The sequence below is a fragment of the Capra hircus genome, chromosome 9 (assembly GCF_001704415.2).
Source record: "Capra hircus breed San Clemente chromosome 9, ASM170441v1, whole genome shotgun sequence".
NCBI lineage: Eukaryota > Metazoa > Chordata > Mammalia > Artiodactyla > Bovidae > Capra > Capra hircus.
In genome coordinates, this window is record NC_030816.1 from 57,793,532 (window position 1) to 57,850,329 (window position 56,798).

The 56,798-nt window shown below is 38.9% G+C and overlaps 3 protein-coding genes and 2 pseudogenes across 3 annotated transcripts; 3 read left to right on the forward strand and 2 right to left on the reverse strand.

Moving 5' to 3' along the window:
• Positions 4,406-5,434, forward strand: LOC102168262 (trace amine-associated receptor 7a-like). Its single transcript, XM_018053517.1, has one exon. It carries the CDS (start codon positions 4,406-4,408, stop codon positions 5,432-5,434), a length of 1,029 nt encoding a protein of 342 aa, XP_017909006.1.
• On the forward strand, positions 20,217-21,213 carry LOC102171245 (annotated as a pseudogene).
• Positions 31,066-32,097, forward strand: LOC102168541 (trace amine-associated receptor 7a-like). The gene has a single exon (XM_005684832.2). The coding sequence runs from the start codon at positions 31,066-31,068 to the stop codon at positions 32,095-32,097; it is 1,032 nt and encodes a 343-aa protein (XP_005684889.2).
• On the reverse strand, positions 46,750-47,778 carry LOC102171517 (trace amine-associated receptor 6). Its single transcript, XM_005684761.2, has one exon. It carries the CDS (start codon positions 47,776-47,778, stop codon positions 46,750-46,752), a length of 1,029 nt encoding a protein of 342 aa, XP_005684818.2.
• LOC102168829 lies at positions 52,992-54,023 on the reverse strand (annotated as a pseudogene).

Genomic DNA, 56,798 nt, shown 5'->3' on the forward strand with positions numbered 1-56,798 from the left:
GAGATAGTTTGTAAAGGTAGGAATACCCATGAGCAATATGTGTGTGTACTGCAATAGTAGTTTCTTTTGTGTAACAATTTTCTCATTTCATGAAGTTTGTTGCTTTTACCTTCCAGCTCATGATAGAGGGCAATTATCTTTTATTTTCCCCCCTATAAGTACTATTTGGAGTTTATAGTTATTCATGATAAAAATAACACTACTATTTATGTTATTGAAAAATGGATAATTTAGAAATGTTAATGTGGTATAAAACTTTTTGAAAAACTCTTAATGATCTGGCTTCATGTATTTTACAAAATCAAAACTGATTTACCTGAGATATTAAAAAACTAGAAGAAAACATAGTTTTTATAATTTATTGGTGGAATCATGACAGAATATAGATTCATGCACTAAATTTAAATTTTTCAACTTCGAAGTGAAAGAAAGGCACATTAAAGAAAAACAAACAAACTTGGAAAAGCTATTGGCAGCAAACAGGATGAAGAATTAGTAGATTTAAAAATATAAAAAGAATTTACAAAACATTAAGATGGAGATGAATATCCCACTAAACATAAACATGAAATTTTACAGAGGTATGGTTAATAAATACTTTAAAATGTCAAGAGTACTCATAATTTTAAAATTAATTAAAATATTATAGTTTGTGTCTCATATTTGACAACACTCGATCATTAATATCAGATTAATCAGAGTATGAGAAGTTGAGTACTCTGCTGAAAGTTGAGCACTTTCATAAACTACTAGGAAAAACATAATTTAGCATTTTCTTTTAGAGGGGAAATAAGATATTTATGTAAAATTTCAAATCACACATGTCACATGACTGTAGTTCTGTTTCTGGCAAAGAAGCATATGAAGAGAGTCAGGCAAGGAAGGAAATGTGACAAGGACATTCATTGTATATCTCCCCATTGCTAAGTACAATAAACTAGGATTCATACGGTGTAAATTAAATAAAGTATGCTCTACCTTTGAAATGAGATGTTATGAAACCATTAAAAAGCACAACTGACCATTAAAAATAGCAATTGACAAGGAAAGAAAATCTCAGTATACTTTTTTGACTAAAATCAAAAGAAAACAAAAGCGAAAAATCCTACCTAAATTATAAAGCAACGTATAATAAGCCCTCATATTACACTTTTACAAAATGTACCTTTGTGTATAATAGACAGTATCTGTGTATGCGGGGATTTACTTTGTAATTTATCTTTAAAATGTTAATGCTTGTGATAAAATAAATATATTAAAATTGATGTTAACAATGCACATCTCTATTTTTCTCTAAGCATTGAAGTTAGTTTTATCTGTGTGCTTGCTTGTTTTATTTTGGTGGACTAACATTTGAGCATATATCTTTGGTATATTTTTGTCTTATCTAATGAAACTAAATTGTAGGTACATTGGTATATTTTAGAAACTACATCTTAAAGAGATTTAAGTATCTCAGGATTTATATCTTAATATTTTAAAAGTATTTTTAATGGTTTCTTTCAGTAGATCGTTAATGCTCCAACTCTTCTTCTCTATATTAATTATGTGCTGTACTCAAGAGCGATGGAAGCTACCAAGAGTTATGTTTCCATGTTCCACTTGTGCTTTATTTCTACTCTTTAGGTCATTTTTGAAAAGTGATAAACATGCACAGTAGATGTGTTGAGTAGATGCACATGCTTTTGAGAGACGACATAACCTCCCAGCGTGGCTGGAATGAGCCCTCAGGGAAAGCAAAGATGCTGCCAAGTCAGCTCCTTAGAGGTAGGAAAACGCATTCTTCAATAGACAGACCTCAAAAAACACCCGCAGATACTGTGAGACTGAGCTTTCTGAACATGGATGCCACTCTGGGGATAAAGGAGCAGAATCCCTGTATTTATTGAGATTTTTTTCTTGTACCAGGTGCAGTGTGAGGCTCTAAGTAGATTTAAGAGTATTGCAGAAAAATATAAATCCTATCTAGCATCCATGAGCAGGTGAAGCGAAGATTTGTATCTGTCAACCACGGGTATTTCATGTCTTCTCCCTTCCTAACCCTTCACCTCTGCAGAAATCCAAACAGCTTGGCAAAATGAGGGGCGTGGGGCCAGGTTGTGCGCAGGTCTCCTTGAGTTCATGCCACTCCCCACACTGCGCCTGCGCTATAGCCGCTCTCAGCCTTGCGAATGCGTCCAGCTCCCATCTCGGAGCCGCAAAACACACTGCCCTCTCAGCCTGGAAAACCCTTGTCTGTTTTTACCTCAAATATCTCCTGGATCCTCTCGACCTATATTTAAAGTTACCTTCTTGGTAAAATTACCTGTGAATACAATTCCCTTGCTTCATTGTGGTGACCTCCACTAAACTCTTTATCAGAGCCATCACCACATCGAGTTGTCCTTACTTGTCCACATGTTAGCCTCTCACATATAGTTAAGAGAAGTAAAATAAAGTATAATGGATAAGCTCTAATTTATTTAAAAATCCTATAAGATGATAGGCAATCCACCAGGAGGAAAGAAAGATTTCAAGCAAACTGAAACACTCATAGCTTGCTGGTGAGTGAATAAAATGGTCCAACTACCTTAGAAAATGTGTGCTTCCTTACAGAGTTAAACATACACTTCCCAATATGACAGTCCCAAGATGAACAGTCTAAATATTTATCAACTGGTATGTGGATAAAATAACTGGAAGGCAATTGAATTCAGACAGTGGAATTCCATTTAGCAATAACTTGGAATGAGCTGCAAATGTTCTCAGACATGGGTGAAACTCGCAGACACTGAGCTGAGTAAAATAAGCCAGACAGAGAAGAACGCAAACTGTGTGACCTTTTTGACACAAGATTTTTGGGCCTCAGAAATTAATCCCTAGCCATAGAAGGGTGATCAGTGGTTCCCCAGGATAGGAGAGGGGATATGTGGGGTGAGATTAAGTATAAAAGGGCCTGAGGAGAAATACAGGGTGTTGTGTCCTTTCTTGGTTGTGAATACAAGAGAGGATACATTTATCACGTCATCAGTCTGTACATACTAAAAATGTAAACTTTTCAAATATATTTTATGCCTCAATATTAAAAAGCTGATTTTTCAACATAAGTAGAAGTCATTGAGTGCTTCCCAGGTGGCACAGTGGTAAAGAATCTGCCTGCCAATGCAGGATAGGCAAGAGAGATGGGTTTGATCCCTGGGTTGGGAAAATCCTCTGGAGTAGGAAATAGTAATCTGCTCCAGTATTATTGCCTGTAAAATTTCATGGACAGAGAAGCCTGGTAGACTACAGTCCATGGGATTGCAAAGAGTTGAACATGACTGAGCAACTGAGCACACCGCATAGAAGTCATTCATCAGAAAACATTTTTTTGAAACACAAGCTGATCTATTCTAGAACATTAAGAGGAAATGGAAATTTGTCAATGGTAAAATATGGAGTATAATATAGGAATGCTCACATTCCAAGAGTTCTTTCAACAATTTATTTTTAAAAATATCTTCCATATAGTTCCCATTACAAGAAAAACATTAGCAGCAACAATGTTTTGTTTGTACTTGGACTTCCTTGGTTGTTTCATGAGGCAAACATTTTGTCCTCTACTCCTCCTCTTTTCTAAATCTGAATTATTAAAGTTAAACCTGAAGCATTCAACTGTTTAATATATGATTCTATTTTTTTTTCTTTAATACAAACTGATACTGGAAGAGAGAAAGGACTTATTTGGAAGAGTTCTAGTGACATTCAACGCAGAAATCATAAATGATTCTAACAAGAATGAAAAGGCAGTAACTAATAACAATAAATATGACTTTCAATTTCTGCTCAAAGGTTTTAAAGACTAGGCATTATTATATTTCATGCAAAGGTCAAATGACATCAGGAAATTATAGGACATAAACTTAGTTTAGCATAAACATAATTGTTATTTAATTCTTTCTTTCTAAACACCTTGCACTTGTGGGGATTCAATCTTAAGAGCTTTGGGGATTGAAATTATGAAACTATGTTCCTGAGGGGAGAGGGTGTTTGGGGCATTATCATTGCTCTGATAAATTAGGAAATAATGCTAATAAAATGTGGCATTCGGGCATGCATCATGTAATAGTTTCTCGAAGACAAACTCTCCTCTGAAGTGAAGAACAAGGTAATGCAGGAAGTTTTTTAAAAATTTAAATAGACAGCATTTTATGTAACAATGAAAATTAACTGCTTATTCATTTAGAAGTGAATCATTTACAAGATGAGGATATGAATCACTTTCTAAACATGTAAGTAAAGATTTGCGCTTACAAGGGAGCAAAGACAGAATACACTGGCAAGTGCTGACATTGTATTTATCTTTTCTTTAAGGATATTTTGAAAACTGGCATGACATCCTGGGCCACAGAGGGTGACAGGTTTCCAGGTATCAAATCAGAGAATCATGAGCAGTGTGTCTTCTGCTGCAGCTGTGCAGCTCTGCTACGAGCACCTGAACGGATCCTGTGTGAAAACCCCCTACTCACCAGCTCCCCGCCTCATCCTGTACACAGTGTTCACCTTTGGAGCTGTGCTGACTGTATTTGGAAACCTCTTGGTAATGATTTCCATTCTCCACTTTAAGCAGCTACGTTCTCCTACCAACTTCCTGATTGCTTCTCTGGCTTGTGCAGACTTCTTGGTGGGAGTGACTGTGATGCCCTTCAGCACAGTGAGGTCTGTGGAGAGCTGCTGGTACTTTGGGCAGCGTTACTGTCAACTCCACTCTTGTTTTGAAGGCTCATTCTGTTACGCTTCCATCTACCACTTGTGCTTTATCTCTCTGGACAGGTACATTGCTGTCACTGACCCCCTGGTCTATCCAACCATGTTCACTGTGTCTGTTTCTGGCATGTGTATTGCCTTCTCCTGGCTCTTTTCAATTATTTATTCTTTTTCCCTTCTTGGCACAGGAGCAAATGCAGCTGGACTGGAGGATCTAGTAAGTGCTCTCACCTGTGTGGGAGGCTGTCAAATTGCAGTGAATCAGAGTTGGGTATTGGTGGATTTTCTATTATTTTTCATCCCCACCCTTGTGATGATAGTTCTGTACTCCAAGATTTTCCTCATTGCTAAACAGCAGGCTAGAAAAATTGAGAATCTGAACAACAGGACTGAGCGATGCTCAGAGAGCTTCCAAGACAGAGTGGCCAAGAGGGAGAGAAAGGCAGCAAGAACCCTGGGCGTCGCAGTGCTGGCGTTTCTCATCTCCTGGCTGCCTTACTTCCTGGATTCCATCATTGATGCCTTCCTAGGTTTCATCACTCCCACATATATTTATGAAATATTGGTTTGGATTGCTTATTATAACTCAGCTATGAACCCCTTAATTTATGCTTTCTTTTATCCTTGGTTTCGAAAAGCCGTCAAACTCATTATCACTGGCAAAGTTTTGAGAGAGAATTCCTCAACAGTAAATTTATTTTCTGGGTAAGTCCACATTTTAGATGGAGGAATTGAATATAGATTTACAGTGAACACAGCATTGGGTAGAAAACTTCATCATATACATGCAAAAACTTGTAAAGTAAAAGAATAAATTATGCTTCCAATATGACCTGAAGACAAATTCAGTTTCATCATTCTTTGGTCAATATAACATAAAAACCTGGTTGTTATGGAAACAACATGACCTTGGAGCCAGAAATGTGGCATTTTACCTTTGATCTTGGGCTACTACTTGTCTCTGAACTTCGCTGTACAATCTCTAGTTATTAAACCCCTCCTTGCAGCATTCTTGAGAAAATGTAAGAGAATATATGGGGAAGGATGTAGTATAATTTTATTCAAAATCTTCTTTTATCATTTTATAATAGTTTAATCCCTGGTTATAGATTCTCTTTATTCCTTTGTAATATTTTCTATTACAAATTTAAATGCATCTGTGGAATACTTAGAGAGGTCCTGGTTGAAGGAGAGCAAAGTAGTAAGTCTGCACTGTCAGGTGGTCAGATTTATGCGTTCAGAAATATGATCTCAGTGTCAGGTAAAATCAATCCTGAAATAGATTTATTGACTGATATATATATATATATATATATATATATATATATATATATATATATGAGAAAGGCATGGCAATCCACTCCAGTATTCTTGCCTGGAGAATTCCATGGACAGAGAAGCCTGGTGGGCTACAATCCCTGGGGTCGCAAAGAGTCAGACATAACTGAGTGACTAATACGCAGACATATATCAGTTGAATTATGTACTATGGGAAAGGTAATTGATGTCATAAATAACATTCATTTGTTGAGTGGGCTTCTTCCTGGTGATCCTCTGCTCATAAAATTTCACTTGAGTTTAGAAATTTTACTAGTTAACATATGTTTAGATCATGCATGAGTTTTTAAGATTGTCACTCATATTGTACTTTATCTGAAATTAACTTACAATTTTGTTCACTTTTGCATTGTTCCAGAAATTATGTATAAGGGTTTTCATTGATACACAAGAAAGCCCCAATTAAAAATGTATTAAAAAATAGAACACTGAAGTGAAGGGGGCATAAAAGTATGACAGACAGAGGCTGATAAATACATTTTATATGACTCACAAATTTTCACATTAGATAAAAGCCAGCCAGCTTTTCAGAAATGAAGCCCTGTTTTTGGTAGAAAGATTGGAGGATGCTATACGTCTGGGTTTTTAAAAATAAATTAAAAATATTTTTACATAAATTGCTTGATTCTATTCTAACTTTCCCTGGTGGTTCAGCGGTAAAGGATCTGCCTGCCAATGCAGGTGACGTGGGTTCGATCCCTGGGTTGGGAAGTTACCCTGAAGAAGGAAATGGCAACCCACTCCAATAGTCTTGCCTGGGAAATCCCATGGACAGAGGAGCCAAGTGAGTTACAGTCCGATGGAGTTAAAAAAAAAAAAAAGAGTCAGATTTGATTTAGCAACTAAAACGACAACAAAACATTTTACCTTTTGTTGTAATCAGACATCAAGATTTAAAAATTAGAGCATCATGTCTCCTGAGCAGGAGTGAATTCACATCAATATATTCTGATTTTTTTCTACTTTCTTGCTTGATAGAAATTAGTCATATATTAGCACATCATTTCTGACTATTATTAGACATATGCTTTAAATCAATAAACCTTTCCTGAGATAGTGAATTATTTCTGATTACCTTATACTATACTTGATTGAAGTTCTCTCATCTTCATTTGGTGATTAAAGATGATTTAAAGGTACTTTTACCTGCTTAGTGTTTAGTTTACTCACAGGTCTTCAGTTCTGACACTGAAAATCATCAGTTTATTTTGATTTAGTGCTTTCAATATAGTAACTTTCTTTAATCCTTAATCCTATGCCACAAGCTATAGGGAGTCATACTTCTTCATTTTAAAAATGAAAAAGCTAAAATCAAAGTGTTTAAAAGTCTGTTGAATACCATAAAGCTTCTGGATTCAAATAAGCAGTTCTAACATCTAGTTTAATACATTTACACTTGTTTTTCCTTTTTCAGTAACCTTTTACACATGCTAGACAAATCTTTCAATTTTACCACTTTGTTTCCTAGAACTACATATTATTCTATTTTAAAAAATATTTCTGAACTTTCTTTATAAAAGAATACACTCTAGGCCTCATTTCTCTCTTCTATGAATTACTCTATTCATGTGGGTCTTGTCCACTCACCTTTGCTTCAGTGAACACTTATTGAGTGCTTCTGGTATGCAAACCTAAGAGTGCTTTGTTATATACTGCTCATTCTTTGCTTGGGACCATCTTACCTGCCCTATTCAGTCTTTACAACAACACTATGTGAGAGGAAATATTATGACTATATTAAATTACTATTACTTCTAGATCACAAATGAGGGACCTGAAGCAAAGAGAGATGAGTCTTATGCCCAAGGTGGCATATTTGTTAAACAATAGGGTCCGTGTTCATGTCCAGGGAGTCAGAAAGTGAAGTAAGTAGTAACTCTTCCTCCCCTGATGTGGCCCAGCCACTGAAATCAAATTACCGAAAGCAAGAAATGGAATATTTTCGGCCACATCAGTTAACAGAGGAGGTTATGATCATCAGCAATTGCAGCCACCACGGAGAGCGAACTGGTAACCCTGAGGGAACTCAAGAAGGAAAGAATACCTGCCATCCACAGCCACATAAATTCCTCATGTATCATAGTGCTTATAGTACTGCAGACTCTTTACATGCTTATTTTGTGGTTCTTGGGATCATCCCTTGGACAGAACATCCCTCTCTGTCAGATTTTGGTAGGTGAATTCAGGGCCAGAAAAATTCCTGGGCCAAGAATATCACATTAGCCAGATTTTCTTGACCATCCAATCATTGGCCCTCTGCAACAAATGTACAAAACACTAAAACTGAAGGTAACTTTGAGATGACCAGTTCTGAACCATTACCTTTTACTTTTTAACAGAGAAACTCAAATTTTAATATTTTCATAATACACATATGCATAATAGACATAAACTCCACGTAAAATGATATACAACTTGATGAGTTTTGACATTTGTAGACACCTGCAAATTCATCACCAAAATCAAGACTAAACTTATTTATTACTCCAAAAGTTTCTTCACGTCTTTAGTAATGTCCTTCTTGTTTATCCCTACAAACTTAGCCCCCTTCTGTCCCCAGGTAGCCACCGATGAACTTCATGTTACTCTACACTAGTTTGTACTTTCTAGCATTTTATATAAATGCAAGCATACATTATATACACTTATTTTTGTCTGAATCATTTCACTGTGCTTAGTGATTTGGAGAATAAGCCATGTCAAAGGATGAGTCAGTATCTGATTCCTTTTTCTTTGTGACTTTGTGACTTTGTGACTTATTGAGTAGTGTTGCACTGTGTGGGTTGGCCACAATTTGTTTATTCTTCTTATTTGTTGATTGAATTTGGGTTTGAACCATCATTTTTAAAATGCAGGCTGAAGTTTAAGTGACCTGAACAAGGCTGGATACCCAGAGTCTCATGAATTCGCAGAGTGGGGTTTGCCACCACCCAGGGAATGTCAGGCTGGATTGGGTCCTGCTGGAACAGCCCAGTGGTCCACTTTCATCTGCTCCTTCCTTAGGTCTTGGCACAACCTCCTCTTGCTAAGAATTGCCCCACCTCTGCTCGCTTATTTGTGGCTTGCCTGCTTCTAATGATCTGTGACCATCTATTTGTAGCTCTGTTTTATACTTATGCAAATTACATATTTGAATTATACAAGCATATAGTATATTAATTATAATTCATTTTAATAAAATATTTGTTATAATATATTGATATATAATACATAGAAATGCCTACTATAAATACATGTAACTAGAATGAATGTTCTTAATTCCAAACTAGCTTTAAAGAACTTAATAGGATTTCAATCATTATTTTAATTTTAACTAGAATGATGGTTTCAAAAATAAATTATCTGATAACTTAAAAAACATGACTCCACTGCCTTCTTGGACCTTTGTTTTAATGAGGAAAGTCTCACACTATCAGTCATTGGGGAGAGAGTTTATTGAATAGATTTTTATTGTGTACTGATGAGGATTTTGACCCCAGTATGATATTCACATCGTCTTCATAGACCTGTTCCCTCTGGTCTCTGTTCCCAGGAACTTTTGAGAATTTCTCTTTAGACTTGTCCATATTTAGTGCCTGTGTTTATTCTGTTTTCCTTCTTTAAACTTGATAGGCACTTGCATTTCAAGTTTAGACCCTTTAGCTCAGAATAAAATGTGTCAAGCATTGTTTTATGATTTTCTTGTCCTCATTCATTTATAAAAAAATTGTGTTTATTTGGCTGCATGCAATCTTAGCTGAGGCAGGCAGGATCTTTGTTCCATCATGTGGGATCTTTTATTGCAGTGCTCAGAATCCAGAGCACACAGGGTCAGTAGTTAGGGTGTGCTGGCTTAATTGCTGTGCAGCACGTGGGATCTTAGTTTCCTGACCAGGGATCAAATTCATGTCCCCTACATTGCAAGGTGGATTCTTAACCATGGGATCACCTGGAAAGTTCCCTTGCCCTCATTTTTTATTTACTTTTTCTGGGATTAAGAATCTCTGCCATACTTTATTAGAAAGAACATTTTTTTTTCATCTTAATGGTAAACTTTTATTGGGTATAGTGTGGATTGTATTTTCTCTACCCTGCTCTTTCCATTAGTTTGCTCCAATGAATTTTTATCTTTCAGAAATATTTCAGGGACATTTCAATGGAATTTTAGGAGGAAGTAAACACTGTGATCAGTTAATAGGGCTTATCTTCAGAGGGCATGTGCCAGTTCAGCCAGTCCATTGTGAAAATGATGAAATGTTTAAGTTCAGACCTGGCTAGCTTGGGCACAGGGAAGACAGGGATATTCCATGATATTTAGGTTGTGTTTCAACCTGGAGTCATCCAAACTGAGTTATTATCACACACAATGACTAGACAGCTCTGAGATCTAATGTGAGCTGAGGAAGGAAGATATGTAGAGGACATTGGGAGTCTGTGGTTGGAGAAAATACAATGACATATCATTTCCCATTTCACTCAATTTATTCCATAAGAGGTTAACATATATTTCTGAGAAATATCCATTAAACACAAATAGATTATGTAAAGAATCAAGTTCATAACGATTCATAAAGAATCAAGTATGATTCAGTTTCACACTCACTTGTAAAAATGCTTTAAATATTATTATTACATATAATTAATGTGTGTGTGCTTATTATGTGTTATCAGTGCCAATTGCTGTTGATTCATAGTTCAATACTTCTACCCTACTTTGTGTTTGGTTACATCTAGCCTCTAATCCAAAGAGACAAGAGTACAAAGCATTTCACTCTCACCCCTCCCATTAATAAGCTTCTGAGTTTGTGTGCTGGAAAAATCACAACTTTAATGCACCTTTCTCTTGTTTTGTTTTAATGAGGAAAGTCTCACACTATCACTCATTGGGGAGAGAGTTTATTGAATGGATTTTTATTTTAAGAATGCCTGAGTTTCAAAATCTGCAAATAGGGACTGGAAACTTTCGATAATGCAAGATAACCAAAATTTGCCTCCAAATTCTGTCCTTGGTATTAGAAGGATAGAATGAGAAATATGATTACTGCCTCTGAGAAATACGATTATTGTCTAACCTTATCTTTATTTGAGGCAGATCACTTTCTCAAGATGTATGAGCATAAAAGGAAGAGTCAGATACTGCAAGAATTTTAGAGGGTTTAGGAAGAGCCTCCAATTTTTACCTCATCTCAGCACAAGGCTGCTGCTGCTACTGCTAAGTCGCTTCAGTCGTGTCCAACGCTGTGAGACCCCATAGATGGCAGCCCATCAGGCTCCCCCGTCCCTGGGATTCTCCAGGCAAGAACACTGGAGTGGGTTGCCATTTCCTTCTCCAATGCATGAAAGTGAAAAGTGAAAGTGAAGTCGCTCAGTCATGTCCGACCCTCAGCGACCCCATGGACTGCAGCCTTCCAGGCTCCTCCGTCAATGGGATTTTCCAGGCAAGAGTACTGGAGTGGGGTGCCATTGCCTTCTCCGCAGCACAAGGCTAGGTGTCCTTCATTGGCCAAACATGAGAGCAGCAAATAACCTAGGTTCCTCTAATAAGTTTTGAAAGTAGCAAAAGAGAAAATGTAAAAAAATGCAAGGCGACTCTTTTCTTTTCACAGCAGACATTAGATATTGCTTTTTCTATGAGGTTGATTTCTCGGACATATACGTCTATTGGAAGAAACTTTACTATTTTAAATATTTGGAATTGATCAGAGGATGCCCTGGTCTATTTTAAGGCTCTAAAAGGCTTACCTGCTAAAATACCACCTTTGTTATTGAGAAAACTAATGGTTCCTGGAAACTTGGGTTTCAGAAACAATAAAATTGGTGAAAAAAATCCAAGGAAACCACAAATGCTTGCCAAATAATAACTTTGCCAGCTAAGGACTTCACAAACAGCAGCAGCAGCTGCAGGGACAATTTTATGTTTTGGCAAAATTTCATTAAAGAGAAGTATGTTTTTTTTTGCTCAGTCATGAATGACTCTTTTTGACTCCATAGACTATAATGTGCTAGGTTACTCTGTCCATGGGATTCTCCAGGCAAGAACCCACTGGAGTGGGTTGCCATTTTCTTCTCCAGGGGATCTTCCCGACCCAGAGATCAAACCTGGGTCTCCTGCATTGTAGGTGAATTCTTCACCATGCTCTGATATTAATACTATAGGAAACACATCGTTTATCTCTTTGCTCTTGTTTTTCTCCTCTTCCTCTGATTGATGAGGAGTTGGTCGTAAATCAGCACTGATTCCCAGACTGGCTTTTCAATATAACTGAATTAAGATTAAAAGACAACATTGAAATGAATAAATACTGAGAAATAACTTCACAAACATGTTTTCTTCTATGTAGGTTCTCTGCACCATTTAGGAACCTGGTTGTCACCTGAGGACTTTGCTTTCCAGTAGCAGAGCAATGAGGGGGCATCCTCGATGTTCCTCGTGGTGGCAGAGCATTCACACTCCATCTTCCCTCAAACTCTCAAGGTCATCAGATTGTACTACTCTTGCCTCTCTCCAATACTGTCAACTGGCACAGGGTCCTTCTTCCTTCTTGCATCTTAATGTTAATACCCAGCTCTCTGTCACTCTCTCCAGAACTACTCTCAATATATATAGATCTTAAATTTTTAAAGTATGAACACATGCTAGTTAAGTACTATATCATGTGCTTTAGAAACAGTAACCCCAATAGTTGTCATAATAACCTTCTGTTGAAGGGAATATTATTATCCCCATTTCACAGCTGAAAAACTGAGTCCTCGGTCGGTTACAAAGTTGGGGAGAGCCTGGATTCAACCCTAGGCAACTGGGTCCAGAGTCCATGCCTTCTTAAAAGCATAATTTTATTTATGTATTTTAGGCTCTGTTGGGTCTTCACGGCTATGTGGGCTTTTCTCTAGCTGTAGCAAGTGGGGGCTACTCTCTTGCGGTTCAAGGGCTTCTCATTGCGGTGTCTTCTGCTGTTAAGGAACATGGGCTTTAGACTCAGGAGCTTCAGTAGTTGCATCGCAGGAGCTCAGCAGGTGTAGTTCCCATGATCTAGGGTACAGGCTCAGTAGTTGCAGCACACGGGCTCACTGACTCCTGGGTTTGTGGGATCTTCCTGGATCAGGGATCGAAACTGCGTCCCCTGCATTGGCAGGCAAATTCCTCACACTGACCAATCACTGGAAGACCCCAGAGTCCATGCTCTTGACCAAGTGCTAATCTGCCTCTAACAGTTTCTAGATATTCTCTTCTTCTAGGATATCACCGCCAATCTGCCTCTGTCCTTACTTAGGACTTGTCATTTACCAGCTACAATCTTTTCTCTAAAACTCCCAGGACTTCTCGTTATCAAATTTTTTTTTCTGTTTCATTTAAAAGGCACATCCATTAAATGTTTGGAATAAACCAATGAAGTGTGTGAAGCATTTGTCATCAACACATTATTATTTCTGTACCAATAATCAGATATTCAACACAATATCTGCATGAATACTCAGATAGACTGATTAAAAAATAAACATTAGAAATAGCCTTATGTCAGTGTTTGTCACCAAATTAATTAGACATAAACTTACAATGTTATCGATTTTAGAGTTTTAGAATGTGGGCTTGTACTAAAACCTGAAATCCCTCCAGTTTAGGTATATCATCACCAACACCAGCCTTTCAGGCTCACTTGCTCTAGAATGCCAAATGCAAGTCACCTTTCAGCTCTTGCTTGCTGGAATTCATTGCTATTCTCCTCACCCATCTTAAATGTCAGCACTATCATTCTACTTAGTCCTTAGAAGTGAAGTTGTAAATTGGAAGTAAAGATCCCACACTTGTTTTATCATTTTTGTTAATGCTTATTATATTTCTAACTCTTATATACTATACTAACCTGTACTATTCTATGTTATTGGTAACATAACATAGTAATTCAGTTTAAGCATAAGTTAAATACTTTTCTGCCTTACCTCTAGTCACACAACTCTTTATGGTGGGTATTATTACTCCCAAGTCAGAGCTGAGCATTCTGATGCCAGAGAGTTCAGGTAAGTGTTCCAAGATCGCATACCCAGGCATTTTCTGATTCAAAGCCCTCTACAATCATTCCCTAGGGACACTGTCTTCGTAGCTTAGATGGTTTCCCCATATAGATTATACCAAACACATGTATTGTAGCTCTTACTTTTTAGAAATGACAAAAAGAATAGAAATCAAACACAATGAGAGAAGAATTACAGAAGTTCTCTTCAAATAATAATGCAATTGATAATAAAGCTCTCCACAGTATAAGGAGCTGTACTCACTGGTCTCATTTCAAACAGTTGTCCACTCTAAGTTGCTCCTCACCTCTCAGGCCTTGACTGACATTGTTGGAGGTGGTTCTGACATTCAGCATAGTAAGGAGAATGAAACAAGCATGGGGTTTGGACTGAACCTGAATTCCTCTTTCCTCTCTGTCAGTGAAATTAACTTGTCTAGTTTCAAAATAGGCTGGATATTGAAGTTGGGGAGGATGTGCTTCCACGGGGGAGGCTGCACATGGGAAATTTCTGTACCTTCCGCACAATTTTGTTTTGAACCTTAAACTGAAGTGAAAGGGAAATTTGCTCAGTTGTGTCAGACTCCTCGCATCCCCACAGACTGTAGCCCGCCAGGCTCCTCTGTCCATGGAATTCTCCAAGCAAGAATACTGGCGTGAGTAGCTGTTCCATTCTCCAGGGGATCTTCCCAACCCAGGGATCAAACCCAGGTCTCCTGCATTGAAGGCAGATTCTTTACCATCTGAGCCACCAGGGAAACCCCAAGAATACTGGAATAAGCCTATCGTTTCTCCAAGAGGTCTTCGTGATCCAGGGAAAGAATCATGGTCTTCCACATTGCAGGCAGGTTCTTTACCAGCTGAGCTACCAGGGAAGCCCCATGTGTTGAACCTAGAACTCCTCTAAAATGTACTTTATTTTTTTAATGAGTTAAATTGTACCTACAATATAAGGTTGACAGCTGCTAAATGGATGATGATAGAAGCTCACATTATTTACAATTTGCTTTCAAAGCTCTGAAATCTGGTTTTTTGAACAAATGTGTTGATTTTCATTCCTTGATTTTCTGCTGAAATTTCTTTTTCACCGAGCATTGTACCACTGAAATGGAAAGTATCCAAGAGAGTGTTTTCTTTTCTAGGACTGCTGTAACAAATGACCACAACCTTGCTGGCTTTATTCTCTCACAGAAATGTATTCTCTCATAGTCCTGTAGACCAGAGGCCTGAAATAAAACCCTCTGATTTTAGAGGTCTTGACAGCAGGGCCATGCTCCCCTCCCATGGCTCTGGGTAGAGTCACTCTCTGTCTGATGGCTCCAAGCACTCTTTTGCTTGTAGCAGCATCATTCCAATCTCTGGCTCCATCTTCACAAGGCCATCTTCTCTCTTCTCTTTCTCAACTTTTGTCTAAGGACACTATTCTTGGATTTAGTGCCCATCCGTGTAGTACAGGATGATCTCATCTTATTAAACCCATGAAGGCATCTTTTCCAAAGAAGATCTGGCTCTGGGGGTTAGAATGTGGGCATATTCTTTGCGGGGGTGGGGTACAGCATTGAGCCCACTACAGATAGGAATGTGAAGTCTTCTGTCTGTGAGAATCTCACAGCAGCAGTATTCAGAGGATTTACACCCATTTCTCATGTGGATGGAGAGACACTGCAATCTTCTCCCAGTGACAACATCCTGAGAGGAGAATGATCTTTTCTCTACCAGCGCTGATACTTGTAGAAGTTCAGAAAGAAGGGTGTGTCTAAATACCATGGCATTTTTAAAGCTTTCCTGTAATGTAATTCATCCTTTTCAAGTTGCTCGCAATGTGTATTTCATTTTCTGTTTGTTGGTATCCAGTTCAGATACAAAAATGATTCTTAACTGGAGAAAAAAAAGCCAAGGATTGATTCTCACTGCTTGTGACCTGTCATATCTTTGTAACAAAAGTCCAGTAATGTGGCCACAGCAGGACTGTGAATAGAGAAAAAGCTCAAGTCTAAGAAGAAAAAAGACTTTGACCAGATAAACATAATGATAATCTAACTTAATGTGAAGACTGTTTTGTAGAAAAACTCTCTTAATAATCACTCTTGAAAATAACCTTCCAAGTTCACACCTTGCACTACAGGGATTCCATCAAGGGATTTTTAACATTAATACTAATCCTCAGAACTTGCGGATGTTGGCTTTTGCAGTTGCCTCCACTTGACTTTACTTCATCAAAGAAGTAAAAGACTTTTACTCTTGTTGCAAAGAGATAGCTTAATCTCTGAAGTGAACTGGACAAGGCCCTTATGTGGCTAAGTGGACTTTGTAGATGTGATTAAGGATTTTGAGATGGAAAGATTATTCTTGACTATCCAGGTGAGCTCAATGTAATCACAAGGGTCATTAAAAATGAAAAAGGGAGATGAGGGGAGAATCAGAGTCAGAGATTTGAAGATGCTATCCTGTTTGGTGGAGAAGGCAATGGCAACCCACTCCAGTACTCTTGCCTGGAAAATCCCATGGACAGAGGAGCCTGGTAGGTTGCAGTCCATGGGGTCGCGAAGAGTCGGACATGACTGAGCGACTTCACTTTCACTTTTCACTTTCATGCATTGGAGAAGGAAATGGCAACCCACTCCAGTGTTCTTGTCTGGAGAATTCCAGGGGCGGGTGAGCCTGGTGGGCTGCCGTCTATGGCGTCGCAGAGTCGGACACGATTGAAGCGACTTAGCAGCAGCAGCAGCAGCAGCAGCATCCTGTTTGGAGAAAGGGACTACAAACTAAGGAATGCAGGTGACCTCTAGAGCCCACGCCAGTTAGTCGTGTCCAACTCTTTTTGACCCCATGGACTGGACTGTAGCTCACCAGGTTCCTCTATCCATGGAATTCTCAAGGCAAGACTACTAGAGTGGGTTGCCATTCCCTTCTCCAGCGGATCTTCTTGACCCAGGGATAGAACCCAGGCTTCCTACATTGCAGGCAGATTCTTTACCATCTGAGCCACCACGGAAGCTCTTCAATTGACCTCTGGAAGTCAATAAAGACAAGAGCCAGATTCTTCTGTAGAACTTCCAGTTGGATGATAGCACCTTCAATGCCTGGTTTCAGTCCAATGAGACCCATTAAATTTCTAGCCTCTGAAACTATAAGATAATAAATTTGTGTTGCTGTAAACCACTAAATTTGTGGTAATTTGTTATAGCAACAATAGGAATCTAGTACAATGCCCAAATCCTGAGTCAGGCACTCCTTGTAGGTTTGCAGGCATTTCCAACCAGGCTGGTGCTTATCTAACAAGTGAACCCAAGTTCCATTACCCTATCAGCAGCACTCAGAAACTTTGCTTTCTGAATTATTGGTAGTTCATGGCCCCTTGGCTTTAAGAAAACTCTATTTCTACTCCCTTGACTCTAGTCTCCCAGGGCCTAGATGTGTGCTTGTTTGCATCCCTGCTTGGCAGTAAAACTTCTTTGATCAAATACAATATTGTAAAGTAATAAACCTCCAATTAAAATAAATAAATTTATATAAAAAAACTCTGATCAGAGCTCAGTCTTTGATCTTGTATTCCTCATTAGCTACTGTACCATCCCCAAACAAAATAAACATGAATCAAATCAAGACAGAATCTAAATAGCAACATGGCATTTTCTGAACCTATGTTTCCCGATAGAAATTCATGTCTCTTTTCCTCTTTATAATTAACATGAAAACATCAGCCATTGCTCATGGTTTCCTTGTCTTCCCTACTCATTCCCATTAATTCTCAATCTGCTGCAATTTGGAGTTTATCTCCAATATTCCACCAGAAGAGGTAGAATCATGTTCATCAGTGATCCAGTTTTTAATGACCACAAACAATTTGCAGTTTTTATTTAACCTGACCCATCACTAACGTTTGACACTCCTGGTCAAAGAGTGTCAAACCACTTGTCCCCTTCACAAACCATTTTCATCCCATGGGAGTCTGTGGGACCACTTTTTCATCTTTTCCCATCTATATTTGTTTGTAAGCATAACTTTGAAGTTGGTGCACATCCAGTTCCTTCTATTTTCACTATATGACCTTCTAAACTGGTCAACAAATATTTATTGAGTATCAGATATATATCCTAGGCTTTATGGCAGGTGTACAGCAGGCAATCACATTTACTTCTCAAAACATGAGTATGCTGAAGAATTTCATGTGATCATATCAGGCAAAGTTTCTTTTCTGAGCTAAACATTTACAGACCAAACCACTCACTAAAGAATCTCAGTGCTACGTCCCTCTGACCAATCCCAACTTAACCCATCATCTTTCCCCCAAGTGTACTCTTTCTCCTACTCTTTCTTGCGGGCAGGCTAAAAGCCTGGAATCACCCTTGATTCCTGCTTCAATAATGCACCCCAAACCTCTCCCCCCTCTCAGGCTTTAAATTCTGTATGTTATATTATCAAAAAAGGGGGAGGCAAGGTTACTAAATAGAGTGGGAAGAAATCACGTTATATTTGAGAACTGAAAGGAAAGAAATGATAGTACTCCCCAGAAGAATTTGGTAGATGATTAATTGAATAATTGTTTTCACGGGAGGGATTCTCATCCACCTGATCCCCAACCCCTGGCTTGTTGGGCCCAGTTCAACTTCTCCTTCCTCACCCAGACTTACTAGCACTGGCACCCCCACCCCCTCCACTCTATCTGAGCACTGGGTATGATGCCGGGAAGGTTGTGGTCAGGTGTGCACTGAGCAGTCTCAGGGCAAGCACGGCAAGTGTCACCCCATCTCAGGCTGGTAGGGCACAGCATGTTACTTGAGAGATTCAGGGACTCCAAGCCCCTCCTTCACCAGTTCAGGTACTGTGTGGTTCCTGATGTGGAGGCTGCCATCTCAGGGGGTTGTCTATCTGCCTTTGGTTGAGGTGGCAGGCCCAGAGAAGGGCAGATACCTGGCTCAGGTTCCTCACTCCAACCTGAGCCTGAACTATTTTTTCAGCAGTTGGTGGGAGGGGGTGCCTGGTAGTGGTTGGATCACTGAGTCACAGGACAGGGTCTCCAGGCACCTTTGAGGACCTGCACTTGCCCTGCTAATATCTCCATGTCAGAGAGAGGCACTCCATAGCAAAAATCAAACATCTTGGCAGGTGAGAGAAACTGCAGAGAAGGGGAAAAGCTTGATACTTTGAGGGCACTATTTTTCATATTTCTGAATAAAGATCTCCACATTTTTATTTTGCCCAACCCTGCAAATTATGCAGCCAGTCTTATAAATAGTGAACAGATAACATTATTGTCATATACAGAATAAGGCTAGTTCAGAACAGTTGAATTAAAAGAAATTTCTCTGTTGGAAAATCATAAGGATTTTGATAAGGTAGCAGGGCTCAGAGAAATATCTTCTGTAGAACTTTTTAATTGTAATGACATAAAGTAAGTTTCCTTTCATGAGTCACCCTACAGAGGTTGCTTGTGAGGAATTTATCATGGACAAAGTTTATTGGCTGGCTACTTAAAGCATCCTGGGTGTTAACTTCTCAGATGTGAAGGTGGAAGTCTATTAAGATGTGACTTTTTAAACATGCAATTTTTGCATGTGTTATCCTTTATAAGGGGGCTTCCCAGGTGGCTCAGTGGTAAAGAATCTGCCTGCCAGTGCTGGAGATGAAGGAGACATGAGTTCATTCCCTGGGTCAGGAAGATCCCCTGGAGTAGGAAATTGCAGCTCACTCCAGTATTTTTGCCTGAAAAATGCCATGGTCAGAGGAGCGGTGGGCTAAAGGACTTGGGGTCATTAAGAGTTGAGACAATTGAGTGACTGAGCAACTAAGCATGCACACATATCCTTTGTAAGGAAGAAATTCACAGGTATAAAGGGCCAAGTAATTAAATTAAATTTCTTCAATTATTAGGCAATGTGTTTTCTGGACTGATGAAAAATCATAGTAGATTTGCTTAGCATTAACTATCTAGGAAATTTAGATTTATTATAGAAATATTAGGTAAACACATAAAGAATGTATTTCTGAGTTTTAAAAATTCTTTTAGTTTCTCTTCATAACAAAATGGGAAAAGGATGAAATATGAGACAGTTTTTAAAAGTAGTACTCAAGTATGCAGTTTTATTTTATTTATTTAATTTTCAGAATTGAAGACCATTTTTCTGAAAAGCAGAAACACAGCAAGCATCCAACTGCAGAACCATGGCCAGCAATCTTTGCCAATCTGAAACCGTGCAGCTCTGCTCTGAGAGTGTGAACAGATCTTGTATTAAATCTCCTTACTTGCCTGCATCTCGGGTGATTCTGTACAGTGTTTGGCCTCGGGTCTTTATTGGCTATCTTTGGAAACTTCTTGGTGATGATTTCAGTTCTTCACTTCAAGCAGCTGCATTCGCCAGCCAATTTCTTGATCGCCTCTCTGGCCTGCGCGGACTTTCTGGTGGGAGTGACCGTGATGCCCTTCAGCATGGTCAGGTCCGTGGAGAGCTGCTGGTACTTTGGAGCCAGATTTTGTGCGCTTCACAGTTCCTGTGATGTGGCATTTTGTTACTCTTCTCTCTTCCACTTGTGCTTCATCTCCATCGACAGGTACATTGCTGTTACTGACCCCCTGGTCTATCCCACCAAGTTCACGGTGTCTGTGTCTGCATCAGCATCTCCTGGATTCTGCCCATTGTGTACAGCGGAGCTGTGTTCTACACAGGTGTCAGTGATGATGGGATGGAGGAATTAGCAAGTGCTCTCAACTGTATATGGGTTTTGGTAAATGTTTTGTTATTTTTTATATACCATATTTTTTATATACAATTGTTATGATAATTCTTTATGGCAAGATTTTTTAAATAGCTAAACAACAAGCTCTAAAAATGGAAAATACTGGTAGCAAAGCAGAATCAGAGTTACAGATCCAGAGTGGCCAAGAGAGAGGGAAAAGCAGCTAAAACCCTGGGGGTCACAGGAGTAGCGTTTATGATTTCATGGTTACCATATACAATTGATATATTAATTGATCCTTTATGGGTTTCATAAACCCTCCCTATATTTATGAGATTTGCTGTTGGTGTTCCTATTATAACTCAGCCATGAAACTTTGATTTATGCTTTATTTTACCCTTGGTTTAGGAAAACTTTGAAAGCTATTTTAAGTGGGGGACTTTTTAAGGATAGTTCATCAACCACTAGCTTATTTTCAGAGTAAATGAAAGCACTAAGTTGAAAAATTTAGGACTATTTTTAAAATTATGAATTTATGATGAAATTAGATACAAAAAATGAATAAAGCCTTTCAAAATTGGGGAAATGTATATATATTTCAAATTAGCCAGGAGCAAAGTCACAGACAGGTGCTTCATCATATAATATTTTTTTCTCTAAGTAATAAAGGCTTGGCCTTGAGGAGGGCCTGGCAGCCTACACCAGTATTCTTGCCTGGAGAATTCCATGGACAGAGGAGCCTGGGGGGCTATAGTTCATAGGCTCAGCAAGAGTTGAACACAACTGAAGCAGTTTAACAAAGTAATAAATGGTAAAGTGGTTTACTTGTATCATCTGTCTTGATGCTTTGTACACATCCTTACTATATGTACTTGTTATACTATATGTATGTATATACTATATGTACTATATATCCAATTCTGTGAATCCTGAATTTCATTTTTCATTCTCAAATCTGTAATCATTTTCTCATTTAGGTTCAACTTTCATTTATCTTTCAATGGTCCTTCTTTCTCAGTCTTTTGCAACATTATTTCATTTTCTAGGGCTGTCATAGCAAAGTATCACAGGTAGGGTGGCTCAATTGAAGGAAATTATTTCTCCCACTTAGAAATGTAGAGGTTAGAATTCCAAGATCAATGTGTCAGCAAGAGCTCATTTGCTCAGAGGACCCCTCTCCTTGGATTGCAAATGCCTGTCTTCTCTCTGTGTCCTCTTATGGTCCTTGCTACATGTGAGTCTGCATCCTAATCTACTCTTCTAAAAATACCAGTCATATAGGACTAAAACTCATTTTAGCTTAATTAACTTTTTAAAGATCTTGTCTCCAAATACAGTTATATTGCAAAATACTGAGAGTTAGGAATTCAACATATGAATTGGGGGTGAGAGGACCTGATTTAGCCCATATCAGACAGTCCGCGCCTGAGGCCAGGGATGGCGCCCGAGGCCAGGGGCAGCAGCCAGAAGGAACAACCCCACGGCTGAGGCCAGGGTGACGACCAGGAGGAGCAACCCCACGCCCAAGGCTAAGGGCGGTGGGCGGGAGGAGCAACCCCACGTCCAAGGAGTGGTGGCTGCCCGGGCGTAGGAGGGCCTAGAGGAGCTATCCCACACTGAAGGTCATGAAGGGTGGTGGGAGGAGATACCCCTCATCCAAGGTAAGGAGCAGTGGCTGTGCTTTGCTGGAGCAGCCATGAAGAGATACCCCACGCCCAAGGTAAGAGAAACCCAAGTAAAATGGTAGGTGTTGCAAGAAGGCATCAGAGGGCAGACACACTGAAACCATACTCACAGAAATCTAGTCAGTCTAATCACATTAGGACCACAGCCTTGTCTAACTCAATGAAACTAAGCCATGCCTGCGGGGCAACCCAAGACGGGCAGGTCATGGTGGAGAGGTCTGACAGAATGTGGTCCACTGGAGAAGGGAATGGCAAACCATTTCAGTATTCTTGCCTTGAGAACCCCATGAACAGTATGAAAAGGCAAAATGATAGGATACCGAAAGAGGAACTCCCCAGGTCAGTAGGTGCCCAATATGCTACTGCAGGTCAGTGGAAAAACAAATCCAGAAAGAATGAAGGGATGGAGCCAAAGCAAAAACAATACCCAGTTGTGGATGTGACTGGTGATAGAAGCAAGGTCTGATGCTGTAAAGAGCAATTTTGCATAGGAACCTGGAATGTCAGGTCCATGAATCAAGGTAAATTGGAAGTGGTCAAACAGGAGATGGCAAGAGTGAACGTCGACATTCTAGGAATCAGCGAACTAAAATGGACTGGAATGGCTGAATTTAACTCAGATGACCATTATATCTACTACTGTGGGCAGAAATCCCTCAGAAGAAATGGAGTAGCCATCATGGTCAACAAAAGAGTCTGAAATGCAGTACTTGGATGCAGTCTCATAAATGACAGAATGATCTCTGTTCGTTTCCAAGGCAAACCATTCAGTATCACAGTAATCCAAGTCTAGGCCCCAACCAGTAACACTGAAGAAGCTGAAGTTGAAGGGTTCTATGAAAACCTACAAGACCTTTTAGAACTAACACCCAAAAAAGATGTCCTTTTCATTATAGGGGACTGGACTGCAAAAGTAGGAAGTCAAGAAACACCCGGAGTAACAGGCAAATTTGGCCTTGGAATGTGGAATGAAGCAGGGCAAAGACTAATAGAGTTTTGCCAAGAAAATGCACTGGTCATAGCAAACACTCTCTTCCAACAACACAAGAGAAGACTCTACACATGGACATCACCAGATGGTCAACACCGAAATCAGATTGATTATATTCTCTGCAGTCAAAGATGGAGAAGCTCTATACAGTCAACAAAAACAAGACCAGGAGCTGACTGTGGCTCAGACCATGAACTCCTTATTACCAAATTCAGACTCAAATTGAAGAAAGCAGGGAAAACCGCTAGACCATTCAGGTATGACCTAAATCAAATCCCTTATGATTATACAGTGGAAGTGAGAAATAGATTTAAGGGCCTAGATCTGATAGACAGAGTGCCTGATGAACTATGGAATGAGGTTCGTGACATTGTACAGGAGACAGGGATCAAGACCATCCCCATGGAAAAGAAATGCAAAAAAGCAAAATGGCTGTTCGGGGAAGCCTTACAAATAGCTGTGAAAAGAAGAGAAGTGAAAAGCCAAGGAGAAAAGGAAAGATATAAGCATCTGAATGCAGAGTTCCAAAGAATAGCAAGAAGAGATAAGAAAGCCTTCTTCAGCAATCAATGCAAAGAAATAGAGGAAAACAACAGAATGGGAAAGACTAGAGATCTTTTCAAGAAAATTAGAGATATCGAGGGAAGATTTCATGCAAAGATGGGCTCGTAAAGGACAGAAATGGTATGGACCTAACAGAAGCAGAAGATATTAAGAAGAGATGGCAAGAATACACGGAAGAACTGTACAAAAAGGATCTTCATGGCCCAGATAATCATGATGGTGTGATCACTCATCTAGAACCAGACATCTTGGAATGTGAAGTCAAGTGGGCCTTAGCAAGCATCACTACAAACAAAGCTAGTGGAGGTGATGAAATTCCAGTAGAGCTATTTCAAATCCTGAAAGATGATGCTGTCAAAGTGCTGCATTCAACATGCCAGCAAATTTGGAAAACTCAGCAATGGCCACAGGACTGGAAAAGGTCAGTTTTCATTCCAATCCTAAAGAAAGGCAATGCCAAAGAATGCTCAAACTACCACACAATTGCACTCATCTCACACGCTAGTAAAGTAATGCTCAAAATTCTCCAAGCCAGGCTTCAGCAATACAGGAACCATGAACTTCCTGATGTTCAAGCTGGTTTTAGAAAAGGCAGAGGAACCAGAGATCAAATTGCCAACATCCGCTGGATCATGGAAAAAGCAAGAGAGTTCCAGAAAAACGTCTATTTCTGCTTTATTGACTATGCCAAAGCCTTTGACTGTGTGGGTCACAATAAACTGTGGAAAATTCTGAAAGAGATGGGAATACCAGACCACCTGACCTGCCTCTTGAGAAATCTGTATGCAGGCCAAGAAGCAACAGTTAGAAGTGGACATGGAACAACAGACTGGCTCCAAATAGGAAAAGGAGTACGTCAAGGCTGAATATTGTCACCCTGCTTATTTAACTTATATGAAGAGTACATCATGAGAAATGCTGGACTGGAAGAAACACAAGCTGGAATCAAGATTGCTGGGAGAAATATCAATAACCTCAGATATGCAGATGACATCACCCTTATGGCAGAAAGTGAAGATGAACTAAAAAGCCTCTTGATGAAAGTAAAAGAGGAGAGTGAAAAAGTTGGCTTAAAGCTCAACATTCAGAAAACAAAGATCATGGCATCTGGTCCCATCACTCCACGGGAAATAGATGGGGAAACTGGAAACAGTGTCAGACTTTATTTTTGGGGGCTCCAAAATCACTGCAGATGGTGACTGCAGCCATGAAATTGAAAGACGCTTACTCCTGGGAAGGAAAGTTATGACCAACCTAGATAGCATATTCAAAAGCAGAGACATTACTTTGCCAACTAAGGGCCGTCTAGTCAAGGCTATGGTTTTTCCTGCTGTCATGTATGGATGTGAGAGTTGGACTGTGAAGAAGACTGAGCGCCGAAGAATTGATGCTTTTGAACTGTGGTGTTGGAGAAGACTCTTGAGCGTCCCTTGGACTGCAAGGAGATCCAACCAGTCCATTCTGAAGGAGATCAACCTTGAGATTTCTTTGGAAGGAATGATGCTAAAGCTGAAACTCCAGTACTTTGGCCACTTCATGCGAAGAGTTGACTCATTGGAAAAGACTTTGATGCTGGGAGGGATTGGGGGCAGGGGAAGAAGGGGACGACCGAGGATGAGATGGCTGGATGGCATCACGGACTCGATGAAAGCGAGTCTGAGTGAACTCTGGGAGTTGGTGATGGACAGGGATGCCTGGTGTGCTGCGATTCATGGGGTCGCAAAGATTCGGAAACGACTGAGCGACTGAACTGAACTGAACTGAACTGAACTGAGGCTTGAGGACATTATCTAAGGGTCTGTTTATTTACTGTTCTTCTGTGACTCTATCTCCTCTGTATCTTCCTGGAGCTTTTGGAGCAGCCGGTAAGCCCCTCCTGCTTAACGGATGGTAAGAATCTTAGAATGTCCACTTGTAGTATTTTGGAAACAGTAATTCTGCTTTGGAATCAGGTATTAGTTATAGACATTATAAAGAAGTAAAAATTGTGAAAAAAATTTACCAAAAAATCTGATATAATGATTGTTAGCTAACATAAAATTGGCATTTGAAAAAATTATCTATTATCACTAGCAGGGACCATTTCTGCATCAATTTCTCTCACTTGAAAACAATGTGTAATTCACATTCTCATTTTTTTCTCAGCAGTTTTCTCACCTAAGTGTAGTCTGTATTTACTTCTCCAGGATGTTGTAGGATCAAAAATTCTTGGCTTTTGCTGCAAAAAAACCCTAATATTAGAAAAAGCATAAACAATGTATGAATCTCTGACCCGTGTCTCCTGTGTCTCCTGATTCTTCATCTGCTGAGCCATTGCGGAAGTCCAGTGTATTTTGTATAATGAAACCATTGTAGTATAAGTAGTGGTATGTAAGTCTTTTTCTTTTGGATTTTTCTGTCTTGTCAGTCAGTTGAAGTAATTTTTTCTCATTGGTTTTCATTGAGTCTTTTCATTGTTTTCAAACAAATACTGAACATTAAGTATATACAAGTAAGTGGCTCAGAAGGTAAAGCGTCTGTCTACTATGCGGGAGACCCGGGTTCAATCCCTGGGTTGGGAAGATCCTCTGGAGAAGGAAATGGCAATCCACTCCAGGACTATTGCCTGGAAAATCCCATGGACAGAGGAGTCTGGTGGGCTACAGTCCAGGGTTTGCAAAGAGTCGGACATGACTGAGCGACTTCACTTCACTAAGTACCTGTGCAAGGATAGCTAAGGATTAAAAAAAATGTATTTTATCTAGTATTTTCCTCAAGGAAAATAATTTTGTAAGTATTATGGGCAATTCATTTTAAATATATTTTTGAGACTCAGAAGAATATCGCAGACCTAGCTCCTGTGAGCAGAGGATGAGTTGCCATCACAATGCTGGCGCATGGTATTTGGTCATTCCTATAATATTGTCATCTCACCCACATATGGTCCCATGGCCTGCAGGTTTAAAAGTTGTTAAAACAACCTTATTTTTCAGTAGAAAGGACTTTTGAGGAATCCCCAAGCATGTTTGGACTTGTGTAAGCAAATAGAAGGTAGATTAGTTTGGGACTGTAGGATTAATTTCCATAAATGGAAGGCTGGGCTTGGAAAAAGAGGAAGACAAGTAGAGCAGTAGCATGATAAAAATAAGTACATTTTCATGTTATCACTTACATGTATCCTCAATACATCAGATTAACTGCAGCAGATTTTAAAAAAGGACATCTTCCTATTTTTAGAGCATAGAGAACATAGAAAAAATTAACTGAAAGAGTCAGATAATAGTTCCATTCAATAAATGTCACACAGAATTACAGTTACTAAGTTAAATTATAGATAGTCAGACCAAAGGAAAAAAAGATTGAAAAATATTCTATTGTTATATATGAATCCAAAATCTCGAGTACAATTCTGAGTATGAAATTTCTTTTGAGCATGTAGTGAGTATGTGGAACTCAACAAAAGAGAAAGAAAACAAAAGAGCAGATTCTTGCATTCACTCCAGGATAGCAGTAGCAGTGTTAGTCACTCAGTCGTGTCTGACTCTTTGCAACCCCATGAACTCTAGCCTGCCAGGCTCCTCTGTCCATGGGATTCTCCAGGCAAGAACACTGGAGTGGATTGCCATTCCCTTCTCCAGAGCATCTTCCTGACCCAGGGATCGAACCCAGTCTCCCGCATTGTAGGCAGATTCTTTACCATCTGAGCTACAGGGAAGATCACTTCAGGATAGTCTTTCCTAAATATGACCACCCAGGTTGGCTGATCAAGGCTTTCTAATTACACAAGCATGTAATGCTTTTGTTGGTACCACATTATAACCTCCTTAGCATTAGATGACTGAATTAGAGTTGGCAAAATGATTCCAGGAAAACTCATTAGTAGGTAGGAGTGAATCTATCATATTATTACTCAAGAGAAAAGTAAAAAGACACCAGATCATGTTAATACTAAGTATGAGAATGAAGTTCTTTGATCTTGCCTGTGTTCAATTTGAAGTTTTGATTGCTCATTGTTTCCTTCTTTAAAATGATAAAAATATATCTGTCACTGAAATTCAGCACACACTGAGAGATGAAAATTTAGAAGCAATCTCTTTGGAGTCCAGTAAAAGACAAAATGGTCCAATATTATCACATTTTATAAACATTATTTTATTGCTATTGTTGTTCAGTTGCTAAGTCATGTCCAACTCTTTGTGACCTCCATGGAGAGCGGTACACCAGGCTTCCCTGTCCCTCACTGTCTCCCTGAGTTTGCTCAAACTTTTGTCCATTGAGTTGGTGGTGTTATCTAACCATCTCATCCTCTTATCACCCCCTTCTTCTCCTGCCCTCAATATTTCCTGGCATCAGGATCTTTTCCAATGAGTCAGCTCTTTGCATCAGGAGGCCAAAGTATTGGAGCTTTAGCATTAGTCCTTTCAATGAATATTCAGGATTGATTTCCTTTAGGATTGACTGGTTTGATCTTCTTGGTGTCAAAGGGATTCTAAAGATTCTTCTCCAGCACCACAATTTGAAAACATAAATTCTTCAGGCCCAGCCTTCTTTATGGTCCAACTCTTACATCCATACATGACTACTGGGAAAACCATAGCTTTGACTATATGGACCTTTGTTGGCAACGTAATATCTCTGCTTTTAATATGCTAAGTTTGTCATAGCTTTTCTTCCCAGGAATAAGCATTTTTTTTCATTATTTATTTACTTATTTATAGAAACATATCACCAGTCTAGGTTCGATACAGGATACAGGATGCTTGGGGCTGGTGCACTGGGATGACCCAGGAATAAGCATTTTTAAATTTCATAGCTGCAGACACCATCCACAGTGATTCTGAAGCCAAAGAAAATCAAGTTTGTCACTGTTTCCATTTTTTCCCCTCTATTTGCAATGAAGTGATGGGACTGGAGGCCATGAACTTAGTCTTTTGAATGTTGAGTTTTAAGCCAGATATTTTACTCTCCTCTTTCACCTTTTACCTCCTCTTCACTTTCTGCCCCTAGGGTGGTGTCATCTGCATATCTGAAGTTATTGATATTTCTCCTCACAATCTTGATTCCAGCTTGTGCTTTATCCAGCCCAGCATTTTGCATGATATAGCCTGCATAAGTAAGCAGGGTGACAATATACAGCCTTAATGTACTGTTTTCCCAGTTTTGAACCAGCCCATTGTTTCATGTCTAATTTTAATTGTTGCTTCTTGAAGGAGGTCTTCTCAAACAGCGCTTCTCAGGAGGCAGGTAAGGTGGTCTGGTATTCCCATCTCTTGAACAATTTCCCACAGTTTCTTGTGATCCACACAATCAAATGCTTTAGCAAAATCAATGAAGCAGGTGTTTTTCTGGAATTCTGTTGTTTTTTCTCTGATCCAGCGGATGATGGCAATTTGATTTCTGGTTCTTCTGCCTTTTCTAAATCCCACTTGTACCTCTGGAAGTTCTCAGTTCACTGTCGAAGCTTAGCTTGGAGAGCTTTGAGCATTACCTTACTAGCATGTGAAATAAACACAACTGTGCAGTAGTTTGAACCTTTTTGGCATTGTCCTTCTTTGGGACTGGAATGAAAACTGACCTTTTCCAGTCCTGTGGTCACTGTTGAGTTTTCCAAATTTCCTGGCCTACTGAGTATAGCACTTTCACAGCATCATCTTTTAAGATATGAAATAGCTCAGCTGGAATTCCATCACCTCCACTAGCTTTGTTCATAGTAATGCTTCCTAAGGCCCATCTGACTTCACACTCCAGGATGTCTGGCTTTAGATGAATGACTGCACCATCATGGTTATCTGAGTCTCTAAGACCTTTTTTGTACAGTTCTTCTGTGTATTCTTGCCATCTCTTCTTAATCGCTTCTGCTTCTATTAGGTCATTACCATTTCTGTCCTTTATTGTGTCCATCTTTGCATGAACTATTCCCTTGATAGCTCTCATTTTCTTGACAAGGTCTATACAATAAATAAGCAAATATAAATGTAATATACATGAATGACTGGAATGCATTTGAATTTACATCTTGCATGCCTTATAGCTCATAAATTTTCTCCTACTAAAGTGTCTCTGACTTTTTATTCATCTTAAAGAGAATTTTCTGAAATATCTCCCTGCGGTATATCCTGTGCAATAGGTCCTTTTTGTGTAGAACTCTTCAGATAAATAAGATCTCATATTTTTAGTTAGCTAAGACTTTTTCCTTTTAGCAATGAATAAATTTTGAAATATATCAGATGGAATTTTGTATTTCATTGGATGATCATACAATTTTAATCTGTTAAAATGGTGAATTATAGTAATAGATTTTCAATTGTTAAAGCAAACTTCCATTGGCATAGACTCTAATCAAGATGTATCATCTCTTTATATGCTGTTAAGTTTATTTTGTTTAGAGTTTCTGCTTCATTATGAGTGAGTGTTCATTCTTTTTCCTTGAGTTTTGTATCCATGCTATTCTATATCAAACAATAAATTTTAATTGGAGATTAAAAGTGTAAATTTCTTCTTCTTCACACCTTGCACCATAGGGACTCCACTGTAGATGATTTTGGATATGGGATTTGTCTGTGCTTCCTGAGGGGATTTGGCATTAACTTTTTAGATAGTTTGGAGGTGAGTAGTAAAAGGTAACCTGCGTCTTTTGCATCTCCTGCATTAGCAGGCAGGAGTTTTACCACTGGCATTATACGGGCTTCCCTAAAACGTAATGAATGAATAACAAATCAATACGCACCACGCTAACTTTGACAAAGAGAAATACCCACCCAAACATCAGGCAGGTAATAAAAGATTGTTGTTAAACTGTAAGGTAAGACATCTTTTGTGGGAAAAGAAAATTTGCAACAGATTTATTTGAAATTAAATTATTATTCAATTTAGAATATTGTTTCATAGTACATTTTAAGTATAAAAATTATACTTTATATTCTAAAATTAAAATAAATTCAAATTCAATATACAGTTATTTAATATGTTCAGAGATTAAAACTAACATAGATACATGACAGGTCACATGATAATGTTTGGTAATTATAACAGAAATAATTGGTTCAAAGATCTATTTTATTTGATTGAAAAAGGGAGGAACTTCTCCGGATGTTTACGTGCTATCTACAGCAGCACCATGAACAGCAGCTCATCCACTGCTGCAGCCGTGCAGCTCTGCTACGAGCACCTGAACGGATCCTGTGTGAAAACCCCCTACTCACCAGCTCCCCGCCTCATCCTGTACACAGTGTTCAGCTTTGGAGCTGTGCTGGCTGTATTTGGAAATCTCTTGGTAATGATTTCCATTCTCCACTTCAAGCAGCTGCATTCTCCAAGCAATTTCTTGATTGCCTCCCTGGCCTGTGCAGACTTCTTGGTGGGAGTGACTGTGATGCCCTTCAGCACAGTGAGGTCCGTGGAGAGCTGCTGGTACTTTGGGGAAATTTACTGTAAATTTCACACTTGTTTTGATGGGTCATTCTGTTATGCTTCCATCTACCACTTGTGCTTTATCTCTCTGGACAGGTACATTGCCGTCACTGACCCCCTGGTCTATCCAACCAGGTTCACTGTGTCTGTTTCTGGCATGTGTATTGCCTTCTCCTGGCTCTTTTCAATTATTTATTCTTTTTCCCTTCTTGGCACAGGAGCAAATGCAGCTGGACTGGAGGATCTAGTAAGTGCTCTCACCTGTGTGGGAGGCTGTCAATTTGCAGTGAATCAGAGTTGGGTATTAGTGAATTTCATTTTATTCTTCATTCCCACCCTTGTGATGATAGTTCTTTACTCCAGTGTTTTCCTCATCGCTAAGCAACAGGCTAGAAAAATTGAGAATCTGAGCAGTAAGACTGGGCGATGCTCAGAGAGCTTCCAAGACAGAGTGGCCAAGAGGGAGAGAAAGGCAGCAAGAACCCTGGGCGTCGCAGTGCTGGCGTTTCTCATCTCCTGGCTGCCTTACTTCCTGGATTCCATCATTGACGCCTTCCTAGGTTTCATCACTCCCGCATATGTTTATGAAATACTGGTTTGGATTGCTTATTATAACTCAGCTATGAACCCCTTGATTTATGCTTTCTTTTATCCTTGGTTTCGAAAAGCCATCAAACTCATTGTCACTGGCAAAGTCTTGAGAGAGAATTCTTCAACAGTAAATTTATTTTCTGGGTAAGTCTACATTTTAGATGGAGGAATTGACAGTAGATTCACAGTGAACACATGCTGGGTAGAAAATTTAGTCATATGTGTTTCTAATGTAAAATAAATTATGCTTCAAATTTGACCCAAACACTTAAATTCAGCTTCATCATTCTTTGGTAGATATAACATAAAACCCTGTATGTAATGGAAACAGCATGACCTTGGAGCCAGAAACATGGCAATTTAACACCGATCTTGGGCTGCTTCCGCTCTCTGAACTTCACTGTATGTCCCTAGTTAATAACCTCTCCTTTGTAGCATTCTTGAGAAAATTTAAAAGAATATATAAAGAAAGTGAAAGTCGTTCGGTCATGCCTGACTCTTTGCCACCCCATGGACTATACAGTCCATCGAACTCTCCAGGTCAAAATACTGAAGTGGGTAGCCTTTCCCTTCTCCAGGGGATCTTCCCAACCCAGGGATTGAACCCAGGTCTCCCGCATTGCAGGTGGATTCTTTACCAACTGAGCCATGAGGGAAGCCCAAGAATACTGGAATGGGGAGCCTATCCCTTCTCCAGTGGATCTTCCCTACCCAGGAATCGAACCAGGGTCTCCTGCAGGTTCTTTACCAACTGAGCTATCAGAGAAGCCAAAAAGAATGTACATGTTGATGTATGGCAAAACCAATACAATATTGTAAAGTAATTAACCTCCAATTGAAATAAATAAATGTAAAAATAAATAAAAAAGAAAAAACTACTATGTTTTCATTATTCTAAATCTCCCCTTTTATTGCTTTATAATAGTTCAGTCCTTGGTTATTACCTCTTTTTATATTTTCATGATTGTAATATTTTTCTATTAAAATGTACATGCAGCTGGGGAATACTCAGAGATATCCTGGCTCAGGGAGGGCAAAGTAGTGACTCCGCACTGTCAGGTGTTCAGATTTGTGATCCAGAAATATGATCTCAGAGTCAGGTAAAATCAACCCAGAAAGAGTGACTATAACATCCATTTAATTCTTTACTATGGGAAAGGTGATTGGTGTCATTAATAGTATTTGATTATTCAGTAAGTTTCTTTGTACTGATTAACTCTACTCCTACAATTTCATTTCGGTTCAGAAATTTTACCAGTTAACATATGCTTAGAACATGGTTTTAAGACTGTCACTCATTACTGTATTTTATCTTAAATTAATTTAATACTTGTTCACTTTTGCATTGTACCAAAAATATAATCTTTAAAACTTTTATTTTATTAAAGTATAGTGATTAAATGTGCCAAAATTATTTATAAGTGCTTTCAATGATTCACATGAAATGTCCAAATTAAAAAACACCCAAAAGAATAGAAAAGTGAAATGAAGGAGATAAATAATGATAGAAATGGCAACCCACTCCAGTATTCTTGCCTGGAGAATCCCAGAGACAGAGGAGCCTAGTGGGCTGCCATCTATGGGGTTGCACAGAGTCGGACACAACTGAAGTGACTTAGCAGCAGCAGCAGAGAGGCTGGTAAACACATTTTGTGTGACCCACAGATTTGAAACTGAATTAATTTAAGCAACTCACATTGGATAAGTTAAGCTATTCACTTCGTATAACATTCACCAGCTTTTCAGACATGAAGACTTGTTCTGGGTCTTAAGATTGAAGGGTGCTGTGTGTCCCATGCACTGAGTGAGTTAATTGTTTGATTCTCTTCTAACTTTTGGTTTGTTGTAATCAGACATCAAAATTTAAAAATCAGAGCATCATATCTTTGGGGCAAGCGTAAATACATATTAAAAATATTCTTGTTATTTTTCTTCAATTTCTTGATTGATATAAATCAGAAGTATATTAGCACATCATTTCTATTGTTAAACAAATGCTTTGAGCTGGTAAGCCTTTCCTGAGACAGTGAATTTTTTCTGAATATACTATGCTTGAATGAAACGCTCTCATCTTCATTTTATGATTAAAGATGATTCAGATAATTTAAAGGCACCCTAGACTGCTTAGTATTAGTTTATACACAACTCTTCCAACACTGAAAATCATCAGTTTATTTTGATTTAGTGCTTTCAATATAGTAACTTTCTCTAATCCTCTGCCACAAGCTATAGAGAAATCATATTGACCATTTTAAGAATAGAAAAAGCTACAAAGTGCTTACAAAATCTGCTGAATATCTTAAAGCTTCTGGATTCAAATAAGCACTTATAACATCTAGTTTAGTACTTTTATACTTGTCTTTCCATTTTTTAAGTCACTTTCACATATATTTAACAAATGATTTAATTTTATTCCTTTCTTTCCCAGATCAACATATCATTCTATTTTGGTAAATATTTCATATCTTTCTTTATAAAAACACAATCTTCTGCTCATTTATGTGCGTGAGTATATAAAAGAAATAATTCTTTATGCATCATAGTGGTTATTGTGATACGCAAATTACAGACACTTCACACTTATTTTGTGGTTATTGGGATGTACCTCTGGAAAGAGCATGTCTCTCTGTCAGACATTTGGAGACGAAATCAGAGACAGAAAAATTCGCACACCAAGAAAATCAAGCTGATCAGTTTCTTGGCCATTCAATTGTTAGTCTGCTATGATAAATGTACAAAATAATAAAACTGAAGGTGACTTTGAGATGATCTATTCTGAACCATCCCTTTAAAATAATTAAGTAATTAAAAAATTTTCTTGGCTGCACTGCATGGCTTACAGAATCTCAGTTAGCCCATCAGGTTTTGAACCCAGGCCATGGAAGTGAAAGCATTGAATCCTAACCACTGAACCACCAGGGAACTCCCCATATTTAAATTTTTTAACAGAGAAGCTCATAATTTAATATTTTTCATAATGGACATATAAATTGAACATATTTAAGCTACACAATTTGATAAGTTTTGACATTTGTAGACATCTGTAAAATCATCACCAAAATCAAGACTGAACATACCTATCTCCTCAAAGTTTCTTCATGTTCTTTGTAATGTCCTTCCTGCTCATCCCTGCACACTCAACCCTCTTCCATCCCCAGGCAGCCACTGATCAGCTTTATGTCACTCTATACTAGTTTGTACTTCTAGCATTTTATATAAATACATTTATGCATTATATATACTCATTTTTGTCTGAATTATTTTACTCAGTATAGTAATTTGGAGAATAATCCATGTCAAAGCATGAATCACAACTTGTTTATTCATCTCACCTGTTGACTGAAGTTTGGTTTGAACCATCCCTTTCTAGATGCAGGTCACAACTTAAGTACTTGAGCAAGATAGCCAGTCTCGTGAATTCACAGAAGGGGGCTTGGCCCCCCTCCAGGAGGTGTCTGGCTGGATTGGGCCTTGCTACTTTCATCCCCTCCTCCCCCTGGTCTTGGCACAAGGTCTCCTTTCTAAGAATTGCCTCACCTCTACTCCCTTAGATGTGGTTTGCCTGGTTCTAATGATCCATAACCATCTGTTTCTTGCTCTATTTTATACTAATGCAAATTTTATTTATAAATTTATGTTATATAATCATGTGTTATATTAATTAAAATTTAATATAATAAAATGTTTGTTATATTGTGAAAAGTGAAAATGTTAGTCAGTCAGTTGTGTCTGACTCTTTGCAACCCCAAGGACTGTAAACCACCAGGCTCCTCTGCCCATGCAATTCTCCAGGCAAGAATACAGTGGGTAGCCATTTCCATCTCCAGGTGATATTTCTGAGCCAGGGATTGAACCTGGGTCTCCTCCTTTACCATCTGAGCCACCATATTGTATATTATAGTATATAGAAATGTATACTATATATAATTATCCATTATATATTACTTCTTATTTGAGCCAGAAGGAGAAGAGGGTGACAGAAGATGAGATGGTTGGATGGCATCACCGATTCATTGGACACGAACTTGGGCAAACTCTGGGAAGCAATGAGGGACAGAGAAGTCTGGCGTGCTGCAGTCCCTGGGGTCATGAAGAGTTGGGCATGACTTGGCAATGAACAGCAACAATTCCAAAAAGTTTTTAAAATTTTTATAGGATTTCAATTATAGTTTTAATTTTCACAAGAGTTATGTTTCCAAAAATAAATTATCTTGCAACTTCAAAAACATAAATCCATTGTCTTCTTGGATCTAGTGTACTGAGGAGAAGCTTGGTCCCAGTATGGTATTCATTCCATTTTCATAGCCTAGTTCTCTCTGGCCTTTGTTCCTAGGAACTTTTAAGAACTTCTCTTTATATTTGTTTATATTTAGTGCCTCTATTTTTGGTTTTGTTTTGTCTCTTTGTAGTTGGTAGACATTTACATTTGGAGTTTAGATTCTTTAGCCCAGAGAAAACTTTCTCTAGGATCATTTTTATTATTTTCTTGTGCTCATTCTTCAGTTGCTTTTTTCTGGGATTAAGAATTTCTCCCAGGTCCTATGGAAAGAATATTTATCTTACCTTTCTTATAAATTTTCACTGTGTTTAATGTGGGTTGTATTTTCTGTACCTAGGGTTTTCCATCTGTTTGACCCTATCTCATTTTTATCTTTCAGAGATACACTTTAGGGCATCTTACTGGGATTTCAGAAGTAAGTAAATTATTGGCTCACTTATCTTGACAGGGCTAATCTTCAGATGGTATGTACCAATTCAACCATTCCATTGTGAAAATGATGAAACGCTTAAATACTGCTTGGTAAATATCTGTTGACCTGAGCCTCCTACACCTCTCAAGCCTTGATATGATCCAATAATGAAAGATCAATGGAAAGCAAAAGTGAGCATCTCCACAGATTAACTACCTCTCAAAAGAGCATCCTTTCTGACCAGCCAGTGCTCGTGTCTTAGCAGATTGATTTCTTCATGTTTTGAAATGTCAGCCCTAAATACTGGCCCAGAAATCAAATGGTCATTTTTTGAAGAGCACTTCATCAACAGTAAATTTGCTTCTGATGATCAAAACTTAAATAGGGGAAAATTAAGAATGTACTCAGAAGTACCGAGTGATTGTTTAAATAATTATTATTTACTTTCTAAGAAATAAATGAGATTTCTGAAAATGTATAATGAGATGATGGGAAGAAGTTTTCAAATTATTCAGGAAAAGCATGAAAGAACAGAACTCTAGTCATTAACTTCATCCTTCCTTCTAGTCTGATTAGGAAGTCTGGCCCATCGAATATGTCACTAGATTTGGGACAGTCTGAACTTGGTGAATCTCAAACATAAAACAGCTTTACCCATTATCTCCTAGAGCAGGCAAATCTACTCTATTGATTCTCCCTTCCCCACATTTTAAGAACATTCTGGGAAGGTATTACTATTTTCCATTCAATTTCCAAAATTTATGAAGTCATGATAAGGTCTTTATAATTTACAGTAAAGCTTTAAAACCAAATCCAGTTAAGTAATCTTATCTTTTCTACCCCAGTCAGTGCCTTCCAGGCCTAGGCCTCTTCCTTTCACTCCCAGTTTCTGCTTGGAGCCCCAACCACCCTCCAGGATGGAACAAGAATAAAGAGTATTAATAAAGAGATAAAAACTGTGTTCTCATGCCTTGTAGTGTCAGGGTATTAATGACCTATGTCTTGATTGTGGCAGAAGCCCAACTGCAGGCTCAGTAATGAGGTATACATGTAACTTCTTTTGGGGGAATCCACCCACTGTTCAGTTCCCTAATGTGGAGTGAACACCCCCAGCTGACCTCTCCTGACTTCTCCTTAGAATCTCTCCAGGCAGACTTTTCTTCTGGGGTCCTTTGTGCAGGAAACTACTCCAGTGAAGAAGGTACTGGCAAGATGATTCAATCTTGATTGCCTCTTTAAATCTGCTTCTTCAATTGCATGCTGACCTGCTGGGAGCTAGCATGGGGAATCCTGCCCGTGGCAAAGGTCATGAGGAAGGGGGCCTGGCAAAAGGCAAAGGCTGAGATCAGGCCTCAGGGGTACTCCTGGATTTTTCTGAGCATATACCCCTAAAACCAGAGTCTGCCTGCTTTATTGTACTGTGCTTTCTACTCTTCTGACATAACAGGGGGCTATCCCCGACCACCTTTCTCTGGAAAGAGTTAACTTAGAGCTCCAGTTAACAGTCTCCTGTATATAAACAGAGTGTCTCAGCTCAAACCCCTCTGATGGCTCTCAAACTTGCCTGACAGTTAGAGACTTTTACAACTTGTGATCATTTACAGCCCCTCAACCGCGAGAGGCACGCAGCTTAAAGCATCTTAAAGATATAGAGCCTTTTCTAAAAAGCTAAAAATTATATTGGTGATGGGTTTCACTGTTGAGTCAATGACTGCTGCCAGGCCTCCATATTCTTTATCTTTTAGGCACCTGGAGGATATTAATCAATGTAATTGGGATATAGAAAAAGGAATATAGTAGTTTTGATGTTAGCAACACTAGACTTTTGAGTTAACGAACTTTCTCTTTGTTATAAATCACTGTAATCCTCTTTCCTTGTTATAAATTGTTGTGTCCTTGCTATATAAGAATGTAACTTTATTTAGTGCTTTCTGAGAGTGGCACCAGACTTTGGAAAGAACAACACTTTTAAGGCAAATAAGTTTTCTGGTTGACAGACCCTTATCAGAAAAGGGCTGTAAAATGCTAATAGGCCTCCTGGCCAGAAGTGATGTAAATCACCTAAGACTTATGTATACAGCTAGGTATGCAGAAAGAAAGCCTGGTCTCGATAAGAGTCAGGGCTGCTGATGCTGCATAACTTTGTATTATCCATTGATCTCTACATACAACCAAATGTAGAAAAAGCTTTTCTGGACAATAAAGGATGGACCAGTTTCTCGGGGCAGTTCCTGGAAAGACTGGTTCCCCTGTGTCTTTTTTTCTTTCTTACTCTCTTTTCTGGCTGATTCCCATCTGGGGCATAGAGGCTAGCCGAGTCTACTTATTTGCTCGGGCTTCTAAGACCCACGTGAGAGGGAGCCTAAGGTGAGGCACCCTCCGCTGTTCAAGCGGGCACCTGTGGCCCTATGTAGACGGTTCAAATCCCTTTTCTCAGGGCTTTATTGGCTTTCTATGTAAACCAAGGAATACATCCTCTTTCTCTCCTCTGTTCTCTTAACTGCAAACTCTTTCCTTATCTCTCTCTAAATCTATATATTTCTTTCGCCACGCTGTCCCCGCTTCGAATTACCCTGGATCCACCGGGGCTGGATCCACCTGGGCTGGTCCCCGGCACTGACCTGCTCTGTGTTTGTGTTAAGCAGTGCGTGCATGCTAAATCACCTCAGTTGTGCTTGACTCTTTGCTACCCTATAGACTGTAGCCCACTAGTCTCATCTGTCTGTGGGATTCTCCAGGCAAGAATATTGGAGTGGGTTGCCAAGCCCTTCTACAAGGGTTTTTTCCCACCCAGGGATTGAACCTGAGTCTCTTACATCTCCTGCATTGGCAGGTGGGTTCTTTACCACTAACATCACCTGGGAAGCCATGTTAAGCAGAGGAAAGTAGAAATGGAGAGAGATGGCCAGGAGGAGAAATGGGCCAGTGGGGAAAGAAGACCATACTGTCAGTGATTCCCAAAGATGCATCAGTTTCATGAGGTCTGGAGACTAGTGGAAGCCAGGCTTATTTGGCCCTTCCTCAGGCCTCGCACTTCAGGGTGTGTCAGGCATCTGTGACACATCCCACAGGACTCGAGGGGGATGCTGAGAAAGGCCAAACCAGCACTGATCACAAGGATGAGGGACCTGGGGCAGGAATGCCTCCTGCAGGGATGCCTGCATTCCCCAGATATGCGATGCAGGAGTGGGACACTCTTAGAAGGCTCATACACAGAGGTCGTGAAGGTTACAAGGAGCCAAATTGGGCACAGAATGATTGTGCTCTTTTTCTTCTACTCTCTTCTTCTCTCTATGGGCTAGAATAGAAAAGGAGGGTGGGATAAGGAATAAATGATCCAACACACTGTTTCTGTAAAATCCAGAGTTTTAAACTTAGGCTTAGCTAGTCTGGGTTCAATGAGAATGTAGATACTCGATTTGATAGAGATCATGGTTTTAAATTAGTGTAGATCAAAATGGAAATTTTTAACACTCAGAGTGACTGGACAGCTCTGGGGGCTGCCTGAAATCTAATGAAGGGATAAAAAAGAAGACATGTTAGAGCACACTGGGCTGTGATGGGAGAGAATATAATTTTGTACTGTGTCTCACCCCCAAAATATTCCATAAGCAGTTGTACACATTTCTAAGAAAATACTTGTTAGATTCAAATGGATTGTATGGTGAATCTAGGTGAGAACTGATTCAGTTAGGCACCAACTTGAAGAATTGCTTAGACTGTAAATTAGATATATTGATCAAAGTGGCCATGCCAAGGGCTGTTTATTTATAGTTTAACACTCTGAGCCTGCTTTGTGTTTGGTTACCTCTTGACTCTAATCCAAAGAGACAAGAGTACAAAATATGTTTCTCTCCTTCTTATTAGCAAGCTTCCGAGTTTGGGCACTGGAAAGACCACAGAGCATCATTAACGCATCTTTCTCCCACTTTCATCATAACTAAGGAATATCTCACATTCTTAGCCATTGGGGAATTTGTTTATTAAACAGACCTTAATTTGAGGAATGTCTTAGAGAAGTTGGAAGCCTGTAAACAAAGGTCCCATGTAGATATAAGACTGAAAACTGTAGATGATGCAAGACAAGCAAAGTTTGACTCCAAATGCTGCCTAGTGTTAGTCTATAACCCCTTGAGAAATGTGACTGCTGCCTAATCTTGATCTTTATTTGATGCAAATGCATTTACTTAAGATGGTCTTCTGAAGGCCTTAGGAAGAGCCTCCAATTTACCTCTCATCTCAACATGACTCGAGTTCTCTTTGGGGGCTAACCCCAAAGATGAACGTGTAAAAGAACCTAGATTCCTGTAATACACTTCAGTTCAGTCCATTTCAGTTCAGTCGCTCAGTTGTGTCCAACTCTTTGAGACCCCATGAACCGCAGCACACCAGGCCTCCCTGTCCATCACCAACTCCAGGAGTCCACCCAAACCCATGTCCATTGTGTTGGTGATGCCAGCCAACCATCTCATCCTCTGTTGTCCCCTTCTCCTCCTGCCCTCAATCTTTTGCAGCATTAGGGTCTTTTCAAATGAGTCAGCTCTTTGCATCAGGTGGCCAAAGTATTGGAGTTTCAGCTCAATGTCAGTCCTTCCAATGAACACCCAGAACTGATCTTCTTTAGGATGGACTGGTTGGATCTCCTTGCAGTCCAAGGGACTCTCAAGAGTCTTCTCCAACACCACAATTCAAAAGCATCAATTCTTCTGCACTCAGCTTTCTTTATAGTCCAATTTTCACATCCATACATGACTACTGGAAAAACCATAGCCTTGACTAGACAGACCTTTGTGGGCAAAGTAATGTCTGCTTTTTAATATGCTGTCTAGGTTGGTCATAACTTTCCTTCCAAGGAGTAAGCATCTTTTAATTTCATGGCTGCAATCACCATCTTCAGTGATTTTGGAGCCCCCAAAAATAAAGTCAGCCACTGTTTCCACTGTTTCCCCATCTATTTGCCATGAAGGAATGGAACTGGATGACATGATCTTAGTTTTCTGAATGTTGAGCTTTAAGCCAACTTTTTCACTCTCTTCTTTCACTTTCATCAAGAGGCTTCAGAGTTGTAGCAAAAAAAAAAAAAAAAAAAAAAAATGCCGAAAAATGCAGGACAATTCTTCCCTTTTAATAGTAGATGTTTCACATTGCTTTTTCTATGCAGCTGGTTTCTTGGACTTCTCCTTCCCTTGGAGCATGTTAAGTTTATTACCACTTATTGTTACTTCACTGAGTGTAATGTTTGGAATTGACCAGTGTTGCCCTGGCTTGTCTGAAGGGCATAATAAAAGGCTTACCTGCTGAAAACACCACCTTTGCTATTAAACATACTAATGTTAGGAAACTGGTTCCTGGAAACTTGGTCTTCAGAAATTAAAAAATTGATAAAAATTAGGGGAACCAATAGATAATTACCCGATTTTAACTTGCCAAATAAAGATAAATAGCAATAATAACTGTGGGAACAATGTTCATGCCCTTTCCCATAATTTTATTAAAGTGTTTTAATACTAAAAATTAGGAACAGCATAATCTAAGAAGAAACAACAGTCTTGTAAATTGAATAAATTTTCCATTATGAGACACGTGCCTCATTGTTCTTTTTTTTTCTCATTTTTTCCTTCTGACCTATGAAAAGTTTGCCATAGTTCAGCACTGATTCCCAGACTGGCATTTCAACATAACTGAATTAAGATTAAAAGACAGTATTACAAAGAGTAAATACTGAGATATAACTGTACAGTTTGCATATTTCCTTCTATGCAGGTTCTCTGTAACTTTTAGGAACTTGGTCTTCACCTGAGGACTCTGCTCTTCGGTGGCAGAGCAAATGAAGTGGCATCCTGTGATTCCTCATGGTGGTGGAGCATTCACCCTCCATCCTCCCCAACCCCCCCAAGGTCATTACACTGTACCAGTCTTGCCTCTCTCCAATACTGTCAACACATCCTTCTTTCTATTTTTGCTCCTTAATTTTAATACCCAGCACTCTGTCATTCTCTCTAGTCCTACTCTAAGTATTTATCATATTTAAAACATAAACATTTGCTATATTAAGTACAATACCATGTGCTTTAGAAATGTTTACCTCAATAATCATCACAGTAAGTCTCCAGTGAAGCTAGTATTATTATCCCCATTTCACAGGTGAGAATACTAAAGCCTAGGAGGTTACAAAGTTGGGGAGAGTCTGGAGACAGTCCTAGGCAGACTGAGTGGACTCTGTGTTCTATCCACATGGTAAAGCTGCCTCCATAAAATCCTTTCCTTTCAGGATATCACCACCATGCTACCTCCGTTGTAACCTAGGACTTATAATCTGCAAGCTACAATTTTATTTGAAACCCTTGGGACTTCTGGAAATTGGAATTTTTTTTTTAATTGAAAAAGGCACATCTGTCAAATATTTTGAACGTACCCGTGAAGTATGTGAAGCGTTTGTCATCAACACTATTATCTCCGCACCAAAGCATGAACCTTCAGAAGGGCTGGTCAGAAATAAACATTAGAAATAACTTCATGTCAGTGTTTGTCACCAAATTAATCAGACACTAACTTCCAATATTTTTGCTTTTGGAATTTCAGGATGTGGGCTTGTGCCCAAACCTGAAATCTCTCCAATTTGGGTATATGATCCCTGACACCTGCCTTTCAGTCTCACTAGCTCTAGAAAGCCAGCTATTAGTCACATTACCTCTCACTTTCTCTCACTTTACGTTCATCACTTGCTTCCTCACCCGCCTTAAATATCAGCATTCATCATTCTAAACATTCCTTAAACATTGAAGTTGGAAGAAAAGATTCTGCACTTGTTTTATTTTGTTAATGATTACTTATCAACTATCAAGTACTTTACCATACTATGTTACTGGTTACTATATAGTAACTCAGCTCCAACTATAAGTTAAGTCCTTTTCCCACCTTATCCAACTCATACAGCTCTATATGGAGGTAATATTATTCTCATATTATGGGTGAAAACTCTGCAGCTGGAAGAGGTTATGAAAGTTGTCCAAGGCAGGATTTGTCCTCAGCACTTTCTGCTTCATACCCCTGTGCAATGATTCTCTAGAGACTGCCTTCCTGTATTAGAAGATGAGATCTCCCTCGTCTTATACCCAACACATCTACTATTACTGTTTATCACTTTTCAAGAATTGACATATAGAGCAGAAATGAAACACAAATAGAAGTTAGAAGAATGACTCTTGGTAGCCTCCACAGCTTCTGAATACAGCTTCTGATTAATGTTAAAGAGGAAGAGTTGTAGGATCTTAAAGTACTGCTACCAAAAAAAAAAAATGTTTTAAACACTTTAACAACAACGAGATATAACTCCTAAAATATTTACATCACTTTAAAATATGGTCTCTTAACTCTTCCCATGCAGCTACTATTTAATTTCATTTGGTAAGAAGATAGTATATCACAGATTCATACTGAAAAGATAGTCACCTAAAATGAAAGAAATAAACACATAAACCTAACCCAAATGTATAGATAAGAATAGAGAATTGTATGGTAATGTCAATTTTCATATATTTATTTCATCACAAATATTGAAATTCTAGAGATAAATTATAAATTAGATCTCCCTTACACACACACTCTCCATTATACATAAAGTTAGACCTTGTACAAGCACATAGAGGTATATATAAAATATATATGGGGGCATATTGCATATGCTGTTTTATAATTTGGGTCACAGTTTTCTGGTTTTGTTTTGAGTCAAAAAATAAATTGTGGTTGCCTTTTTATGTGAACTGTTACAGAACTTCTAAGTGCTTTTTATCGGCTTTGTAACATTCTATTGCATAGTGGACCATATTTACTTAATTTATCCCACATCGATCTACATTTTTCTCCAGTTAGTAATCGAGAGGTATACAATGAATATCCTTATCATGTTTGGTTACTTGCCTGACTCTTTCCTTAGGATTACTTGCCAGAAACAGAATTATTCAGTCAAGTGACATACACAATTTGAAATTTTACATAAATATCTTAATCCTTCTCAGAAAGAAAATACTAAATTATATTTCCCTTAAACATATATAAGCATGCTCAGCTCTCATGAGAGTGCTTGTTTCCCACGATCTAATTATTAATAGATACTATTGAGCATATAAAGTTTGTCATTTTGCAATCTGAAACTCTATTACATTTTTTAGCATTATTTGATTATTTGCACACTTGACCTTTTAATGTATTTATTAGCCACACCTCTGTAAAACTGCATATTTATTTGTTTAGTGGGATGTTTGTCTCTCCCTGTCTGTTTTGTGAAAGGCTTTTACATTTTCTTAAACTTCCCAGACCAGAAATTGATCCCCTACATTGGAAACATGAAGTTTTAACCATTGGACCACCAGAGAAATGCAAGCTTTTACATTTTCAAGTTACTAACACTTTCTTCATCATGTGTGCCACCAATACCTTCTAAGTTTGTCTTTTTTTCTTTGTCATGGCTCTTTTTTTTTGAAGTTTAAAAATGTAGTGCGTATTTTCTGTTCTGATCCCACCAATCCAAACTATAGAAACTATGCCATCTTCTAGCCTTCTAACATCTGGAAGAAAACAGTTTTGGTTTTGTGAACTACATGAGGCAAACTACTTAAGACTTTTTCAAGAAATTTTATACCACATCAACATTTCTAAATTATCCATTTTTCCTAATAACATGAATGACAGTGTCATTTTTGTCATGGACAATGTATAAACTCGAAAGAAATAAAATAAATGACAGGGAATTGCCCTCTGTCAACACTGGAAGTTAAAACAAAAAACCTCACAGAATAAGAAAACTATTACATAAAATGATAACTACCCTTACAGTAATTTCACCATTTGTCCACAGTTTTTCCCACAGTTACAAAATATTCTACTAAATGTAAAATATGAGCATTGCATTGAGATTGAAATGGCTGATGTGTGGGGCTAGAGGCCTTTAGGACATCCAGAAATGCCAGAATTCCAGAAAAAAGCTGCTCACAATGGAAGTAAACTGAGTCCAAAGAAAGACAAGGAGGACACGGCATTAACAGGGAACATGGAACAAGGAAACTTTTGAAAGTAAAGTAAGCTTGTTAGAAAGGCATGACAGGTAATCAAGGCCTGAAGAGAGAAATAATTAACTGACAGAATAGGGTGGTACTCAGATTTTAGGGAACTAGAAAATATGACCACTCTGTCAACCATTAGTTAAGAGATATATTTCTATCAGATGCTCAAGGATGTTCACATCACCAAGAAGGTAAAGTATAAAGGTGATGCTACTGCAACTGAGGTACCATTTCTCTTCCCCAATTTAATAAGCCACTTTCAAGCACTGCATTTCATATCATAGTTATTGGCAAACTCCCAATGTATCACCAAATTAATTTCAAAATTTTCAAATTATCAATATGAAATGTATGATTATTTAGATATTAAAATTTATGTTTGATGAACTCTTCTTTAATATTGGCCAATTTGATCATTTATGTTGCAAAAAACCCCACAATAGCCCAGAGAAAGTCATCGTAGAGAAGTTTTCGACAAGTTGGAAATGAGTGAAATTCTTTGTAAGGAAAAGAGGAAAAGAAATCAAGAAAAAGACATTTTCAGGTTACAAAGGGAAGAGTCAATGGAATAAAAAGAAAACAGAAGGAGAAATGTGTCAACTACATTCCACCTTTCGCCTCTTGCTTGCAGGCATTCATTACTCACTCACCTTCAGTGTCAGTACCATCATTCTACTCAGCCTTAGAAGTGAAGTTATAAACTAGAAGGAAAGGCCCTGTGCTTGTTTTATTGTTTTTGCTAATGGTTATTATATCTCTAACTGTAATAGGCTATACTAACCTATACTATTTTATATTATTGGGGCACAGAGTGAGCTCCACTGTAGATAACGAATAGGGATTTAACATTTATGAGTCAAATAAATATTTTGGAGAAGCAACAGGAAGTGAGCATCCCAGCAAGACTGAAACATATTGACTTATCCAATTAAATTGGAAAAGCAAATTTTCTTTCTCTTCAGTAACAGTCTTATTTGATTTTTAAAAATACATTTCATTTGGAAAAGGTAAAGATATCTTCAACTTCCTCAACCCAATGGCTTACATTTATTCAGAGGACAAATTCATGCTCCCAGAACTATTCTTGAAAACCCGACCACTCACAATGACTTTGATGGCTTTCCTAAACCAAGGGTAAAATAAAGCATAGATCAAGGGGTTCATGGCTGAGTTGTAATAAGCACACCAACAGCAAATCTCATAAATATAGGCTGGGGTTATGAAGCCCATAAAGGCATCAATTAATGAGTCAATACTGTATGGTAACCACGAAATCATAAATGCTATGACCATGATACCCAGGGTTTTAGCTGCTTTCCTCTCTCTCTTAGCTACTCTGGATTTGTAACTGTCTGATGATGACTCTGTTTTGCTACCAGTATTTTCAATCTTTTTAGCCTGATGTCTGGCCACAAGGAAAATATTACTGTAGAGAATTATCATGACAAAGGTAGGTATAAAGAAGGACAGAAAATCTATCAATACCCAGTTTTGATTTACAACTGTCTGGCAACCTCCTACACAGTTGAGTGCACTAGACAATTCCTCAAGCCCATTCTCATTGGCACCCGTGTAGAACACGGCACCACTGTAAGTAATGGGCAGGATCCAAGAGATGCTGATGCATATCCCCGACACAGACACCGTGAACTTGGTGGGATAGACCAGAGGGTCAGTAACAGCAATGTACCTGTCGATGGAGATGAAGGACAGGTGGAAGAGAGAAGAGTAACAAAATGCTGTGTCAAAGCATGTGTGAAAAGTGCAGAAAGTTCTCCCAAAGTACCAGCAGCTCTCCACGGACCTGACCATACTGAAGGGCATCACAGTCACTCCCACCAGAAAGTCTGCACAGGCCAGAGAGGCGATGAGAAAATTGGTTGGTGAGTGCAGCTGCTTGAAATGAAGGATAGCAGTCATCACCAGGAGGTTTCCAAACACAGCCAGCACAGCCCCAAAGCCATACACCATGTACAGAATCACACGGGATGCGGGTGAGTAGGGGGTTTTCACACAGGATCCATTCAGGTGCTCGTAGCAGAGCTGCACAGCTGCAGTGGGAGACAAGTTGCTCATGATCTGTCCTTTACATTCAAAGAATTCTGTTCTTGATTTCCACAGACTTTCAATGCCTGAAGAAATTATCACATATTAGTACTATTGTTTTTCAATTTTCCATTTTTTTTTACTATAAATCTCAATTGTGTTCAATAGCAAAATAAAATACAAAAAATTACAATGGCCAAGATCACAAGGAGTTAGTTTTGACTAATGCTTTGTTTCCTTAATTTGGTAAAGTCCTAAATATTTTTAGATGTTTTACCTCCACAGTTCCTCTTTTCAACAGGGTATGATATGAGAAGTAACTGTAGACTGAAAGCATCATCTCCTGTTAGGTTTATCTGCATTACTGCCTAAAGCACACAGTCCTTCCAGATAAATAAATGCCATCTATAGGAAAATCCCTAGATGGAATCCCTGTAGAGCAACGTGTGAAATTGGAAGATTATTTTCAAGAGTGATTATTAAGACAGTTATTCTACAAAACGACTTCTTGCATTAAGTTAGGTTACCCATTACATTTCTACAAAAAAATAGGCCAAAGACTTGTTTTTCTTCTTAGACTTGAAATTTTCTCCTATTCTCACTTCTGCTGTGGACACTTTCTTGCATTTTTATTACAAAGATAAAAGAGGGTACGAGCAGTGACAGTTAATACTTGGCTTTTTTCTCTGGTTAAGAATCAGCTTTGCATCTTCACTGGATACCAACAAACAGGAAAAGGAACACACACTGTGAGCAACTTGCAATGAAAGCACTAAAAGCACCATTCCTTGCATTTAGACACACCTTGCTTTCTGAGCTTCTATTACAGTTAGCGCTGGCAGAGAAAAGATCATTGTCTTCTTAGGGTATTGTCACTGGAAGCAGATTGCAATGTCTCTCCATCCATGTGAGAAATGGGTGTAAACCCCCTGAGTCTTGCTTCTGTGCGTTACTCACAAACAGAAGACTTCCCATTCCCCTCTGCAGTGGGTTCCATGCTATCCCCGCCCCAACCTTTGCAAAAGATATGTCCGTGTTCTAACCTCCCGAATCAGATCTTCTTTGGAAAAGAGGCCTTCACAAATTTCCAATGTACTGTTGAAGCCTAGCTTGAAGGATTTTTGAGCTTTACCTTGCTAGCTTGTGAACTGAGCGAATTTGTGCAGTAGTGCGTTGTGTGTATGTACCATATCTTCCTTATCCATTCATCTACAGATAGACAGTAATGTTGCTTCCGTGTCCTGGCATTGTAAGCATGGAGTATTAACCATTGGACCACCAGGGTCTCCTTTCATTCTCCTCACTGTGCTGAGTGTCAGAATCACCACCCACTAAAAAGTCAGCCAAGGTCAGAGAGGTGATGAGGAACTGAGCTGGAGAGGACAGCTGTTTGGAATGAGACCAGTGAGTAGAGCTTCCAGTACTTTGGAGAGCTTTATTATCAATTGCACTATCATTTTGAAGAGAACTTTTGTTATTCTGCTAACTGTCATGGAGTTTGATTTCTACTCTTTATGTCATTTCTGAAAAAGTGATGAGCTACAATACATGAGTTTGGTATAAGCTATAGGGGGAGCCCACCTTCTAGCTGGGAAGACAATGTCCCTAGAGAATGATTGTACAGGGGTTTGAATCAGAAAGTACCAAGGGTAGATCCTGGATATGTAATCTTGGACAGCTTACCTGAACTCTCCTGGCATCAGATTGCTCAGCTCTGATTTGGGAGTCATAATACCCACCATAAAGAGCTGAATAGAGGTAAGGTAGAAAAAGACTTAATTTATGCTTCAGTTCAGTTCAGTTCAGTTCAGTCGCTCAGTCATGTCAGGAGATATCAAGGGAACATTTCACACAAGGATGGGCACAATAATGGACAGAAATGGTAAGGACCTAACAGAAGCAGAAGATATTAAGAAGAGGTGGCAAGAATACACAGAAGAACTATATATAAAAGGTCTTAATGACTGGGATTAACCATGATGGTGTGGTCAGTCACCTACAGCCAGACATCCTGCAGTGAGAAGTCAATTGGGCCTTAGGAAGTATTACAATGAACAAAGCTAGTGGAGGTGATGGAATTCCAGCTGAGCTATTTCAAATCCTTAAATATGATGCTGTGAATGTGCTGCGCTCAATATGCCAGCAAATTTGGAAAACTTAGCAGTGGCCACAGGACTGGAAAAGGTCAGTTTTCAAACCAATTCCAAAAAAGGGCAATGCCAGAGAATGTTCACCAGAGAATTGTACTACCATACAATTGTGTTCATTTAACATGCTAGTAAAGTTATGCTCCAAATCCTTCAAGCTAGCTTCAACAGTGAACCGAGAACTTCTGGATGTAAAAGCTGGGTTTAGAAAAGGCAGAAGAACCAGAGATCAAATTGCCAAAATTTTTTGGATCACAGAGAAAGCAAGGAGAGTCCAAAAAAATATCTACTTCTTCTTTGATTTCATGAAAGCCTTTGACTGTATGGTTCAGCAAACTGGGGGAAATTATTCAAGAGGTGGGAATACCTTACCACCTTACCTGTCTCCTGAAAAACCTGTGTGCAGGACAAGAAGCAACAGTTAGAACCAGACATGAAACAAAGGACTGGTTCAAAATTGGGAAAGCAGAAAGACAAAGCTATATATTGTTACTTTGCTTATTAAACTTATATTCAGAGTACATCTCAATGTACTGGCATGTGTACATCTGGCATGTGTAAACCTGGCATGTGAAATGCCAGAATGGATGAATTGCAAACTGAAATCAAGATTGCCAAGAAAAATGTCAATAACCTCAGATATGCAGATGATATCACTCTAATGGCAGAAAGTAAAGAGGAACTACAGAGCTTATGGATGAGGGTGAAAGAGAAGAGTGAAAAGCTGGCTTACAAGTCAACATTCAGAAAACTAAAATCATGGCATCTGGTTCCATCACTTCATGGAAAATAGAATAGGAAAAAAGCTGAAGCAGTGACAGATTTTATTTCTGGGAGGGGGGGACTCCAAAATCACTGCTGACAGTAACTGCAACCATGAAATTAGAAGACACTTGCTCCTTGGAAGGAAAGCCATGATAAACCTAGACAGCATAATAAAAAGCAAAGACATCATTTTGCTGACAAAGGTTCATAGAGTCAAAGCTATGATTTTCCGGTAGTCATGTATGGATGTGACAGTTGGACCATAAAGAAGGTTGAGCACCAAAGAACTGATGCTTTCCAATTGTGGTGCTGGAGAACACTCTTGAGAGTTCCCTGGACAGCAAAGAGATTAAACCAGTCAATCCTAAAGGAGATCAACCCTGAATATTCATTGGAAGGACTGATGTTAAAGCTGAAGCACCAATACTCTGGTCACTTGATGTGAAGTGAAAGTCTCTCAGTCGGGTCTGACTCTTTGCAACCTCATGGACTATAGAGTCGAGGAATTCTCTAGGCCAGAATACTGGAGTGGGTAGCCTTTCCCTTTTCCAGGGGATCTTCCCAATCCAGGGATTGAACCCAGATCGCCCACATTGCAGGCAGATTCTTATCCAGCTGAGCCACACCTGATGGGAAGAGCCAATTCATTGGAAAAGACCCTGATGCTAGGAGAGATTAAGGGCAGGAGGAGAAGGGGGTGACAGAGACAGAGGATGAGATGGTTAGATAGCATCATGGACTCAATGAACATGAATTTGAGCAAACTCTGGAAGATAATGAAGGACAGAGAAGCCTGGTATGCTGTAGTCCATGGGGTTGCAACAAGTCAAACATGACTTAGTGACTGAGCAACAAAAAAGATTGCAGTTTTGAAAGTGGTAAATCAAAATGAATTGATAATTTTCACTGTCAGAACTGAAGAGTTGAGGGTAAACTAATACTAAGCAGTCTAGGGTGCGTTTAAATCATTTGTTTCATCTTTAACTATCACGTAAAGATGAGAGATTCTCACAGTACATTAAATCAGAAATAATACACAATCTCAGGAAAGGTTTACCAACTGAAAGCATTTGTTTAATAATAATCAGAAATGATATCCCTAATATATGATTGATTCACATTAAATGAGAAATTAGAGAAATAAACAAGGATATTTTTATATATATTCATCCCTGTCCCAATGATATGATGCTCTGATTTTTCAAACTTGATATCTGATTGCTGCAAAATAAAATTAGAATAGAATCAAGTGATTTATTTAAAAAATTATTAAAAAATACATGAATATAGCATTCTCTAGTCTTGGTACCAAAACCAAGTCTCCATGTCTGAAAAGTTGACTGGCTTCTATACAATGTGAATTGCTTAACTTGTTCAGTTTCAAATTTGTGGGGTATATAAAATGCATTTATCAGCCTCTGTCATCTTTTTGTATCCTTCATTTCAGTTCTGTTTTTTTTTAGAACATATCTGTAATTTGAGCTTTCATGTATATAATTGAAAATCCTTATAAATAATCTTTGGAACAATGCAAAAGTGAACAAAACAGAAAGCTAATTTAACATAAAGCACACAAAAAAAATGACAATGTTAAAAACTCGTGCGTGCTCTAAACATATGTTAACTGGTAAAATGTATAAAGTCAGCTGAAATTTTATGAGCAGACAATCACCAGGAAGTAGCCCACTCAACAAATGACATCAATTACCTTTCCCATAGCAAATAATTTGACAGATATTATAGTCAATATATTTATCTCTGGGTTGATTTTACCCAACTCTGAGATCATATTTCTGGTCTCACAAATCTGAACACCTGACAAGGCAGAGTCACTACTTTGCCCTCCCTGAGCCAGAATATCTCTAAGTATTCCCCAGCTACATTTACACTGTAATAGTAATTTTAAAAATATTTCGAAGGAATAAAGAGAAGCTATAACCAGGGATTAAACTATTATAAAGTAATAAAAGGGAGGATTAAGAATAACAAAACATTGCAGTTTCTGTCTCTACATTCTTTTACATTTTCTCAAGAATGCTACAAGGAAGGGATTAATTACTAGAGACGTACAGTGAAGATCAGAAACAAGTAGCAACCCAAGTTCAATGTTAAAATGCCACGTTTCTGGCTCCAAGGTCATGCTGTTTCCATAACAACCAGGTTTTTATGTTATATTGACCACAGAATGATGAAACTGAATTTAAGTCTTCAGGTCATATTGGAAGCATAATTTATTCTTTTACAAGATCTTGCATGTATATGATTACGTTTTCTACCCAATGATGTGTTCACTGTGAATCTATATTCAATTCCTCCATCTAAAATGTGGGCTTACCCAGAAAATAAATTTACCGTTGAGGAATTCTCTCTCAAGACTTTGCCAGTGACAATGAGTTTGATGGCTTTTTGAAACCAAGGATAAAAGAAAGCATAAATCAAGGGGTTCATAGCTGAGTTATAATAAGCAATCCAAACCAATATTTCATAAATCTATGTGGGAGTGATGAAACCTAGGAAGGCATCAATGATGGAATCCAGGAAGTAAGGCAGCCAGGAGATGAGAAATGCCAGCACTGCGACGCCCGGGGTTCTTGCTGCCTTTCTCTCCCTCTTGGCCACTCTGTCTTGGAAGCTCTCTGAGCATTGCCCAGTCTTATTGCTCAGATTCTCAATTTTTCTAGCCTGCTGTTTAGCAATGAGGAAAATCTTGGAGTAAAGAACTATCATCACAAGGATGGGGATGAAAAATAATAGAAAATTCACCAATACCCAACTCTGATTCACTGCAATTTGACAGCCTCCCACACAGGTGAGAGCACTTACTAGATCCTCCAGTCCAGCTGCATTCACTCCTGTGCCAAGAAGGGAAAAAGTGTAAATAATAGAAAAGAGCCAAGAGAAGACAATACACATGGCAGAAACAGACACAGTGAACCTGGTTGGATAGACCAGGGGGTCAGTGACGGCAATGTACCTGTCCAGAGAGATAAAGCACAAGTGGTAGATGGAAGCGTAACAGAATGAGCCTTCAAAACAAGAGTGGAGTTGACAGTAACGCTGCCCGAAGTACCAGCAGCTCTCCACGGACCCCACTGTGCTGAAGGGCATCACAGTCACCCCCACCAAGAAGTCAGCACAGGCCAGAGAAGCAATCAAGAAGTTGGTAGGAGAATGAGGCTGCTTGAAGTGGAGAATGGAAATCATCACCAGGAGATTTCCAAATACAGCCAGCACAGCTCCAAAGCTGAACACTGTGTACAGGATGAGGCGGGGAGCTGGTGAGTAGGGGGTTTTCACACAGGATCCGTTCAGGTGCTCGTAGCAGAGCTGCACAGCTGCAGCAGCAGGAGACACACTGCTCATGATTCTCCGATTTGATACCTGGAAACCTGTCACCCTCTGTGGCCCAGGATGTCATTGAGTTTTCAAAATATCCTTTAAGAAAAGATAAATACAATGTCAGCACTTGCCAGTGTATTCTGTCTTTCTAAAGATGCATGTTTAGAAAGTGATTCATATCCTCATCTTGTAAAATGATAATTTCCAAATGAATAAGCAGTTAATTTACAACATTGCATAGAATGCTGTGGATTTAAATTTTAAAAAGTCTTCCCTAGTTTTTCCTATTAAAGGAGAGGTTGTCTTCAAGAAGCTTTTACAGGATACATGTTCGAATGCCACATTTTATTAGCATTATTTTCCTAATTTATCAGAGCAATGATAATGCCCCAAACACTCTCTCCCCTCAGGAATGTAACTAAACAATTTCAATCCCCAAAGCCCTTAAGATTGAATCCCCATAAGTTCAAGGTGCTTAGAAAGAAAAAATTAAATAACAATTATGTTTATGCTAAAATAAGTTTATGCTCTACTAATTTCCTGATGACACTTTAGCTTTGCATGGAACAGAATAGTGCCTATCCTTTAAAACCTTTGAGTGGAATTTGAAAGTCATATTATTTGCTATTATTAAATACTGCCTTTTCACTTTTTTAAGAACATTTTATGTATATGATTTCTGTGTTGAATGTCACTAAAACTCTTTCAAATAAACTCTTTATCCCTACCAGTCTTGATGTGTATTAAAAAAATTAAATATGTGGGCTCAGTTGCTCAGTCACTCAGTTGTGTCTCTTTCTGACCACATGGGTTATAGCCCACCAAGCTCCTCTGTCCATGGAATTTTCCAGGTGAAAACACTGGAGTGGGTTGCCATTTCCTTCACCAGGGGATCTTCCCAACCCAGGGATCTAATATGTGTGTTTTATGTCTCCTGTATCGGCAGTTGGATTTACCACAGCACAGGCTGAAAAGCTCAAAGAAGTTAAATAATCATATGTTAAATACTTGAATGCTTCAGGTTTACTTTTAAAAATTCTGACCTGGGAAAGTTGGGTAGCAGAATGCAAGGCGTTTGCCTCAGGGAACAGCAAAGGGAGTCTAGGTACAAAGAAAACATTGTTTCTGCTCCTGTTGTTGTTGTTGGCGTTGCAGTGGGAGCAGCATGCAAGATACTTTAAAAACAAAATATTGAAAGGACTTTCGGAATGTGGATATTCCTATGTTATACTCTGGATTATACCATTGACAAATTTCCTTTTCCCCTCAGCATTCTAGAACACATCTCACCTTAGTTTTTCCAAAAGTGTTTTTTTGCGGCTTCCCTAATGGTTCCGTGGTAAAGAATTTGCCTACCAGCGCAGGAGACACAGATTCGATCCCTGATCGGGGAAGATCCCATAGGCCATGGAGCACCTGAGTCCCAGTACCACGACTACTGCGCCTGGGCTCAAGAGGCCGGAAGCTGCAACCACTGAGGCCATGTGCTGCAGCTACTGAAGCTCACGCACCACGTGCTCTGCAACAAGAGAAGCCACGGTGATGAGGGGACTGTGCCAGGCAGCTAGAGAATAGCCCCTGCTGGCTGCAACTGGAGAAAAGCCTGCACAGCAACAAAGACGCAGCACAGCCAAAGACTGAACAAATAGAATTATTTTTTTAAAAATAGTGTTTTCTGAGGGATGACTTCTATGTTTAAAAACCAGCTTTTTCATATTAAGGCATAACATAAATTTGAAAAGTTTATATTTTTAGCACGCACGGACTGATGACATGATAAATATATCCACCCTTATATTCACCACCACAACCAAGGTAGAAAGCAACACCCTGGCAGTTCTCCTCAGGCCCTTTTATAGTTAATCTCACCCCACATTTCCTTTTCCCTGTCCTAGGGAAAACGCTGATCTCCATTCTACGGCTAGAGATTAATTTTCAAGGCCTAAAAATCTTTTATGAAAAGAGCACAAAGTTTGTCCTCTTTGGTGTCTGGCTTATTTCAGTCAGGTCAATGTCTGTGAGTTTCATCCATGTCTGAGTACATTTTCAGCTCATTCCTTGTTATTGCTAAATGTAATTCTGTTGTCTGAATATACCACAATTATTTTATCCATATTTTGTTGTTGTCCAGTTGCTCGGTCATGTCTGACCAGTTAATAAATATTCAGACTGTTCAGCTTGGGGTTGTCATATTGGGAAGTGTAGGTTCAGCTCTGCAAGAAAGTATACAGTATCTTCTAAAGTAACTGGACCTGGCTTACTTCACTCTGTATAATGGGCTACAGTTTCATTCACCTCATTAGAACTGATTCAAATGTATTCTTTTTAATGGCTGAGTAATATTCCATTGTGCACTGGGATGACCCAGAGAGATGGTATGGGGAGGGAAGTGGGAGGGGGGTTCAGGATTGGGAACACGTGTACACCCATGGCGGATTCATGTTAATGCATGGCAAAACCAATACAGTATTGTAAAGTAAAATAAATTTAAAAAAAAAGAAAAAGAGCAAAAAATAAATAAATAAAGTAACTGGACCATTTTATACTCCCACCAGCAAGCTATGAGTGTTCCAGTTTGCTCCAAATCTTTCTTTCCTCCTGATGGACTGTCTATCCACTTAAAAGATTTTGGAATAAATCAAAGCTTATCCATTATACTTTATCTTGCTTCTCTAACTCCATGTGAGAGGCCAACATGTGAACAAGTAATGACAACTCAATGTGGTGACGGCTCGGATACACAGAGTGCAGTGGAGGTCACCACAATGAAGCAAGGGAACTGTATCCACAGGCAGTTTT

Bases quoted from the DNA above. Each gene is read 5' to 3' on its own strand.
- LOC102168262 (XM_018053517.1), top strand. From the start codon at position 4,406: ATGAGCAGTGTGTCTTCTGCTGCAGCTGTGCAGCTCTGCTACGAGCAC.
- LOC102168541 (XM_005684832.2), top strand. From the start codon at position 31,066: ATGAACAGCAGCTCATCCACTGCTGCAGCCGTGCAGCTCTGCTACGAG.
- LOC102171517 (XM_005684761.2), bottom strand. From the start codon at position 47,778: ATGAGCAACTTGTCTCCCACTGCAGCTGTGCAGCTCTGCTACGAGCAC.